The sequence below is a fragment of the Glycine soja genome, chromosome 9 (assembly GCF_004193775.1).
Source record: "Glycine soja cultivar W05 chromosome 9, ASM419377v2, whole genome shotgun sequence".
In the NCBI taxonomy this organism is placed as follows: domain Eukaryota; kingdom Viridiplantae; phylum Streptophyta; class Magnoliopsida; order Fabales; family Fabaceae; genus Glycine; species Glycine soja.
In genome coordinates this window covers 7,572,721-7,634,032 of record NC_041010.1, presented here as the reverse complement: position 1 = coordinate 7,634,032, position 61,312 = coordinate 7,572,721, and the positions used below count along the sequence as shown (strand labels likewise).

Here is a 61,312-nt window from a genome sequence, read left to right as displayed (position 1 = left end):
GCAGTCCTTTATTTAGTATTAAGTGTCTAACATAATTGATTGGCAATCAAACAAATGTTTCAAGTAAGTAGTACACTTTGGACTTCAGAGTGAAGTAGCATCTTCGTCATTGGATTTTACTAAATATTTTGGCAATTCAATCAAATAGGTTATGAATAAATCATTTGACTCATTAGAATTGGTTATGAATTTGAAAGTCAATGTTGATTAAAGCAAGGACTGTTGTGTATGATAACTTTTTTTATGTGTAAATCAATGCTATTATGCAGGATATGAGGTCCATCCATCTTTTTCAAATGGATTAAAAATTGTTTAATTTGATTTAAAAAATATATAATGTGCTTCATGCTTCCTTTTTTTTTCATTTACCAAGTCATTCACCTTTCGTTTTATCACACTGAAAAAGATCCTTTTTACTTGCATGTATGCATAAGTGGAAAGAGAAACAAAAGTCTTATTATACTAAATGAGGTCAACTACATAGATAACACAACAGGATGCCACTAAATTTAATAAAATACCAAATTTGAAGACACAAATAATCAAGGAAAACTTAAACATTATCTTACAGAGGAAGTGCATGTTTGGTTTCACATTTAAATTCACTTTCAATGTAAAATCACATTAAATTCAACATAAAAGTAACTATTAATTTTTGTTGGGAATCACATTTAACAAAGTGTTTTCAAACACACTAATATATTGAATTTTCTATAAGGTTCACTGAGAGTGAAACCCTACAAGGAGTTAGTAAGATATCAAATGAAACTCCTATATGAAGCGAAACTCAATGCCCTGTACTACATGGTATATGAAGTGAAGTACTAAGCTTTTTCATTTTTTTTTTGTCACTAGAGACACCTATAAATTTTTGTCACTAGATAAGTTTTTCCTAACACATTATCTTGCTGGTTAAGAATTTCAATTCTTACTAGCTCCCTTTCAATAAGGTTTCAATACTTACAATTTTTTTTGCGGGAGCTTCCAAGTCTCACATTACTAGACCCCTTGTGATCCTTCAGACCAAGTGTTAGCTTTGCAACCCAAATTCTGCTAAGCCCGACAAGACCAGAGGTGATGGAGGTTCCTTCTGCAGTTCCAAGTTGTTTGGAGGTTCTCTTTGCTTTGGCAGTCAAATGGTCCTAAAGCACAAAAAGGGATCATAAAGGGGTTGTTGTTTCAGTGTAGCATATCATGTTTTGTTTATGGTTTCATGTTCGAACAATGTGAAGTGAAGGGATTTGTGGCGATGACCACGGCGGTGATGATTGTCGTGATAGGAGGCACAAGTGCCTTTATATTAAGTGAACTAATTAATATACATACTACCTAGCTGACAATGGCTGTAGACCACGCCGGCGCGACACACAAGAGACAAGTTCGACGGTCGATGAGTAGATGAATGGATCAACCATCAGAGGTGAACACACAAAGTCAGTGAGGAAGGAAAAATCGACGGCGAGTGGGTGAGGATCTTTTACTAAGGTGCGCACTAGATAACTAGGGATTAGAATTTGGGGGTACAAAATTGACGATGGTTCTTTAGATAAAATCATCGTCGTTTACGTTCCCCCTTATTACAGAAATGTCACTGTCGTACATTCTAAGACAGTTAAGCAAAACCATCTTAGAATGTGAGTCGTGAAAAAAACAATCATTCTCCCTAATTACAAAAATGCCACCACGTAACATTCTAAGACGGTTCTGCATAATCGTCTTAGAATGTGCGTCGTAAAAAGGCATATTTTTAGTAGTGTTTTCCCCCAACCGCACTATCCAAAGCCTCGTCTAGATTCGGTCTGATTCGGCTCACCACCAAATCGCTTTTGAACCGGTCCTTTCCCAAGACTATGTTATTTGAACCGTCACTGACTTGAAAACCAACTCAGACTTCCCCCAGTTTGCTTCGCTCGCGAAACTACTCCACTTCCCGAAAGATTCTCACCAAAACAAATTCTTCCTCGCCAAAATAGAAGGCTTTGTGGATCAATTTGTTCGCTTCCTAGATATTGTCGACGACGAAGTAACCGCAGGAGATAGGGAGGATGCAAGATTGGTGGAGGAAGGAAAGGTCAATGAAGTGGAAGGGCTCGTCATGACAGGAGGGATATGGAGTGGAAAGGAGGGATTGGGAGGAGGCAGAGGTTCTAGAGAGGGAATGAGGTTGAGGGAGAAGAGGAGATAAGTCTTCGAGGGTTTCGACGAGCCAGAGAAGGAACAAAAGTTTTTTAGGGAAGGGGAACGAATGGAACTATTCTGTGCGGAATTGGGTATTTGACAACATTGATTTTTAAGAAAACCAATGTTGAGTGTGTGAAGTTAACATCAGTTTTAAGAAAATCGATGTTAACTTCACACACACAAAATTGATTTTAAACCAATCGATGTTAAGGTATAGGCGCAACATCAATTTTCTAATAACTAATGTTAACAATAATACTTTATTTACAAAAATGTCATCGTACTTTTAGTTGACATTGTTTTTCCTAGAACTGATGTTAAATGGTCGACGTTGAATCCATATTTTGTAGTAGTGAAAAAATTGGTCTTGGCCTTTTGGTGCATATGGAAATCTCGAAACTCTAAGCTTTGGGATGAGAAGGAAATGAGCCCAACAATGGCTTATTTTATGGCCATGCAAACACATCATCAATGACAAAAATTCAATTCACACAACCCACCTCATCACCTCAACACCTTAGAGAGCAATGATCGTTGGACACCTCCTCCTCAATGATTCTTCAAGTATTATCTCAAAGTAGGAATTTTTAATGATGATAACTTATTTGGAGCTAGCATTAGTTTGAGAGACATCAACGGAGTTTCTACAAGGCATTAATGGTAATTGCAAATGGCAAACCTTCATCGAAAGAAGCAGAAGCTTGGGCACTCCAACAAGCAATTAAATGGACACACCACCTCAACATTCACAATATCATTTTTGAGATGGATTGTGAAACGATAGTTGACAATATGGTTGTAAACTTCAAAGGCTTTTTTTAATGTTTTTCATGTTCTATTACAAAATTGTATAGAAAATTTAGCTACTATCTTAAACTCTAGGGTGAGTTTTGTTAAAAGGCAAACCAATCTTGTAGTTCACAACTTAGCACGGACTTCAAGATTTTATGTTAACTCTCATGTTTTTAATTATACCCCCATGTATTGTTTTCCACACGATAAAAGAGTTGATATAACTATTGTTCCTGTAAAAAAAAAACTACTATTTTTTCATATTTACAACTAATTAAAAATATGTATTTTACCCTCTTAAATAAATTCTTCACTTGAGACTTTAAAGGATACAATTCTATCATAAAGTTGAAGAATTGACATGGGGTGAAGTGACATTATTCACCTAACAAATTATTAGGTAATTTTAGACCACTATGTATCGATAGTCTCGATCAATCTCTATGACACTTTTTTTTTTAAAATACTAATGAAAAAAATTAATAACACTAATTAAATGTTATGTGGAGATTAATATGCATCATAAAAGGTCATAAACTTCTCAATAATTTTTTGTATCACTCATATAAATTGTTATCATTTGTAATCATGTCCGTTAGATTTTTTATTTTTTTTTGCTAAAAACAAGATAATCCCATATCTGAAAATCATGAGACTAATCTAGTAGAGATTATCAAAGTGAATTTTGTCTTTCCCAATAAAAAAAATTTCATACACACCACCAAAAAAATTAAACTCATATCAACATATTTAAGGAAGTCAATCATTTACCAACACTCAGTGCCCCTTATATAAATGGTTATCAATTGAAATTGTGTGAATGTTGAATCATTATTTAGTTGTTTTGTCTGGTAGCTATTGGCTTTTATTTTGGATCGAATCATGAGACTTATCGGGCCCTTATAAACCAGGTTGTAAGGGAAGCATTGGCGAAGTGATGGCAGGGGACAAGATTTGGAAACGTCTCTATCCACGAACACAAGTTTTTTCTTTTTCTTTTTTCTTCCTAAAAAGATCAGCACACTTTTCCCTTATTCTATGGTGCTTTTATTCCGTGAGTGATTTTGGCTTGTACTTAAGTATTCTCTAATTGAGATAAGGAGTAAATTCCAATTCCTCTTAGATATTTTTTCATACTTACAAATTTAAGCATCAAACCCTAGATCATATATGTACTTGAGGCACACAATTATCTTTTAACCATATGACACCATTTTGATTGCTGTAAAAAATAAATGATAATGTATTTAAGGGTTGCTTTCTCGTGCAAGAAAAGCAGTCAAAAGGGCTGCACGTGAAATTAGTTAGGGGAGAAGAAGCTAGCTGTCTATGCTGCTCCCTGTTAGTGGAATTGTAAGTTGGATCCATGCACTGTGTATGATGGAACAGCAGCAGAGGCCCCTACGCAGGAGACTGGACAAAATTTCAAAAAAAGAAAATGACAAAACTTTTTTTTCTTGGGAGAGTTTGTTTCAAAGTATTTGCCCCCTTCCTAATTATGAGCTTCTTTTAACTAATTCATACTCTTTAAAAAAATAATTAATTTAATTAATCATTTATTAAATCTGTCAATTATCTATATTATCATTTCTTATCTTTCTATCTAGTTAATTACTTCTCATTGTTGTTTAGATAGAGAATAATTAAGTATGAATATATAGGAAAAAATTAATGCATCTAAAAATTAGAAAAAAATCTTATAAAAAATGATAAATAAATTTCTGAAAAAAAATATAATTAAAGATAAAAGGAGTATAACATTACATTTCTAATGATATCTATATATCTAACAGAATATTATTCTAAAATAAGCATGTTTGGTTCATTTTTTTATTTTATAAATTACATCATGTATCATTGATTAGAGATAATCCTCCTAGAGCATGATAGGATTATTATGGGTGAAATTCTTTAATGTAATTAAGTTAGGATGACCCTGCCCTAGTTAATTGTAGAAAATAATTAAAATTTATTAATTAAAAAAATGAAAAAATAAAAGAAGAAAAAAATGAGAAAGAATGAAGTAGGGATAAGTGATTATATTAAGGAGTAACTTTCATTCTCAAGAGAATGCATATCACATTTCACTATGGAAATAAAAAGTAAAGCAAGTATATATTTTGTATTCCTCAAATTTAACAATACTTGATCTATTTTTTTTAATTTTATACTACTAAACATAGGAATGTGATATTCTTATGTTCTATGCAAATAATTAATTTGTGACACCGTAAAATAAATACAATTTTTTTTTTAAGTTATCAAGGTTACTTTTTTTTTGTTAATTATAATTACTTGAGTTCTAAATGAAAGCTAGAAAATCTTTTAATTGCGTAAACTTAAAAATGTAACGTTTTTCTTTCATTTATTTATTTATTTTTATTTAGACAAAATTGAATATTCACAATAGCATCTAGCTATTTACTTGACATACTTTTCAATTAGTAAAGACAAGTAAAAGGGCAAAAAATACACAAATTAAAATATTCAACTTCTTTCATCGTGAACCATTAATTGGACAACATTGGAGTCAACATTAGCTTACTTAGGAACACATCACAAACACACTTGTCAACTCAAATCCTAAAAATGAAAAATGACAACTTATGAGCAAACCAATCATGTAATTTAGGAAACTCAAAGTTTTTAGACACAGAATTGTCATGAAAAAACCAACAACTCAAGGTCTAGTGAAAAAGGTAGGCAACTAGACACAAAATAGTGAAGAAGAAAAAAGCATGAACTGATTGCCAAACAATAAAAAAATTAAGTGTAACAACACCTAGAAAGAACCTTGATTTCATAATACTAGGCATCATAATACTTAAGAAGGGGTTGGACTTCACAATAACCGAAAGGAAAACTAGGAATCTCAATATTTAGAAAGAAACTTTTTTCACAAGACTTGAAAAGAAGATTGGGCATCATAATGCCTAAAATTTATTTATTGGCTTTCTCTACCACAAAAGAAAACTTTGGTGTCAAAATACCAAGGAAAAGTAGGTTTCTTAATATGTAGAAGGAGTAACCTAAGCTTAATTTTCAATAGCTTAAGTAGGGTGAACCAGGCTTCACAATATCTAGGAAACTAGCCATTAGAGTCAAAACATGCTGGAGGAAGTGGAAAACTATTAATTAAAAAAGAAGGTTTAGTATTCAATATATTTTTTTAATGCAAACTTGCCATAAATTCCATGTCATTGTAAATCAATATGATCATTTCATATTTCATTTAGATTCCATGAAAAAAGATTGAGATGAAACTACATCTCCGAGATATTTTCGAAAGTATTGAGTAATGATACTTGTATATTTGTTCAATAAGGAAGGTAAATTTTTAAAAGGGGTAACGAAGGTAGGGTTTTTTGTAACGCAACAAAAGATATTGTACATGAAACAAAACCCCCAAGCATGTAATTATCAATCAGTAAGAAAAAAAAGAAAAGAAGAAGAAGCATGTATAAAATATTAATTTAAGAAACACCTCAATATTTTCATCAAGAATTACAAGTATCTCCTTATTCAAGGGAAAGGAACTCTTTTTCATGAATTTTTCATATCTTTAGAGCAATAGACTAAGAACATAAAAAGAAATGGGAATATTTCATCTCAAAAGTAACGTTTAAGAAAATGTAAGTAATTAATTAATGATTATAATAAAATTTATTAGGCGTGTAACATTACTAAAAGTTAAAGGATCGTGAAAGAAAAGGATATTAAGGATCTAAATAAGTATTTAATGGTTAATCAAGACAAATGATTATTAGATTTTTTAGCAGAATATTGTTGTTTTAATTGCATTAGATATTTCACATTAAGATTTTTAAAAATTTAAGTTAATGGATAAATATATAAAAATTACTCTTTTTTCAATTTTATAAAATTATACTAAAAATTAAAATTGGAATTCTATTTTGTATCTATATTTCCTACAAAATAATTAGAATCAGAATTACATTTACAAGAAAAGAAAGAGTTCATATTAGACACTGCACAAATTTATTATACACGTATACACATACACATATACACACTGGCATGTGCCAACACAGGCAGGCCCACATGCACAAGAAAATAGTACCTGGGTGCACTAGCGCATCCGAATCTAAGGGGTCGAATGGTAATCAACGCCTCAAATATTTAAAACATCAATTCATTTTGTAAAAGAAAGTTATTTAGATTTAAAAACAAAGGTTATTAATTTTTTAAATTTAATTATTCTAATGATGTAAATATGTTTTAACATATAATTAAAAATCATTAAATTTTGAAATGAGTATTTTAAAAATTATATCTAAAATAATTCTAATTACTCTCGTCTTATTATAATTGTGGTATTAAATTATTTTATAAATACAAAAAAAATTAATAAAAAAATAATAATTTTTTAAAATTAACCTTATCATCATTAATTATTTTTATTTTTTTTCATAATTAATATTATAAAATATATAAGTAAAAATAATTAATTTTACATTAAAAAATTAAAATAAAAATTATTTTAAAACTTATTCTTTCTTCTTATATGAGGACTACTACGGAACGAAGAGTACTTAATACTTAATAGTACGAAAATCATTACACTTGCATGAAAATTAAACTCATTAATTATTGTTTGTAGAACCCAGGGCTGTGCAAAAGTTGGACTTTTATTTAAATCCAAACATATCCATGTTTGAATCACTTTATAAAACCGAACCACTTTTATAAAGTGGAATGGTTCAGTATTTTTCTTTAAAATAGATCTTTTTATATGGATTGCTTTTTTTAAAGAACTGAATCAAACTAAACTTCTTTTTTTTTATAAAAAAAAAAGATTAGATTAACCAAACCATTTTCATAAACTACTTCAATTCAATTTTTTTCTCCAAAACAATTTGATTTTTTCGATACAGTTCGAATCAGTTTTGGATCGGATCGGATTATTTATGCTCCCTAGTTGAACCCATATATATCTTCAATGATTGCTTGAAAGAAAAACAATTTCACTTCAAATTGTTATATTTTTGCTGTGATTACATTTATATTTTATTACCGGAGTCCGGAAAGAATTTTGTTGAATTCAAATAAGATTATTATATATGGATTACAAAATTTTCTTTCTAACTAAATGTTTAAAACTCAAACTAATTAATTTAGTATAATCCCACACTTATTCATCCATGGGTTTCAAAATGCAACACTTAAAATATTATAAGAAAAAAAAAATAGCACACACAAATTGAAAAGGAGATTGAGACTAACTACACCAATATTTAAAACAATACCACTATCACTCAATTTATTAAAGAAAAAACAAAACTTCTAAACAGCCCTAAAGACACCTAAAAAGAGAAAAGGAATAGATAAGCAGAGGGAAGACTTGTGCTAAACAACGGTTCATAATTCACACCAACCAAAGTCCAAAGTCCAAACGCCAGAAAACCCAGCTTTCATGTTGGCCACTTTCTCAATTCTTAATTGCATGCGTTTTGACCATTTCACCCTTCCCTCTCCCTTTTAATACCAACAAACCGAACACCCCTTCACGTTCTCACAAGTCACAACATAACAAAAACAACAACAAAATCATCTTTGCTCCATCAAATTCTCAAGCCATATCCAACATGTCCAAAGCAGGAAAACTAACGAAGCTCAAGTCAGTGCTGAGGAAATGGAACTCATTCAGCAACAAACACAGTCAAGTCAGTGTCATCTCCGCCGTCGCGAACGACGGAGGTGACACCTCATCGCTCCTCCCAGTGTATGTTGGGAGGACACGTCGGCGTTATCTCGTGAGCGCCGATGTAGTCGGACACCCGCTCTTCAGGGAGCTGGTAGGCCGGTCCCGCGACGGCTCCAAGGAGGAGGACGAGGACACCATCAACGTGGCGTGCGAGGTTGTCCTATTCGAGCACTTGCTCTGGATGCTCCACAATGCCGATCCTCAACCCGAGTCGCTCGATGAACTCGCCGATTTTTACGCCTGCTAGCTCTATAATTATTCCTTTCTCGTGAACAACACAGTACGAGTGAAACAGTTTTAAATTAATTGCCGTTGTAATTGTTTTGATGTACGTACGTGATCTTCAACTACGACAAAATGTTTTAATTTAAATAATAATAGATATATATGAGAAATTCATCCTCCACAAAATATGTGAATGCGTATGGTATTGTTGTTCAGAAACTCTCTCATTCTCTCCCTCTCTTTCTGTATTCTTTCTTTATATTTTTTATATATATTTCTTTCTCTTTTTTTTTTTTTGTGTCCAAAATCATTTAACTATTATGTATTTACTAAAATACTTAAGATGATGTTATATAAATAATTCTATATATCAAACACTTCGAAACATATTATTTTTTTATCTATTTTTTCTTTTCTTATTCAAACTTTGTAATTTTTTTTTTTTACTTTTTATACTTATTTTTCTTTCCCTCTGTTAAGTATTAACTGGAATTTGGTGTATAGAATTTTTTCCCCAACCTTTATCTAAGTACCATAGCAACTTTTCAATGAACATAATTTTATTTTCTTACTTTATATTAAGATGAGTTAAATCCCGAAACTAGGTTAGAGTGGTTAGAGCAATTGTGACTACTGATATGCTGATCAGATCGCATTTGGGATATCAAACACTATATAAATAACTCTTAATGAGTTAATTTTTTAATTAAGTCCTTAAAATTATAAAAATGTCATTTATTTTTATTTTTATGAATTTACACGTCCTTTAATTTTTTTAATTAAAACGATTTTTTAAATTGTAAGTACTTCTACCGTGTGTGTTTGTATATATATATGAATGTTGATTAGTTGCTCAGTTGTTAACCGTTAAGTTAGATCATTGACATTAAAGTTTTAAATATCAGTCACGGTGGTATTGCAGTTTTGTTGATATTACAGATAAATAAATTAATATAATTGATGAGTTCCAATTATGATCGTGGGTTAAAAAAAATTTGATGTTACGATTCAAATTACAATCACACCCGGACCGTTATTTAAAATCTTGATTGGTGTGAATGTGTGGGAAATTGCAAACTATGTGGCTGCTCATGCATGTTCATTTTACTAACTGAATAAAAAAATAGAAGTTGGCATGGTCGCAACATGCCACGTACTCTTCCTCGGATGACACAAACTAGATGTCGTGAGTGTTGAGAATTGATATAGATCAACAGGGAGTGGGAATGGGGGTTAGTTTCATGACACAACACATTGCCTCAGCATATTCACTAGTAGTTACATCACCCACAGTTATTAGAGTTATCTAACGTATGACTATTACAAAAATGCATAATAGAAAAACCTTCCCCTCTAGTTCTTCACTTGTTAACAACGACTTGATATTCATGAATCTCTTTTTGTAGTAGTGATCATATCCCACATCATACTTAGACCACTCTTCTCCACTCACTAGGTATCAAATAACTTCATCATATTCATGAATCATTTTTGCATACACACACTTTAAAAATACATTAAAAAAAATAAAAGGAATAACTTTTGTCACAATTTTGTGTTCACAAAACATTGCCATTTTTTTTACTGCCATTCCCCCATTCTTTATACCTCAAGCTAATAAATTTTTATAAGATTAGAATGCGGGACCTTATTTAAAAAAATTGAATCCAATTTCATTTGAATTAACTAGTTGATGGATACAATATATACATTATGAGTGCAAGTTTTTTTTTTCTTTTGGTGTGTGGTAAAAAATTAAGATCGAAAGAGATCACAACGGATTTACATAGCAAAAGAAGTCTCTAAACTCAATTTTTTTTTATATAAAGATACATTTTTCTAATAAGAATAGTAGATGCAACCTTATGATGTTAAATAAGAAACAATAAATACCTTTTGTAATTCACTACAATAAACTATAATTCTTCCTTGCCTTATTCCCCCTCTCTCCCTCCTGTAACATCATTATGAACATTCTTTAAAGAAAAAAAAACCCACCAAAAACCAAAAACATAAACAATTGATAATTCCCCCCTCCCCTTTCTATAATATTGTGTTTGGTTTAGATGATTTATTTTATCAGTAAATATTAATCATTATTTTGTAAGTGGAGGAATTAAATCTACAATCTTTTTCTCTTTTTCTTCTTTTACTATTCAACCAACTTTATAAATTTGTATTTGATTTAAATATAAAAATTGTAAAAAGATATCAATCCCATGTTCTCTCCTCTCATCCTAAATCAAACACAATGTAAAAGTTATTTGTTATAGAAAATCAATCTTTAAAAAACACAATGTAAAAGTTATTTGTTATAGAAAATTAATCTTTAAAAAATATAAGATGAGTTGGATGGTTAAAAAAAATTAAAAATCATAAATTTAATCTCTTTTAACAAAAATTAACATTTACATTAAAAAAACAATTTTCAAATCTAAGAATTCCCATTTTCAAGAAAATTTCATCTGATTATTACACCCTCACCCCACCCCAGACAAAAAAAAAAGGGCCACTGGGTCTCTGGAGTCACCAAGAATTTACACTAATCAAAAGGGGCTTGATAATCATACATCAATCAATCTGGAATTCAATGTCCTCTCTGGCATGGGTCAACATTATTATATTCTGAAAGAGTAGCATAAATTAGTAGCTACTCCAGTAACTCCACCAAACCCCAATTGCCCAAGGAACATTCTGATTCATCTAATTTAGCCACGTATTGTACTGAGAAATGTACTACACTACTGAGAAAAACCATATAGCTAGGAAATCTGTAGGCTTAGGTAGCTACCAAAAAAAGTTCCATATTCGCAGACAGCAGTGAAGTCAACAGCTTTAGGAGGCAGGTTAAAAAGTTGTTGAGATTATTTTTATACAGAATAGAACAGAACATATTGTTAATTAAATCTCTATAAAGTTAGAGATATAGACTATCTGCCAGAGAAAGGCATATTTGTTTTTAACACTAATGATTAGTTAGATAGAGATGCCTTTGTTTTTGTTGGTAAGTGTGGGAAAGAACAAAGCTTTTGGTAGTGAGCTTTTTGTTCAACTGAATGAGGACTTTAGATTTTGGGAATTAAGTAGATGGCACGAAATTTAATTTGTATGGTAGAACGTTTAAGCTGTATCCAAGGTTGCAACGCGTTCTTGCCTAGCTGCCATATTATGACGGTGCTCAATTACCCCCAACCCACAACAATCACTCCAACACATAATTTTTTATAACATATTTTTACCTAATATTTAATAAAAATATTGTTAAATTTTTTTAACATTTAAAAAATATTATTAAATATAAATAAATATTATTAATATATTTTCACATATTTTATCAAATATTACATATAAACTATATGCAATATTTGATAAAAATATTATGAAAATATATTAATAATATGTATTTATATTTAATAATATTTTTTAAATATTATAAAAAAATTTAACAAGATTTTTAATAAATATTAGAAAAAAAAACATTTCTAAAGATTACATATAATAGTGAATGGTATATATAGTTGCAACACATTTTTTAAGGATTTGGCTGGTAAGTAAGGACATAAGTTATTTATATTTGTCGTAAGTATAAATTCCATTGTCATCATTATCTTGTACCTAAATATATGAATTTTTATATATATATTTTTTCTCTTGAACGTGTGGGTTTGAAATTGGAGCAAAAAGAGTTTAGCAGCTAGGCTGGCAGTGCCGGCTATACTTTTATCTTCAAAACTTAATTAGAGAAAAGCACTCCTACCTTCCACTATTACTCTATTAGACGACATTTAGAATACTATCACGTATTCTCATCATAACAGAGTTTATTTAGAGGAAAGCAAAAAGCAATAAAGAATAGATTAGAAGATGAGCATAAAAATAAAGGAAGACAAAGAGTTGGCAGACAATAGGGAAAAAATTGGATGAAAGTATACATTATAATTATTTATTTATTATTTATTAGTACACATATATACTATCACGTATTCTCATCTTAACAGAGTTTTTTTTTTATTTTGTGTCAGTTTTATGTCATTTTTAAAATTCTTATTGTAAGATTAATATAGTTAACTGAAATTAAAAATTTTAAAACTTGAGCCAAGACAGAAAGGGAACATATGATTAATGAGCGTTGTCAACTTATCATGTATCTTCTTAAGTTACTAGTATTTATTAAATAATACAAACGAAAGTTGCCAATCATTATGTGTGAGATTAACTTTACATTCAAACTTTAGTTTATTATTCCAATCATAGTTGACAAATTGATAGCATCATGGTGAATTTTTATTACGTCTTCTATATATAATTAAGTATTCTAAGATGGCATCCAGGAAGAAATTTTGTTGCTTTCCTTTCAAAAAAATCCATGCAGAAGTTTTTTTAGAATATAATGAAATGAAATAAAATAAAATATATTTTAATTTCATGTATTAAATTTGATAATCATATAATGGCATAAACGGTCTCGCCCATCATTTTCATCATCATTATCACTAGCTATCATCATTTTTGTACAGGTATAATTTGTTTCGTTAACATATATATACTAATTTATAATACTATCTACTTGATTATGTGATGTACGCTATTATGTGATGTACGCTAAACACATGGTTTGGGATTTATAAATTTAATTGTTTTTTCAATCTTTTTCATATAAAATCCTTGAAATCTTTATGTTTTATTTAAATATGGAATTTATAATAAGAATGAGAAATTTACCAAAAAATTGATAAAATTGAAAGCTTTAACAACATGTGAAATTATGGTTTAGAGATTAGGAAAATCTGAAATGGTTTACTTTATAATTTCCTTTTGGAAGAGATGATAGATATCTTTTATTATAGGCAATTGTTAGAGTGAAATAGGATCATTATGGATATTAAAATTTTTCTTTTAAATATTTGATGTAACTATATGTTTAGGACTCAACTTGAGACCTTGATTAATTAAGTTGGAACCAAGCCAATGCAGGTTGATCTAGAAGCTGTAATTTTGTGGATTTTAATATTTTATTTAATAAATTTTAAGTTAATGAAATTTTCGTTTAATACTTCTAATATATTATTGATACGTTTATTTTCTTGAAAATATCTTTCATTGTATATTATATAAATATAAGTAAAGAAATACTAATTTATTTAGTTGTAGCTTTAACTAATGAATTTGGAGTATTTCCTTCGTTACATTATATAAATTATCTTTAATCAATATTTAGTGAGAGTAATATATAAGAAATGAATAAGTCATTAATTAGATAAATAAATTATATATTAAAAAATTATCTAATATTTCTAATGAAATTCAATAAATTAATTATATCCTCTAATACTTGAGTCAAAATCTAAAACGTCATATAATTTGTAACAACGTACCTCTAGAGTAAAAATCTGAAGAGTAAATAACTCTAAACACATTGGGCCACGCTTAAAGCAATTTTGAGTAAAACATGCTGTGGTTCAAGGGTTAAAGCATTTTTTTGGGGTACAAAGTGTTGAGCAAATTTGAGTTGATTGAAGAATATCTCCAACATCAAGAAGCTTGTAAAAGTACATTACTAAGAGGATAAGTCTCAAATCTCATCCATATGCAACATCGTGTAACTGAGCCACGAAAAAATTGGAAACAATTTATTTTATAGAAGTAAGCTAACCACACCCCTGAACATGTAGCAACCATTTACCTAATCCACCGTTACTCAATTGGAAGCAACATTAATCAACATAAATTAGTTGTCTGAAAATGTCATAAATATTACTTAGATTTGAAAATTTTTGCATAGTACGTTCATTCTTTTTAATTTTAAACCTAAAAGAAAAGATTTTTCTTCTTTTATTTTAATTATAAAAACTATCCACTTTCCTTTCTTTGGAAAGATTCACGCTTTTTATCATTCCTGTCATCATCAAGGTTACTACTTACTGCTACCACCACTCTAGGTACTATTCTGAAAATCCCCAAAACTAAAAGCATAATTTTAAAAAAAATAAAAATTCTAAAGGACAAGCATGTATTTCATTGAAAATGTAAACAAAGCTGGAAACACAAGTTGCTTCACTATTATATCAATTAAATAAAAATATAAGCTAAAAGGAATAAACATGAGATCTTCTTTGCAATCAAATTCGTGCTATCACTTCTCCATCATGTGCTCGAATTATATGCATAATCTCCAAGATATCAAGAACCGTACTAAGTTATTTTTTTATTATCAAGGAAAGCATATGATCTGAAGAGAATGGAGACAATTCGTAATTGTATATGAATATTTGATTGAAGATGTATAAAGGCACATGACAATGAGATTTAGTTTATTTTTCGTGTATGAAAATGCACATGTGGTAGTCTTTGGTTTCTATTTATAAGAAGCAGGGGAAAGTTCAGAGAAGGACCTGAATCTGAATTTGAAGCATCCACCATCTCACAATGAAACAACATAATTAGGAGGCAAAAGAACCATTTAATCAGGTTGCTAGAGAACCACATATATCTGAAAATTCTAGGCTAAAAAATGCTCATTTTCACATTCCTAAATGGCTCATTAAAAAATTTAAAAGTTGTTACATATGATCAAACAAAATGAGTTTAGTTAGAACAGCACACGACTCTGTGGAACATGAAAATGCATAGGTCTGTAGTTCTTTACCAAAACACAAAATAAAAAAAGGTTTAATATCTAATAACAAAAATTGCTGCCAAGGCACATGAAATTTTTCTAACTAGTGTGTTCTATCATACATAAGACATTAGAACAAAAATACAAAGAGATCCACTTTTGCACCTTAAGCCAGCCTATGATTTTGGTCGCCCAGAAATATGGGAATAACTACTTACTCTTCGACAGACCCTGAGCTTCCAGCTGCAGTTTCACCATAAATCTGAAGGTTAGTGAAATAAGGCAAAGAAGAAAACCAAGATAAACTCATAAAGGAATATTATATAAGCATACAGTTTGAAAAAGAACCATCATGGTTTGTGATTATTAACAACTGACTTTGTTAATTTGTTTGTTGAAGAACCTTGGTAACAGAATTTGACTAATCTGAATTGAGGTGAACTCATTTAAAGATATATAATGTTGTCATAACATCTGTTTTTTCATTCATAGGATTTGAACTCAAAACTTCACATAAAGAAAACTAAGCTTTTTGCTACTTAAACCAACAAATGCTCATAAATTACATGAGAAATGCTAATAACACATTGTCTACTACATTCTTTTGTACCTATTCTTTATTGCTAGTTAAAACTGACTCAAAATCACATGGCTTCCACTAGACAAAATTCAGGTGGGATACCTCATCTGCTTTTAGTATTGTTCTTCACTGAAAATTAGAATTTTACTTTGTAACTTGTAAAATAAAGATTAACATTAAAAGTTGATGCTAGTTACACAAAGCTAAAACTCCAATTTTGAACGGTGAATGATACCAAAAACAGTTGTTTTCTCAAATCAAATGTCCCTTAAATTATTTGAATTAAGAAAAATAGAAAAGAACAGGTAAATAAATAAGTGCATTTATGAATGGCAAATTTGACAATTAAAAATGTAGTTTCTTTCTTCTCATTTCCTTGCCTCTATTAGGGAGGGAACTTTTTACCGTGTTCCACCTCAATAATTCTGTCCTACCTCTTCCATGTCTTTCTTCTCCCAAACAAATGAAATCAATCTCACTATTCTTACTCACATCTCTCTTTGTCACTTCTCTTTCTAAATCCATAAAAACAAACAAGCTCCTAAGGTACAATACTTAAGTTTTGTTTAGACTTTAGACCTTACATATCATTTAATAAATCTCAGACATCATTTCCTAATCAAGTTTCAATAGCTTTTAACTAGTGTACTGTAAAGAGTTTATGTTGGACTCTCCTCCAATTTCATATCTAAAACGACATCAAGTAATGCAAACAACTTACATTAATGCAAATAACTTACGGGCGCTGTCACCGAGTTGCTCTTTCTGCTCATTCTCCATGCACTTGAGAAGGTACTTGAAGGTCTCAATCTCACATGGGATGGTGAGGCCACCACTCTGATCAAACCCGAATTCGTCTGCAGCCTTTTCCAGCAAAACTTTGAAGAGAGGGTGGCTAAGGTAACTGGTGGGGATGATGAACCTCCTAAGCTCAGGTCCAACATACACTGCCAAGTACCCTTTCGGAACATCAGGTGGTGGAAGCGGTTCTGCAGGGCTTTGGCAACTGTCCTCATTGTCTGATTCGCAATTCATCACATTCAATACACTTTTGTTGATCAATGGTGATATGCTCCCATCATCATTAGTCACATGATCAGAAAGGGAATTGGAAGGTTTGGTGCCTAATGTCACACTTTGCCACTTCTGGAGCATTTCCTTTAGCTTCACAATCTGCCTAATCCCATTCAATTTGGAGCCTCCATCGCTATCCATTGTTACACTTTAATCACAACAGACAAAGCTATTAATCCAAGGTCAAAATTAATTTAGTGGATCCTATTCAAGACTAATAAAAAGTCACAACAATTCTTTTACTACATGAGGCATAATGTACATGTATGAAACAAAATGCAAACAGTGTCAATTGTCAAATATAAAATTAAATAAATACAGAACTGAACAATTAAGATCAATCAAATTCTCTTATTCTTGGATAATTGAAAATTTATATGCTTTCCTCATGCTATACAAGCCATCGAATTTTGACCCATTAATCCAATAATGACTTCTTAAGCCCTTTTTGTTGGAACTTTGTCAATCTCTTCAAAGCTAACCTTGCCTGAATTTAAAATTTAAATCATGTTGTTATGTATATTAAGCTCATGATCTGGTGCCCCTATCAATCTCATGAATTGGAAATTGGTGCAATTGCGACTACGTCAGCCATAATTCACGATTTTTAATAACAATGCAATCACATTTGTGAAACCTTAAATTACCAAATCCCAATTAGCCAAGATCCTCACAGATCCTTAAGCCAAAGAAAAATATAAAGCGCATACAATAATGAATCAGCCTCCAATCTGTTCTCACATAGAATGGAATATGCCAAAGATGATAAACATAACCGCATTTACAATGACAACGATGACCATTAAATATATTCACATTCATAATATAACAATATGAAAAAAAAATGAAACATGAATGACCCAAAAAGAAATTTGTGGTTGAAGGGTGAAGAGGGGAGAGAGAGGACGTGAATTAAAATTCCTCTGACTAATAAAAGCGAATTCTCCTAATTAAAAAAACTAACAAACTGACAACTAAGATTCATTGATAAAAAAATAAAAAAAAAATAAAAAAGGCTTAGAAAGACTTGAAAGACGAAATGCATGAAGAGATTGGTAAGATACCTGAAATAATAGAAGAGGGCATTAGCTATGAGCGAGATGAGAAAAAGCCATGCAGCTTCGAAGGAAGTGGAAGCGGAAGTAGCAAACTCTCCAAAGAGAGAGGAAATGAAACGAAACGAAAGATAATTAATTAAAGATCAGTTACGATAACATTGTTTTTTCTGTCTGCTGAATCAAACAATTGATCTCAGAAGAAACGTTCGAATGACAAAGTTGGTGTTGCGACTTTATACGCTGAAATATCGGCGAAAAAAATGAACTTCTTCTTGTGCTGTTTTATTACATATGTTTCTCGCGTCACTCGCTGAAGCGTCGCTGTCGGAGACTATTTTTTCTGTTTCCACCCAAGAATGAAGTCAACGGTTTTTTTGTATTTAAGTTGCGTTCTTCAGCATTTTTATTTTATTTTTGGCTAAATTACTAGTAATTTATTTATTTAATTTAATCTCTTTTTCAATAAAAGATTCAATTTAGAGGAGTAGAGTATGATTACTGAAAGGAGCGTATGAAAATCATTTTCAGAAGAATAAGAAAAGAAAAAGGAAAGAAATAAAGAAAAAAGAGAAAAAGGAAAGAAAAAAAGTAAAATGAAAAATAAAATAAAATAAAACTGAAAAAGAATAAAAAATAAAAATAAAAAGAAAATAGTGAGATAAAAACTTTTGCAAATGAACAAATACTATACAAAGTAGAAGTAGCTATAAATGGAGTTAAAATATAATGTATTATAGAAAAAAACTAAAAAAGACAAATGGGATAAAATTTAGAGTAAATGATCTGATTTATCCCTAAGACTAGCTATCTGTCAAAGTCTTGTTTTTTGGTTGGTTTATCTTGATCTTTTTTCGGCCTAACTTGGCCTGAGCTACCTTTTAAATTTGGCATTAAAATTGACCATTTAAATTGCCTAAATATTATTTTCCTTTTTCATTCATTTGATTTTTTTATCTATTAATTAAGTTCAGTCAACATTAAATATAAAAAAAACAATACAATTATTCCAAAAATTAACTTATAATAATAAAAACTCCCTACTACATGTGAGACATTATAACCCTCACATTACAAACTTATGAGTCACAAACTTAAGAAGTTATGACTTACAATGTGAAAAATTATTTTAATCATAATTTGATTTTTATCTAAAAAGATTAAGAATTTATTACCTATTAGTCTTAATAGATTTTTCTTATAAACCCATGAAACTAGTCAATCAATTATCTAAATAGACATTTTTTAAAAAGTTCAAACCTAGCCTATAAATTAATTCAATATATTTTTTTTTACAAGTTCGAGCTTAACCATTTAATTAAATATAAGAGTCTAACCTATTCTCATCTCTAGAGTTAGAAGTTATATATTTCATGATAAATTTAATGATATGTATATCCATTTTTTTCAAGTGAGAGTAAAAAAATAGTCTAATATATAGCAGAAAAAAATAATATGAGTTTTATTAAGATGATGTTAGGTTTGGAAACAGTAAAAATTAAAAGATAAAGAAGATAAAAATAAATTATTATATATTTATCACGTTATTTTTTATTCTATTTTAACAAACTTTTGCAATCATTTTTTTAAATTAACTTATGGGCTCAAAAACAATTTCAAATATGCAAGTAAAAAATTTAATATATTAAAAAATACGTGGATCAAGGGTTAAATAAATTCACATATATATAGATAGATATATAAAGATTAAATAATTTATGATAATTTATTTAAAATTATAGTTAACATTAAAAATTAAAAAAATAAATTTTTATACATATTTATCAATTTATCTGAATTTTTATATATTATATTAATATATATTTAAATTATCATTTTTAAATATATCTTATTTAATCAATAATAAGAATAAAATAATAAATTTTTAACATATATAATTATATTTAACAACATTAATCATTCTAATTTGGTTACGTGTTTAAGGATTTAAATATATATATATATATATATATCGTCGATTTTAATCTATATGAATGAAGCAGTAAATAATTTTGAATTAATATAAAATATGATATATATGAAAAGAACTTTCAATTCAAAATTAATTTTAAAAAAATATTATCCAATTGAAAATTATTAAATGATTTAATAATTAGTCAAAATTATAGCGATGTAATTTGATTTAATATTATATAGGAAGTACAACTAATGTTAAAATTTTGTTGATAATTGTTTAACAACAATTATATATTATTATATTTTTTAGTATAATATTTATAATTTTATATATATATATATATATATATATATATATATATATATATCCAATATAATATTACTATTTATACTCAATAATATATAATATAAATTTATAATTTGATATAAGAAAATATTTACATATCATTAATATTTTATATAATAGATTATTATATATTTATATTAATAATCTGAATATATTTCAGTGCATTGCACGAGTTACTATACTAGTTTTTTAAAAAAGAATTAAGAAAACCAATTAATTTTAACTAACTAAATAAATAAAATTAAAAAACATTAGACAGCGCTTCCACACTATCATTGACCTTTTATATAGCATAGTGAATTTGATATTTGCATTTTTTTCATTTAAAAGGATAATTTATCCTTTAAATGTTTTTGGTGTTTCATATTTCTTATAACACAATAAATTATCTTACAATCAACACTTCTCCCGTATGCTTGTTAAGTTGAAACTGCATTTAAAGTCAAGATTCAACTAAGAAATAAATTCAAGCAAGCAGCGATGTGCCTTGTGTTACGTTTGGAAGTTTGGTGTTCGCCATATGTTACTAGAAATCGATCTAGAACGGGGTTGGTGTTCAACAACTTCGATGATTTTAAGTGTAAGAAGACTTCAATTTGACAAAACTCATAGCATGTAAAACGAACTATGAAATAAGAAGAAGAAGAAGATTGTGCATGCAATAAAAATATCTGAATGAAAATGTTTATTGACTCGTAATATCTCAACTTTTAACTGTGCCTACCTTGTACTACTTGTAATCTTTTTTCAGTCTCGTACAAGAAGTGCACCCAAACATAATTAATTATGCATGCAATAATTGACAACGATGTTTCTCTAGAACACAGTCAATTATTATGGCAAATAGAGCAATCATACCCGGAGAGAGATTTGACAAAAAAAAATGGATTTGGGTACAACGGGTAACGTATAAGAAATAAAAGAAAAATATTGAAAAATGTAATATTTAATATCATTAATATATTCTTATTGTAATTTTTTATAATTATATTATTTGATGATTTCTCAATCCTAACCGCCACTTTTTATTTATTGAGTAAATTCTTAATCAAAACCGTTGAAAATAAAATGGATGAAATCGGAGCATTTATTCATGTCAAAGCAACAAAATAGAACCAATTATTTTCTTGTGTCATGAGATGACACAAGTAACCAAAATTTTCCACAAATTTAATAAGTGGCTTAGATTTCAGGCTTTTCTCGTAATCAGAGTCTCGTTACATTCATAGATAGCTAGAGTGAATGAATAAAGAGAACCACTTGCATGGGCTTGTAATTTGCTTGATTACGAAGTTAGTTGGTTAAAAATAAATTGATGTGATGCCTTCATATATAGACTTACATTAATATTGTTAGATTTTCTGTAGTTGTCACTTAGAATCATGTTTCCCATGACGATTCTATCCAATGAGTATCGCATATATAAATTGTCCACTTCAAGCAACAATTTGTCATTTACCCACTGATTTGTAGGTTCCACCTAAATGCCGAAGTGAAGCTCAAGAAAGGAACCATCCTTCATTTTTTTTATGTCTCAGTACATTTTCAGTACCATGTGAAAGTACAACTATGCCTATTTTGTAATGTTTAGCCTCTTTTCTAGTTATGATGTTTCATGCAGTAAACAACAATGAAAAAAAAAAAAGTTAGTCTAAAATTATTTGCCAAAATTGAACATTGATTAACTAAGATCAATATTTTTCATATTCATAGGTGCCTGCTATGTAGGTAAAAAAATGAGAGAATTGTATGAGATGCCATCTTATTTAATCTTCTCCCTATCTATCAAGGATATTAACAATTCTACTTCCCTGTTTAATTTCTCGTTTAGAAGTTAATTTATTACTATATCAATTTAATTAAAGTGTCGGATATTTTGGTTTTCTTCGCTATAAAATAAAAAGGTACGGTAAGTAATTGTTGGATGAAATAAAGGATTCAATTTCAATTAGCAGAAGATGATTTTCACCGGGAAAAATTGTTGTAAGAAAAAAAAAGAAACTCGTATATAATTTACAATTTGCAATTGTGAAATCAGTATTGGACGTCAATCAGACAAGTTTCTAACTGCAGATAATATGCATCCCGAAAAAGAAGTCTTTGTCCAATATCGAACATTGCACTATTGCAGTATGTTTTGATGATGATATATTAATAATTGATCTGGTACGTATTACACTTTTATTGCAATTTCAAGACATCTCACATCTTGTTGACATTAATTTTTTTTATCAAAACATGCAACTAAATTTTGAACATCTAAACCGCTGCCAATTGTAAATATTATTTAAAATTAGAAAATATTAATATAATTAATTTCTTATGTTTATTGTAGCACAATTGATTTTTTTATGTATTTTTATGAAACTAGCATTTGAGACTTTATTATATAAAATCTTATAAAAATTAATGTTGCTTAAATGACTCTCATCAAATAATTAGTAGTCTTTTTGCTGAATTCAAATAATTAGTAGTTAGAGAAATAACTCTTCATGTCATGCAGACTCGTTTTTTCTACTTTTTTAATTATATAGACTATAATTATATAAGTTATGTTCGGTAAAATTAGTTAAAAATTTATAACTAAAAATTAAAAAATTAACTTATTAAATTATAAGTGTTCGGTAAAAATAACAGTTGTATTAACTTAAAAGTATAAAATGACAGAAAAATAATAAAGTCATGCATGTTTTGTTTAAAAATGTAATAAGGAAAATGAATAAATATATTGAGGATAAAAATGAAAGAAAATATAAAAAAATTAATATTTTAAAAAACATTATTTGAAGAAATGTTCAAAAAACGCTAAAAACTATTGAAAAACTATTAAAAAAATTAGTTTACTGAATAACCAACTGACTTTTTCAACTAGTAAAAAAATTAAAAGTTAACTAAAATGTTTTATCAAATATAGTCATAATTACTCAAACAGAGACCTACTTATAACTACCAACATATAGTTGGTTCGAATAAAATTGAGCTCAAATTTCTTTAAAAAATCTCAAATTCGAGTCTTATGAATAAAAAAAATTATTAAAAAAAATCTCACTACAAATAACCAACTAGATTTCTTAAAATTAGTAACATAATAAATAATTCACAGCAATATTATAATGACATAAAAAAATATCCTTATAACTAATTATTGAGAGTTTAATATCAATGATCAACTAATGAGGTCATCTTAGATATTCAAGAAATAGAGATGCATCTTTAAAAAAAACAATAGAGATGTACATTATTTATATAAATTAATGATATTATTACTTTGATTTCTTAAAAAATTTATTGTTGAAAATGATGTTGAAGGAGAGGGAAGAAAAACGAAAACAAGAGAGGAGGGATTTTTCTAAATTGCATTTGAGAGACTCATATTTAGGATAGAAAGTGATTATATGACTGTTTGAAAAATGAATAGTAATAAAGGTGTTAATTAAAATGATTAATGATAATTGATACGTAATTAATCAAATGGTCAAATAATTAATGATGATTGAAGACAAAAAAAATGAAAAATCTCACCATTTTTGTGATTGGATCAAATAAAAGATTGTCACAATAAAATAATATTTTATATCTTGTTGGTTACTTTGAAAGTCAATATCATAAAATGGTATATAAATACTTGAATCAAGATTATCCTTGGCAATATGAGACTTTGTCTTTTGTGATACCCTTCAAAACAACAACTATTACTTTGACAACCAATAGACAAATGTTTTTTACTCATAATTTATGTATTATTAATTAGTGTAGAAGAGATATGAACTTAGATGTGGGGTGTTCATGGGTTGGTGTTAAATCAAAAGACATTTATGTCTTAAAGACGAATCAAAACTCCTAATTATTTTGATTAAATACAAATAAATACAAATGATAAAAGTTGTGTCTAATATGTTATCAAATCATAATCTGTATCTGTGCGTTTGAAGTTTTCAAGATGAACTCATAAGACGATCTGATATAACATTTAAGGAGTGCATTTAAGATCTTCATCTACTCTCAGTCTAAGATTCTTTTATATAGAAAACATTTTCCTAAGATCTATCAAAGTTCTATGAAGAATAGATGAAGTTCACAATCTAAAAGACGTTGATCCTCATCAAAAGACACGCTCTATTATTGCATACCTGCTATGATGAAAGAAGTGACTTCCTTGTTGAAGTACAAGACACGTTATCCTACTAGTATGAACTTTGCTTGCATGCCCTAATTTACTCAAGGCCTCAGACGAAGAATAGAGTGAAGAATTTAACCGTTGAGAGACAACAAATACTTGGAGATGAAAACTATATAGAAAAAGCTTTGAAGAAACAAGACACAAATTACCTACACGAATCATTCTTTTATTCTTTCTTGTAAAGCTTTCTGTAAATTCTTGTAAAGATACAAAGCTCTCAAAACATTTTGTATACCTTAAGAGTGTGTTTGGATAAGAGAATTTTAAATTCTGAGAAATTTTAAATTCTAAGAATTTTAAATACTTCAACTGAAATTCTTTTATTTTCAAAATTTGTGTTTGGAAAAAAAAATTAAAATTGTGAGGGTGAAAGAAAATGAATGTAAAGAGAAGAGAAGATATAGTTGCTATGCTTCCAAGGAAAAGAATACTGATGCGGCATGGGAAGTCATAGGAGAACCGAGACACGATGACGTACATCACCACACCCGACCATAGCATTCAGTCAACGACTCAAGGCACAACTCAGGCTCTCCGTGTTGTCGAGCACCTCCGCCACGTGATGGATAGTGATAGTTGCTCCCTGACTGGCGGGGTGCAGTTCTACGTGTCCCCTACGCTCACACCCGATCGATGTTCCACGAGTTCAGACGGTGTTTCTTGAAGAAGAGGATTATTGGCGTGAGGGAAGAGTCGCAAGTTCGAGAACGGGACTTCGGAAACTTTCACGTGAAAGAGAGGATGAAGGTTATAAAGGAAATATGCAAACGTTTTAGAAGATTCTTATATCAAGAAGAGAATTTCAATTTCTCACTTTTTAGGAGGAAATTGAAATTCCACATTTTTAGTTGTTTAAAATTCTGTTTTAAAATTTTAAAAATTTAAATTCTTCATAAAAAAAATCTAAACAATGAATTTTAGATTACAAAAATTTAAATTCTCTGATAAATTACTTTTCTCAGTTAAAAATTCTCTATCCAGATAAAAGACTAAAGTGTAAAGTGATATATTCGTCTATTAGACGATCATACTTTAGTCGGTGAACAACCTTCCAACAAATCTTGTTAATTTTTTTTAGAGTCAATAATGACTTGATAGGATAAAGAATACTAGGTTTAAGTCAAGCTGAAGGTAAAACTTACAAGTATAAGGATTTTTTAATTTGATTTTAGATCTTACATTTTCTTTCTAAAGAAAATTATTTTTCTAATCGTCTAATCTTTTTTATATTCATCAGAGTGTTTTACAAGCTTAAAAAAAGCTTTAAAATGTCTTAAAATTTATTCCTATAGTTGGTTATTCTAATACCAATTATCATAACTAATTAATGACTAGATTACAAACAATCATTATAACCATAACTATAACCAATTTTGTATAACCAATTGTAGTTTTCCATAACTGATCATTATTTAAAAAATCGGTTACATAACCGGTTATGAATAAATAACTAGTTATATAATCAATTATAGATAAATAACTAGTTATATAAAAAATTATTTAACTAGCTTTTATGCCAAATTAAATTAATATTTTTTTATCTTCAATTAATTGTTAAATTAAAAAAAATTACGTTCCTTAAATTTTGTTTAGTAAGAATGCAATCTTCCTTTAAATTATAATTTTGCTTTATATATCAACTTAAACATGGCACGTCTTAATGCAATTTAACGACACTTTTTACTCTCAATCATTTAATTATCTAAACAATTAAGTTTAATATAGAATTGATTTCAAATGAGAGCATTAGAATGATTTTTAAATTAGTTTTTAAAATTATTTGATATATTTCATAAATTGATTTCAATAAACATTAAAATTTTAACATATTCAAACTTTAATATATGAAAAAATTATTTTTTAATTCTTTTGAAAAACTTGTTTAGACAAGAAAAGATAAAAAAATATGTAATCACTAGATCTTGGTTTTCTGTTCATATATTCATCATGAAAATCATGTCTTGAATCAAAATTCATAATATTTATTGATTATGAATTTTAATTAATATATATATATATATATATATATATATATATATATTTAAAAGTATTCATTTATAATAAATATCTATCTTATACATTGTACAACCTATAATACTACAATATTAGTTCAAAACTAAATACTAAATACTAGAACAGAAGTGTTAAAATTTTACTATTTTTATTTATTTTTAAAAGTATATTTTGCATATATTCAGAAATTATTTTTCAAAATATATTAAACACAATTTATAAATAAAAATTTATCATATTTACTTATTTAAAAAACATTTTAAAAATTAGTATTAAAAAAATAGAAAGAATACAAAAACATGAAGGAGGGAACAGAGAGAAATACGCGTGGTTTTATGTAATTATATGGACACCTGAAAGTCACAAAATTTAAACCTAAGCTATGAGTCGTAATTTCGAACCAATTATAAGTTATAACTGGTTATTATAACTAAAAACCAGTTATAAGTTGTAACTAATTACTATAACCGGTTATAAAAATTAAATAATTAAGTTTTAAATAACTAATAAAACAATTATAGTTATATAACTAGTTAGTTATAACTAATTATTATGTAAATAGTTATATACAATTATGAGTAACTAGTTTTATAACCATTTTATTTGAACGTCCCTGCTTAGATATAAAAGTAATAAATTTATTGTCGTAAAAGTAATAACTAATATAAAAATAATGGAATTAAAATTAATATATGCATATATTAAAATTTATATAAGTTATACTAATTAGTTTAGAAAAATGAATTTGATAATAAATGATATTTTTTTACGTAATCAACTGATACCCATACACTTGGCATTAATAAAGATACATTGACGAATTTTTTTCTTGTTTTTAATTGAAAAAATGATAATGTTTTTATATTTATACATTGGTTGAAGTGATAAAAAGTATGATTTCTTTGAAGTAAAAATCGAGTTACAATAATTCGAAAGGTCTAAAAACAACCTTTTTTATTTTATTTATGAGACTGTTATTTTGTTTCATTGTTTGAATTAAGAGGAAATCTAGAAAGTATTTTATGAATGAAAACTAATGTTACAAGCTTTTTTTGTTAGGAATGTTACAAGCTTTTAGTATGTTTAAGATTTTATTTCAAGACAATTGATAAAGCTATATCTGAAAATAATAAATCACTTTGGTTAATTAACATGAAAAATGTATCGATATGGTCAAAGTGAAAAATTACATTTTTAAAGATGCGTTTTTCACTTTAAAACGATTGAACCCTTTCTTTCTTTCTTTCTTTTTTGTTAAAGATGACAGATTCAACGGCCGAAACAATAGACATAAACTTTAAAACAATTATATAATTATGATTGTTTTGGATATATCAAGCTCAAACAATTTGTAGTGGCTTTTCTTTTATAGAAGACCCTTCCAAAAGAGAAACAAAGGATCTACATATGTCAAAGTTAAGTTGGAGAAGAAGTTTACTTTCCCAAATTGGGGGTAAAGATTTAGTATATGTGACCGACACTATGGTTTGTCAAAGGTTTATAAAAACAATGAAAAGGGATAGTGGTTGAAACGTAATCAGCTGGACTAGTATCTTAGATCTGTTTCAATGGTAATGGGCTGTTTAGAGTAAATAGCTACCAATTCTATCTATGAAAATAAATCGTGGATGATGTTAACTCTTTACTGAAAACTATAGTTGAAAACAACGGTTTATTTATTCAAATTGACTTAAATTGTTTGATTAGTTGTGAGAGAAGCCAACACTCTCTTGTTATCTTTGTTGTTTGTAGTTAATCACATCTTCTTGAACTTTTCATGAGTTGCTACTTAAGAAGATTGATTATTCTCTAGAATACTGTTTGGTTGTTGCTTCTAGCTCAGTGAATGTAGTGCTTTGTGCAACAATCGATTCTACTTTTGGTTTCTTTATTTTACAAGTTTTGTACTTTTGAATACTTATAGGTCTCCTTCATATCTTGTTGCTTTCTGAACTAAGTGCTTTTGAGCATTTTTCATGACTATTTTTTTCATATTGGTTGTCTCTAGTGTGCGCTTCTAAACAATATACACACAATTATGTCTCATTTTTTGTTCAACTTTGCATCTTTTGATGGTACACAAGTCATGTGTAACTTTTGAATATTTATCCCTTGACCAAGGATACCTTCTGATCATATACAACTTCTAGTCTTTGCTGCACTTTGATCTTAGAAAGCACAACCTATCTTTCATGGTTTTTGTCAACTCTCATTCTAGTAGTCGTGCTTCTGAGTGCATAGACATTGTCCATACATAAACTATGATTGAGAAATTAGAAATGTAGTTAGGGAACTTATGCTTTTAGAGTGTGCTATAAACACAACAGAGTCTATTGTGTGAGTTTGTAACATGATTATTGTTAGGTGAAACTTTGATAGGTTTATGAAAGAGTACTTGAATTATGAGAAACGTGTAGAAGTTAGAATAATGAGTTAAAAACATGTAGATTTAAAATACTGAATTGAAGGGTTAAATATCTCTTTTGTTCATTAAATCTTTAAGATATTTGTTATCATAATATTGTGAGATTTGGAGGGATTAGATATCTATTGTCTCTGTCTTTCTAGTACATGTTTTAGATTTTTAGTTAGTTGTTGTTATATAATAATAATAATAATAATAATAATAATAATAATAATAATAATAATAATAAATGTGTAGTTTTACCTAATATTAAGTTCTTTTTTATCTATCAAATAACTTTTATTCAAATGTTTTTTTTTCAATTTCACTGTAGTCTTATTCTTGTTCAACTAAATAATTTTTATTTCTACTTTATTTTTCTTTTCTCCCTTACTATATGCTTGCATTCATTCTCTTGTTTTACTCACAACGACCAAACACAACGTAAAAGCCATATCAAAGTTATTGTAGCAGGCGTACTAAGGGATATTTCCCGAAGCTGCATGTATGTGCGTGCAATAGCCACTTCTTGTAGCCGATGTTATTAAACTTGCCTCGGACCAATGATTCTAATTGGTCGGACCGGAAACCGGCCATACGACCTATCCAAGTACGTTATTGGATCAATTATGTACTTAAACCAGTATAGTACGGGTTGAAGACTTTTTTTTTTTCAATGTGCTGAGATGAAGGATTCCAGAAGCTGGGTTATCCCTATAACACAACGCGACAAAGAGAAGGCGAGATACAAAAGGAAAAAAAAAGGAATTGATATGATCAAGAAGAAGAAGAATAAGTGGCACAAAGAAGATAGTATATATATTTACATATATATATATATATATATATATATATATATATATATGTGTGTGTGTGTGTGTGTGTAAAAAAAAAATAGATAGACGCCAAAGAAGAAGAAAAGTATCGAAGATTTGCTGTGCATCACAGCTTCAGCCTTTCAACTTCAAATAAACTTTTAAAAAAATATTATGGATATGAAGTGATTCAAGTGAAGAGCTGTTGTTTTTTATGAGAAGTTGAAATTAAGGCTGGTTTGTATACACTGTACAAGGCTACCGGCAACGAAAGTAAAGTTATTGTGCACATTGTTCAAGAGTAAAGCATGTTGCTTCTCATAAATGCTTTAAAATGAATTTTTTTTCTTTTCAATGAAAAATCAAAAACTCATAAGATAGTACTTAAATTTGAATAAAATATTTTAATTAAAAATAGTAAGTACTTTATATTATAATTTATCCGTGTGATTTAATATTATATATATATATATTATACTAATTCATACAGTTTAACCATTGACCTACCGATTTAATCACTAATGAGTAATCTAATATTTTGATCAAATCGATCACCAATCCAATTGGGATAGCACTTCTTCTTCTGGCTACATCTCAAAATCCGGTTAGTGTTCTAGTACTACTCTCCTTTTGTACTGTTTTTCTTTCTTTTTTGGCTAAAAAGTACTACTGCTCTACCCTGAATCCATTTCCATCGATCTTGTGTTTTACAATCTCACAGTATATTGTGAATAAAGTAAGCAAAAACACATAACATTTTGAGTATTTTACAAGCAACAATAATCATAATCGCATCGAAGAAAAAAAAGGTAACGAAGCTGTCTATTGGTTAGAATTCTTGAGGTGTGACAGATATCAGTCTGTTTAAATTAATCGATAAAAATTGATTTGGGAAGTGGGAGACACGAACAACACAACAAGATTGAATTTTATTATTTAACATTTAACTAATTAATTAAACATCAACGATGATTACCTACTCTTACTAGCTAATTGCTTGTTTCTTTTCTCACAGATAATGTTAAATTATACTACTATCAATTAATTATATGAGTATTGTTAAATTATAAATAATTTAAAATATCACTTAAAGATAATTTAAAAAATTAAAAATGGTGTATAAGAAAAATATATATCGTTAACTAAGGTAGAAGAAAATTACATATCAAAAGTTCTTTTTGAAGGAAATATCAAAAGTTAAAAATGATATAAATTGCGTTTTCAGAAAGAATAAATTAAAGTGTAAAAAAAAGGTAGGAATAAAATAAGAAATTAGCCTGTGCTTAAAAATATTGTAATCTAGTGTACAAAAAAAAATTAATAAGTGACTAATATTACTATAACAATTTAATAAAAAATAATTTGATAGTAAAACCCAAAATATACTTACTACGAATTTAATATTGTAATCATTAATATTGTAAGTATGTACAGCCTGTTACTATATAAGAAATACCACATATTCTAATTCTAAATATGAAATTCTCTTTCTTTAATATAATATTTTTAATATCTAAATTAAATTGTAATTTAACTGATCGACAATATAATTATTTGGTAGATATGTCTACAACTTGTACTACCAACTTAGATTATTTGAATAGTAAATTCACTGAATAATTCACACATTTTCTTATATATATTGACCACAATATTGTATATTCTACATAGAGTTAATGACATGTTCACCCTCTCGTTTGGAAATTTATCTAACAAGGAGAGAAAAAAGTCAAACGAATCATCATGAAATTGATAGATATCCAAACATTTATAATAGAAGAATTTGTATGTTACAACCGATTTATGTTAACTAGTGATAAGAGAGACATGTAAATAATTTAAAACGTAATAGCCTTCAACAACTTTAAAGAAAAGCTTATATATAGTTCAACCCCTGTCACTGGAAAGTGTCAATGTTGTTTGCAAAAGGGGAATATTTTAATTTGTGACACATGCACATCCCCTTCTCCATAACCATTGCTTACGTTAATTTGGCTTTGGTTAATCCAATTCTAGGTCGCCTTCACTTACCTTACACCTTGACCTGTTCCCTATCCATCTTTCATGAACTCACCCTATTATGGCAACCAAAATTTAACTACCCCCTTTTACTAAATTTTATTAAGCAATTCCCTTCCTTCCTATGCATGCGATCTCTACTATTAATGATCAACCCTTTAGAATTAAAATCTGAAATCTGAACTATTGCTGAAAAATAAATAACACCTCATATTACGTCACTCAGATTCCCAATAAAAATTAGCTATTGATAGAGTTAGTAATATTTTTGCATCAATAATATAACAACAAAAGCAAATCTTTTAACTTTCTTGCTGCCTGTTTTATAAAGTAAAGTGGTCAATTTCGGGACTCAAATGTATCTTCCTCCTTTTTTGTTTGAATTTGGTAATAAATGAGAAATCAAGTGAATGTACTTCATGTCCTTTTCTTTTTCTATTATAAAAATAATCGAAAAGAAAAGAGGAAATATACCAGCAAAATTCAGAGCTAGCTAGTACCAAAGGCTTTAGAGAAACTATTGACAAAGACATACATACTACTACATTCTATATTTGTGATTAAAATTTTAAGCCAAGTTATATATTGAGATTACATATTAGTATAATAAACAAATACAATACAAAAAACTAATAATTCATAATTTGTTAGTATGAGTAGTACTTTGATCTCTTTAAAGAAGATTTGGGTCGATTTTTTTTTATAAAAAATAATTAAAATCTAAATAATACAAGTCAAGTTTTCTTTCCAAAATTACTAATTTGTCATTAGTAAAAGATACTCTATACTAATATGATGTTGACAAAAAGAAATGCAATACAAAAAGCACAAAGATACGCCTCTTATAATTGGAAGTACAAGTACAACTGGATGAAGAAGCAATATATAAAGAATGTGTGTGGGGTGTTTATGCTATTTGGTTTTGTTTTTTGAGTAAAAAAAAAAAAATACAGAGAAATTGAAGGATCCCATTTCCCAACTACTACTCTCGTAGGTGCGCCAAGACTACATTGGCGTTGAAATCGTGTGCGCAAATTCGTTGAGAGGTGTTTGTCTTGTTTCCAACCCATTGCGTTGTCTTTTCCTTTCTCTTTAATACAACAACAACAAAAAAAAACACCTCCACGTCCAAACGTGTGAACCAAAGACCCTCTTGCACTACTCAAACCTTCTCTCTTTCTCTCTCTCCAGAGAGAGAAAGAAAAAAAATTCATTACAAAGAATTATAGAAAGAAACAGAGAAAATAAGAAACCGCATTGCAGAAACTTTCGATGAGAACGTCGTCGTTTCGGAGATGCAGCACCGGCGAGTTTGATTTGCCGGAAAATTTTGATGCCTCGTCGCCGGTGACCGGAGGACATGCGTATGGCGCCATGCTGCCGGTGTTCCTCAACGACCTGAGGAGTAATCATCACAAGGAGCTTGTTGAGATCACGCTGGAGCTCGAAAACGACGCCGTTGTGCTCTGCAACGTGGCGCCGGCGCCGTCTTCTGCTCCGAACGCTTCGCCGTCGTCGAGCACCGCCGGCGGTGACGGAAGCGGCGGAGGCGTGGCGCGGAGTCTTTCGATTACGTCGAGGATTCGGAGGAAGTTTCCGTGGCTGCGGTCGATGTCGTCGGCGTCGGTGGAGAGTGCCGCCGCCAGCGTGGAGGATCCGTTGGTGACGGCGCGAAACGCGCGGAAAATGAGAGTGAAGCTTGAGCGGACGAGGTCGAGCGCGCAGGGAGCTTTGAAAGGTTTGAGATTCATCAGCAAGTCCGGCGAGGCCACGGAGGAGCTGTGTCGGAAGGTGGAAGAAAGGTTCAACGTGTTGGCCAAGGATGGCTTACTCGCTCGTGAAGACTTTGGTGAATGCATAGGTGAGGAAATATAATCATAAGAAATAAAAAAATTAAGGTGAATTAAGAAATAGATTCAATTTTTTCTTGAATATCTTAATTTTAGTGTGTTTGGAAATCAGTTTTATTGCATCACTGCCAACGGAAGTTTACACTTTCTAAAGCATGAAAATTGAGAATGTCTTTAGCGTTCAACACGACATTTAGGTGAACGTAACCGGTAACCAAACACACACCAGATAATTTGGATGCTCAATTTTGATTAGGCCAAAAATTTGATGAAATTAGAATGAAAAGATCATATTGTAAATGAATTTTTAGAATCGGATTAGTAGTGAAATTAAAGTTTGAATAATTTGCACCAACGTTAAATTCAAACTTTGCTGTCATATACTAAAGAAGGATAAGAATTAAAATCACATGATCAACATCATTAATTTAGTATGTGCAATAGCAACATGCGTGATTTTATAATATAAATACTAAACCGAAGGTATAATTTTAAATTTTGAGTGAGTTGCATGTGTGTAGATTAAGAGATGCAATTTTACTAAAATAATTACAAATTTGGTAAATTGATTGATATTATAAGGAATGGAGGATTCGAAGGAATTTGCAGTGTGTATATTCGACGCATTGGTTCGAAGGAAGGAAAGGAGAGTGAGCAGCATAAACAGAGAAGAGTTGCATGAGTTCTGGTTGCAAATTTCAGATCAGAGTTTTGATGCTCGGCTTCAGATTTTCTTTGACATGTAAGTAATTTCATCACCTTCTTCTACGATCGGTATGTATTTTCATTAGAGCCATTAAGAAACAGTGTCTTTTTCTCCATCACCGGACGAAAGAATTCATGGCTTATTAAATGTTTGGATAATGTATTTTATACGTGATTTTTTTTTTCATTTATTCGTACAGATAACAAAGTTTTAATTTATGCTTTTGTATGTATGATTATTTTTAATTTGGTTATCATAGTTTGTTAGTGTTATAAAATCACTTTTAACAGAGTTATAACTTAAAAATGAATATATGAACAGAAATAAATTTTAACCTAATTTTTTCATGACAAAACTGAATATAGGTAAAAAGGATATTTGCTCAAATATTTAGTTAGTAAATGAGATTTACGTTTTTTTTTATGTAAGAGATTTACGTGTGATCTTTTTTAAAAGATGTTTCCCCATATTTTTCTTTTACTATATATATAAAAGAGAAAAAGAAAAAGTCAACAGCATGATCGCATGAGTTTTGTCATTTTCCTTCTAAGTTTAATTTGCTGAAACACACGAGTATACATAGAATTTTATGTAAATTAGTATAAAGTGAAGTTTAAGAAAGCCATTTAGCTTTAACTGCAGGATTGTCCTATATATAGTTGGGTAAAAGGAGATAATCAAATTCATAAAGAAATCTTAAATTCAAGTAAACCAGTTTATGAATGTAATAAGTAATATCAAGTACCATTAGACGTTTATTTAAACACATATATGATAGCTCAAATAGTAGATTTAGGGGACATAATGTTGAAAATAAGCAGGGTTCAATTCCTATCATCCTCAAATCCCACCCCATCCTCCAATTCCAATCGTTAATTAGACAAACAAAATGAAATCTTATCTTTATGTACTACTTTATCTTTCATTTCACTCAATCTTGAAACATCATGTGTATAGAATTTATATTTGCCATTTGTAGAATTTTGTATAATTATGATTCTAACATTTTACGTATTTGCTTATTCCCACACATGAAGGCAGCAAGTTTAGGAATTTAAATGTTTTGACATTATTGTTTAAATGTTAAATTAAAAATTCTATTTATTTCAGGGCAGACAGTAATGAAGACGGAAGAATTACTAGGGAAGAAGTACAAGAGGTCAGATTTAAGATTTTAAAGAACATGCGTATATCCACCAAACTCTTTACTACTATCATTTATTGAAGTGTCACCATCATCAATTTATATAAAAAATACTATTATTTCAGAATAATTTCTTATATCTCTTAATCGTTTCTAACTCTTAGCACATCTTATGTTAAGTTTAGGTACCGCTTCTTAATAAAATTATTCTGCTTATAAAAAATAAAATTTACTAATATTTTATAAAAAAAATACTTACATGGCACTAAAGAGTTTTAAAATGATATAGGAAAGCGGAAAGGGAGATTTAAAAAAAAAAAACTACAAAAAAGAAACAGGAAATGAAAATAAGAATTTCTGAAATTGTCTTGAACTGATTAATTAGGTGAGAACTTGTTTTTTTGGTGAGTTTAATTAGGTGAGAATAGCTTATTATTATTATTTTGTTCTTCGTTAACCCTCCAATATTTACGACCTTAATTAGGAAGGTAAAGTTTTATACGCTTTAAGCAAAAGATTTAAGAAAGAAACAAACGGTAGGAATAATGTTAACTAAGGAACGACAGGTTAAACTTCAAGTGGATTTGAACACACAATTTGATGTGACGTTGTATAGCTAAACTTGTCCAATATCTAGAAATTTTATTACATCTACTAGTTTGAAAATAACATCTATGTCAAACCCAACTGATTTCATAATTTAATTATATAATTGGTAAGCGAAAGTAAGAAGAATGAACAAAAAAATATTAATTTAACTCAAATGATTACGCAATAATGTAAAATTTTAATGTGTTTACATAAATAAATAAAAATGATTTATTTAATAAAAAAAATTTATATGCATTCTTACCGTATATAAAATGTTATTATGCCAGCCAACAATTACGTATCAGAGTAGAAGTTAGTCTACTCAGGAAACCGGTGGTTTATCACTCAGGAAAAAGATAAAATTTTAATTTAATGAAAACTGTAGAAGTTAACATTGTAGCCCACAACAATTAAAAGTACATTATTATATTCATGAATCAATAAAATAAGGAGAGACTCTTCTAAAAAGAAGAAGAGAGAGATATTATTAAATAATAAGATCGTGGGCACATTTGTGTTATATTTTTTTTCTTATTGCTGTGATTATTACGTTCTGATCATGGTTTCTGTTTTCAATCTTATTCTACAGCTCATAATGCTCAGTGCTTCCGCGAACAAGCTATCGAAGCTAAAAGAACAAGCTGAAGGATACGCCGCGTTAATAATGGAAGAATTAGATCCAGAAAATCTGGGTTATATCGAGGTAAGAATGGGACGACGAGAATATTATGAAACAATAAACTTATTAATTACTTCTAAAAAAAATCATCAACTGATAGTGTGCTTAGATAACATCACAAGAATAATTATATCAAACAAAATTATCATGAAAAAGTAATAGAAGTAACTACGAGAGAAAAAGTTATGTATTAAGACTGTAAAATACTTTTAGTTATGTATTAAGCTGATAAAATAGATGACAAGTTTCTTAATTTTTATAATAATTATCTTAAAAATTTATATCAATTATGATTTATGATTAAATAATAATATAAAATTATTTTATATTATTAGTGTATAATTATTAAATTCTTGTTATATTATCTTGGTTATGAACGTTTAATTGATTATTTCTCACCTTGAAGCTAATTGAAACACATTATAATTCGTGTCATCCAATTTTAAGAGATTATATTGTATTTAAATTTTCTGTTGCCCCTTCTTGATCCCTTAAGTTTTTGTCCTTTATTCAGCTGTGGCAGCTAGAAATGTTGTTACTAGAAAAGGATAGGTACATGAACTACAGCAGACAACTCAGCACCGCAAGTGTAAACTGGAGTCAAAATATGCCCGATTTGAGGCCCAAAAATGAGGTACAAAGATTGTGCAGGACACTTCAATGTCTTGCATTAGAGTATTGGAGAAGGGGCTGGATTTTGTTACTATGGTTGGTTACCACTGCTTGCCTATTTGCCTGGAAATTTTACCAGTATAGAAACAGATCAACTTTCCAAGTCATGAGTTATTGCATACCAATAGCTAAGGGTGCTGCAGAGACACTGAAGCTCAACATGGCTCTCATTCTCTTGCCAGTTTGTAGGAACACATTGACATGGCTTCGTTCCACAGGAGCCAGGAAATTTGTCCCTTTTGATGACAACATTAATTTCCACAAGGTAAAGGGTGCAATCTTTGGATTTTAAATACTAACGAAGTTCTTTACAGTTGACAAATAATTAATCGCTAAACATCATGGTATGATTTTTGACTAAATGCTGGATTAAACTTTGATAGGAAGTGCAAACTTTCTATTTAGGGTGTGTTTGATTTTTATTTTTAGAAATTGTTTATAAGTTTTAAAATATCACTAAATAAGGTTGTTTAGGGAAGGATAATACAAGATACGGAGCAGAATGTAGATTTGTTAGAGAAGTTGATAAAGATGAAAATGTCTCATCTATCTGTTTTTTTATATTTCTAAAATACTTATTTTTGAAAATAATTTTCACAACTTAATAGATTTTGGATAAAATTTAATTACTAAATAGTGGGAAATTGTTTTTGTCTCTCTAGTGTCAACTGTCAAGTAAGAGTGTAAGACATCCTAGGTGGGATACACAAAATATGATGCTATAAATGGTTCATAAATACTAGATCAACATAGAGGAAGAAGAGAGCAATTATCCCATTACCATTCTAACTAAGTTTTTTGCTGGGTCAACTATCAAGTTCGTTGTTTAAGTATTATTCTCTTTTAGTTAGTCCCTGAAATAAATAAATTATATAAATAATCTCTCAAGTATTAGAAATTATTTTCTTTTAAAAAATATATTAGAAATCATAATAAATAGTCTCTTAAGTATTTCAAAACAGCTTAAATTAGTTCCTAAATGTTAATAAAATATATTAATGTAGGACTAAATTGATGAATATTTAATTCTTAAGGAATTACCTAGTGTGTGTTTAAATATATGTTTAAAGGATGTTGAACTAAGATTTTGCACATTCAAATACACAATCAGAAAAACTATGAGTAGTGGATTGAGTTTAAGGGGATTCTGTTGAAACTGAAACCAAACATACTCTTCTGAGTTAGTTTATTTAAAATTAAAATAAGTTTTTTTTAAAACACATATTTAATAAGCTGATAGAATTTGTTTTTTTAAAATAAAAAACTTTAAACAACATTAATTTAGACAAACACATTAAAAAAATAATTAAAAAAATAATTTATTTTATTAAAATAAATAATTATTTCAAGAAATAAGTTTAAACAACTGTAATTTTATTACTTTAAGATCTATTCAGAGAACGCAACACTAGGTTTACTCATTTTTTGCTAGTTCTATGCTCTGTTCGTGGGTTCTTATTGACATATTAGTCTACATGCTCTCCAAAAGGGACAAACATTTAAATCAAGCTGGTATAAATTCCTTTTTGAATTAATTTGATTATGTCCCTATCCCTTTTACAGATCATTGCATTCGCCATAGCCGTTGGAATCGCCGTTCATGCAGGCAATCATCTTGCATGTGACTTCCCCCTCCTTGTGAACTCATCTCCAGAAAAATTTTCACTCATATCTTCAGATTTCCATAACAAAAGACCCACATACAAATCCCTTCTGACCGGAGTCGAAGGCGTAACCGGAATCTCAATGGTGGTTTTGATGGCTATCTCTTTCACTTTGGCCACTCACCACTTCCGGAGAAACGCAGTCAGGCTTCCTTCACCCTTTAACAGATTGACAGGCTTCAATGCGTTTTGGTACTCTCACCACCTCTTTGGTCTGGTCTATGTTCTGCTTCTCGTCCATGGAACGTTCTTGTATTTGACCCATCGGTGGTACCAGAAAACAGTAAGAATTTCAACTGCTATCTACATTAAGGGCTAGAGTAAGCTTATCCAAAGTACAACTTATTGGACAAGAAAATAATTAAAAAAAATAATTTTTTATTTCATAAGTTAAAGTTAATTTGTACATAAATTAAAAAAAATAATGTTTTAAAAAAATATTTTTTTTTCTCCTCGAAGTGTTCCTATATAAACATGTTTGAAAACTAAGTAAAAAGGTATATTTGAGACAAAAGTATTTTTATAAAAGAATCAAGACTCTTATTTTTATTTTTATTTTATTTTTATATGTTAGATTGTATTAGAAAGCATTTTGCCATAATTTTAACCAAAAGCCAAACATGCACTAACGTATGGTATAAGTGAATGTTGTCTAAAGTAGATACACTAATCTTGTTATTTCCTTTTAATTTCAGACATGGATGTATATTTCTGTTCCACTGTTGCTGTACATAGCGGAGCGTACTCTACGCACTCGTAGATCAGCACATTATACAGTAAAAATTCTGAAGGTAACTGAAACAAGTTCGTATTTTATTCTATACCTTTTAGTCGTGGATGAATGCAGCATGGGAAAAAACTACATGTGAGTAGAAAGTAATTTAAGACTAGCCTTTTCTTTCTCAGGTGAAAATTTACTACTGGCCTTTTCTCCCAACAAGATGATTGATTGTTTTGCATTTCATGGTTGAATTTGAGAAAGCGAATCCTCTTCACTTGTATTTGGTTTAAAAGAATTTATGGAAAAAAAATTTGGAACAAAAGATTTTAAGGAAAAAATGTGTTTTTTTTTTATATATCTGGCATGAAGAAAAATAGAATTGAAAAAAAAAAAAGAAACCTATATATGCTTCACGCAGGGAAATATTTCTATGCTTGTTCAGTAAAAAGTGAGGGAGTTATGTTGATTTTGCTTCAAATGATAATAACTTCTGTTATTTAACTCTTATAACATCAATTGAGTGCAGTAAAAAAAAAAAAAAGATCAATTGAGTAGATTAAAAGCTCTGTTATTTTTATGCTCTGTTTTAGAATAAGGACAGAAAAATAATTTTTTTTTTCTGTCTATGCTCAACTCCTCGCAACAAACTAATTCATATTTTCCACCATCTTTTCATCCGTTTTTTCTTCTTATTTTTTCCTTTTTTTTATTAATCTTCCAAACAAAGATTAAACGTTCAAATAATGGAAAGAAAATCTCTCCCCTTTTCCTTCTCCCAATTAACTTCTTTCTGCTTTGATAAAAAAATAAAGACATACCATGGATGATACAATAATGTAACATGAGAGAAGCATTTTTCCGTAGAAATTTACTAACTTTGATCTAGCAGGTGTCAGGACTACCAGGAAATGTGTTCAGCTTACTCATGTCCAAGCCTAATGGATTTAAGTACAAAAGTGGACAATACATATTTTTACAATGCCCAAAAGTCTCTCCCTTTGAATGGTGAGTGTGGTTCTAGTTCTCAAGTCTATTATCAAAGTTGTAGGCATGATTAAATTCAAATCAAATATCTTCTTGAAATATATTTTAGGCACCCATTCTCCATTACCTCTGCCCCAGGAGATGAGTACCTAAGTGTTCACATTCGCACAGTGGGAGACTGGACCCAAGAACTTAAGCATCTTCTCACTAAAGAAGATGACAAATTACCTTCAGTTAATTGTCAGGCAACGTTTGGTGAACTGATGCAACTGGATCAAAGAGGGTATGTAAAGGCCAGTTATATTTTTCATAAGGGTAAAATGTGTTTTAAGTAGCTCAAGTTTTGGTCAAAATTGGTTCTATTCACTACACTTTAAAAGCAGTAGTTTTGACAAAGAAGGTCCAACTCAATTGGTTGACCAGAATGCATGAGTTGTTGTAAATTTTTGATACTGATCTTTGATTTTTATGGAAAAAAAAACAAAAACCAGTAGTTTTGATCTTGTATTTTTAATATAAAAAATGCGATGAATTTGGTTCCTGGCCAAGTCCAATATGAAGTATAAGGGCCAATAACAAAATCTATTACAGTTCAACTGTTTTTTATATAGAGACTAAAGTCAATTTTGACGTTTTTTTTTTCTTTTTTGAGAGATTTCAAATATATTTTACCTAGATGCAAATTATGATATCATACATAAATTATAATACAAAGTAGAATTTTGTTTCACAGACAGCCGAGACTACTTGTTGATGGCCCTTATGGAGCTCCAGCACAAGACTACCAGAATTTTGATGTACTACTCCTCATAGGATTAGGAATTGGAGCAACTCCTTTCATCAGCATTCTCAGAGATCTTCTCAATAACACCAGAGCAATGGATGAACTAGTGGTACTAATATCCAAACTCTGCTTCCCTTTTCAGAAAGTTGATTCCACTTTTATCTTAAGTTTTCAATTTTCATAAGGTCAGGTGCAGGAGTCAAACACAGAAACAAGTCAAACAACCAGATCAGACGAGAGCTCCAATAGCTTTACATCTTCAAATGTAACTCCAGGAGGAAATAAGAGATCACGAAGGACTACAAATGCTTATTTCTACTGGGTCACTAGGGAACCTGGATCTTTTGAATGGTTTAAAGGAGTAATGGATGAAGTTGCAGAAATGGACCACAAAGTAATATAAGATGTTTATAAAGATATAACCCTACTTATAAATAGTTATCTGATAGATTATACGAGAAATTATTGGATACTCAGGGATCACCATATGCCTATGGTCACAACTAGGTGGCATGTACTCAAAGTTTTCAATTTACCAAAACAATTAATAATATTTAACTACGTGTTATGTAGAGACTAGTTGGGACTATGATAATTTTGGATTATCTAATAATTTCTCGATACTATACCTTTCATATATACACGAAGCAGCTTTTCGTTCTCTGTTTAATTTTTAGTTTTTACTATGAGCCAGGGTCAAATTGAGCTTCATAACTATCTTACAAGCGTTTATGAAGAGGGGGATGCGAGATCAACCTTAATCACCATGATCCAAGCACTGAACCATGCCAAACATGGCGTTGACATCCTATCAGGAACTCGAGTAAGATCTTCAATACCTGAAGTTGTGAACATAATTAACAAGTTTTACTGTTTTAAGTTCATAGTAATTACACACCTAAACATGACCATTTTTTATTTATTGTTTTTCTATTGCAGGTAAGGACACACTTTGCTAGGCCTAATTGGAAAGAAGTTTTCACCAAGATTGCCGCTAAACATCCGTTTGCTACAGTAGGTAAATTACTTTCTACAAAGGGCAGAACCATTTCTCTCAAAAAGGATTTTTCTTCATGCAATATTGGGATAACAAATAACTACTTGCCTATGCTACGCTTCACTTGAGAGTCAGGCCATAAGTCCTCTATAAATATAATTGGCCACACAACACTGTAAATATGTTTAGAATTAAAAATGATCGACAAAAATGAAGACAGAGATGGGCGGTAGTAGCCGGTGGAAATTATGGATAATACAGAGTAAAGCATGCACTGGTCAAAACAACCCAACTTACAAGGAACTATGGATCTATTTGTGTTCAATAGATCACGATGAAGAAATGAATATCTTCTAAATGAAAAAAAAAATCCAATCATTTTATGTAGGCAGAAAATTTATTGGTATAATTTTTGTCTAGCTAACAAAACATAAACTATATATATGTTACATGCAGCATCAACATTATGATATAATAAAGTATATATATATATATATATATATATATATATATATATATATATATATTTCTATCAAAGAAATTATATATATTATATTTTATACCAAAACACTATGAGTAAATTTGATATATCATATTAATAATATAAATTTATAGTGTGTAAACTAACAATTTAATTTTTATTAAATAAAAATTATACTAATAAAAATGATCCTGATGCTTAAAAATTACTTTCGAATTTATGACTTTTTTTTTAATGATGTTACATGTTATAATTCCCAATAACAGAAATCAAAGTAGAAGTAATGTAATACAAATTAACCTTCCACCGAAAACAATTCAATGGTTAATTAAGTCAATGATTAGTAATGTTTTAGTTAACCACTCTTTCAATATGACTAAAGAGTCAAGTAGTTAATTATTCCTAAATGAACATAAGTATCAACAATTAAGATTTAAAACAGAAATGGTTGTCAATTACAAGCCATCCTCTTTGCATACAAAGCACATGCATAGGTACGAATGAGCAGTAGACAAGTACTATGATGCACACTTATAAAGCTCAATCCTATTTTGTTATTTCCCAATATTTGTAAATTTTAACTAGCAAATGATGATGCATAAAACTTGCAGGGGTGTTCTATTGCGGGATGCCAGTATTGGCAAAGGAGCTAAAGAAGCTATCACTGGAGCTGAGCCACAAGACAACTACACGCTTCGAGTTTCACAAGGAGTACTTTTGATATAGGGAAATGAAATCTAAACAGCTTTTGCTTATTATTCTTTTGTATTTACTACAAATTAGACGATTCAAAAGGGAAATTAAGAAATGTGGAGGCCTTGGTAGGAAGGAAGCAAGGTAACATGTAATTATAGTATTTGATATACAAATACAGTACAGCAAAAAAAAAAAATCCAATAACAGATGAAAGTATACATCCATTTCAATGTCAGGCAAACACCATTTACGCAAGTTTTAGACATTGCAGAATTTCATATAGGGATTATCATGCATAATAGTGCAAACACATGCATGATCTGAAATCTCATAAACCTTTGCCAAAAAAGGAAAATTCTCAGTATATATATATATATATCTATTTTCTCTTTCATTTCATTTCTATCCAATCTTTTTTCTTCACTCTTTTCATCGGTGGTTATAGTTATCACTTTTTCTCTATATTTTTTTTTATTTATCTCTTATTTTCACCCCAATTCACTCCGAAATAAAGTAGATAAATGTAGAGTTTCAAACCAAAAGATAAGGTGCATGTACATTGGAAATTGAATTTTTTCATCACTAAGGTTTAGGTAGTTTAAATACAAAGTAGAAGATTATATTTTATTAGATGAACCTTAGTTGAATGGATGCATTGAAAATTATTTTTGTTTCAACTTTCAAGAGAATTTATTTATTATAGTTAGTGGCAATCTTCACTATAAATAGAGAAGAGAATTAGTGGAGAAACACAACACATAAAGAGATAGTGTGTGAGAAGAGAGATTGTGAAACAAAGTCACTTTGTTGAGAGAAAAGTGTCTTTGTGTGAGAATGTTATCATTTCTTGTAACCATTGAGTGGGACATTCGAATTTGTAGAGTGATACACTATTTAGAGTGGTTATAATCTTGTAATTATTTTTGTGATAGTGAAATACTTTTTGAGACGGTTCCGTGGACGTAGGCAAGAGGTGCTGAATCACGTTAAATTCTTATGTTTATTATTATTATTTTTCTATGATATAATATTTGTTGTGTTCTCACGATCCTTTGTGGGTGTGAGTAATTTTGTGTTGTGGGAGCGTTGATTTCCCAAAATGGTGTTAGAGCGTTGATTTGCCAACAGTGGTATCAGAACATTGATTTCCCAACAGTGATATCAAAGCTATGGTCGGGAGCACACAAAGGTTTAAGATACTGTTATTTGACGGAAAAATAAATTTTATGATTTGGCAGAGTACTATTCAAGACCTTTTGGAGCAGCAAGGTCTTGATCAAACATTAGAAGATGAAAGACTGACTTCTATAAATGAAACTGAGTGGACTAAGATCCAAAGGAGGATTGTGAGCACGATTCGGTTAGCCCTTGCTCCCGAGATAAAACACAACGTGTTGAAGGAGACAACACCGAAGGCCTTGTGAGAGAAGCTCAAGAATATCTATGTGTCAAAGTCGCTAACCAATCGCCTATGTTTGAAAATGGAGTTGTATCAACTCAAAATGGAGATGGAAGGAGATCTTCATGACCACATCAACAAGTTCAATCAGCTAGTATATCAATTGTTGAATGCAGATGATAAACTCTCTGATGAGGAGCAGACGTTGTTGTTGTTGGCCTCACTACCAAGGTCCTTCAAAGCTTTGGTTCAAACATTGCTTGTGGGAAGATTAACTTTGAATTTGGATGAGGTAACTGTCACTTTTAGAGAAAATGAGAGAATGATGAGAACTAAAAATGTTGATGATCACAATGCAATAGCTGTGGTGGAGTCTGAGAGGGGGAGAAATCATTCAAGGAGACATGATGGGCCAAGAGGAAGATCAAAATCGCAATCGCGTTTGCAACGAGACATGAGTAACATACAATGTTACTATTGTGGTGAGAATGGTAATGTGCAAGTGAGGTGCAAACAAATGAAGGAGGACTTGAAGAAATTGAAAGATATGAACAAAGATGGCGCCAACTTCCAAGCTAATGTAGTAAAAAGTGTTGAAGATGAAGATGATGTGTTTTTGGCAACAAATGATTAGGTTGCTAAAACAAAATGGGTGATGAATTTTGTTGCCTCAAAGCACATTTGCAGATATCGAGATATGTTTGATACTTTGAAAACCGATGGAGAATTCGGCCATTTCAAGTTAGGGAATGATGGAAAAATGAAGGTTGAAGGCATATGGAGCGTGAGGATGAAGCTCTATGATGGTGCTATTCAAACTTTCCCAAATGTGAGGTTTGTACCTTTTGTTGTTGTCAATATGATTTATATGGGGGAGATGACATCACAAGGGTACAAATATGTTGGTTCAAAGTGGGGATGCAAAATGTACAAGGGGAGACACTTGGTGCTGCGAGAACAGAAAAATAAAGGTAATCTTTGCTATTTGGATGGTCAAGCCTTGAAAAGGAACCATGAAAGCAAAGTGAAGAAGAAAGTGAAGTTTTCTAATGTTGTAGAAGTATTCGGAGATACATCTATTGGAGGGCGAGTTTGTTCACTCTCAAATTAATTGAAGGATTTTTTTCTTTAGGTTTGAGGGGGAGAATTGTAGAGTTTCAAGCCAAAAGATAAGGTGCATACACATTGGGAATTGAATTTTTTTATCACTAAGGTTTAGGTAATTTAAATGCAAAGTAGAAGATTGCATTTTACTATATGAACCTTAGTTGAATGGATGCATTGAAAGTTATTTTTGTTTCAACTTCCAAGAAAGCTTATTTATTATAGTTGCTGGCAAACTTCACTATAAATAGAGAAGATAATTAGTGGAGAAACACAACACATGAAAAGAGAGTGTGTGAGAAGACAGATTGTGAAACAAAGTCACTTTGTTGAGAAAAAAGTGTCTTTGTGTGAGAGTGTTATCGTTCTCGTAACCATTGAGTGAGGTACTCGAGTTTGTAGAGTGATACACTATTTGAGGTGTGTTACAATCTTGTAACCATTTTTGTGATAGTGAAATACTTTTTGAAACTATTCCATGGACGTAGACAAGAAATGTCGAATTACGTTAAATTATTGTGTTTATTATTATTTTTCTATGGTATAATTTTTATTATGTCCTCACGATCCTTTGTGGTTGTGAGTAATTTTGTTTGTGGGGACGTTGATTTCTCAATAATAAATATCGGTGCTCAACAAATGAGTGAATTTGCACACTTTCTATATGCAAGCTCAACCCTCTCACTAACTAATTTCCAATGTCCTGTAATATGACATAAATTAGTTAACAAAATAATTACACAAAAAAGAGGCAACAATAAGACCATGAGATAATTTTAAATTACTATACTAAAAAGAACTTACTAAGAAGCATAAGCAGAGGGGCTGGGGTGGCTCACAGGAGCCATGGTCACCCATAAGATTTTCTCTTCAAGTATTGAGCCATTTAGATCTCTAGTGAGGTGGGATACTTGCTAAGCTAAGCATAATAAATAATAATTAACAATATTATATGTCAAGAATCTCATTCATACATATACATACCTTAATGAGTCTTCAAGGACCTATGGACTTTTGTACATAATTATCTTAAATAACCTAATCTTTTATTTTCCTATTCAAAATTCAGTCTTTTATCTTTAAGTTTTCAAATTAATAATTCTTTATAAATGAAATGATGTCAATAAAACTTTTTACTTCTCAAACATATCTTTCTACATCTATATATAAATATTGATTTATCAAGAATATGTAAGAAAAACATTTTGAGTTGTTGTATTATGATCAATGTTAATTGCCCATGTAATCATGATTATGACATAGTTACATTATTGTCAGGTTATTCTCCTATGACGTATTAAACTATAGCCAAATGTGTATCCAACTATTTGGCCAACCAAAAAAGGTCGAGGTCCTTACTGTTCTTGATTCTGTGTTATTTGACCGTTATTCATTAGAAGGTATTTTACTATTTGGCCGACCAAAATTGATATTATAATACTGTAAAGAACTAATTAGTAGATATAAATGTGATGGGCCTTGTGTGTGGGCTTACTATGATGGATAAGTGAGCCCATATCAGTTTTAACAGAGAGAGACTCTTATGCTTTCCACCTTGCAGTGTTGTTGTCCCATTGAAACATCATAGAAAATCAAGCACACTGGAATGAAAATAATTTCTCTACTCACTCGATGGATGAAATGTATTCAACCTATCCAGGTAATTCTAAATCCTTTTGTATTATACATGTTGCAATCAGTGGTTGTTTTAAGAATTATTGATTTAGGGATTAATTGTATATTAAGAATTTCCCTACATGATAGATTATTTTATTACTCCAATTTTGTAATGTCTGTCTTGACACTGACGCATGGTTGTTGCTAAATTGGAATTTATATATTGTTAGCTTCTTCCTTATACCGTGGACTTCTATTCAATGTTAAAGACATAATATGTAGTCTAATTTTAAGTAGACAATGAAAGTGTTACTTAGTGAACATTTGTTTTAACATATTACATGTTATATGTTATTACAACTCAAAGAACTTTATGAATACGAACGTTAATTTTTATTAAATCTATAAATTTGTTTGGTTATAATCTAATATTTTGGAAATATTTTTTCAAAATTCAAATTATAATATGATTAAAACTTAAAAGGTAAAAATGGAAGAGGGAAGGGAAGTTACTAGTTGTATTATATGTTAACTTCCAATATTGTGATGGAAAAGTAGCATACTTGGAAAAACATGAGAATGCCATCCTTGTTTTTTTACAACACAATGCCATCCTTTTTAGAATCAACAATATTTAGGAATGTTCTTTTAAAGCCCGCACTTGAAAACGGCATATTTTCAAACTTACTTTCTGAAGAATAAATCTACAAACTTTAAAACAGATATCACATTGAATATTTATTTATTTGTCAGGACACTTTTTGTTTTTCTTACACATCTTAGGATTATTAATGCGACCACAAACAGAATGGTTGTCAAATTCTCAATCTTTTTTCCTATAGTCTTCACTACTGTAAGGACTGAATGCCTCTGTAATCCAGTTCTTCTTCCTCCAAGAACTCCAACCCATATCTTCACAAATTTCATCACTATGGTTGATGCTATGGGTAGAATTGCAATGCCTTTTATAGAACCTAGTTGATCTTTTCATGACATCCATCTCCTCAAGTGTTTGTGAAAGCATCTTCTCAACACCAGGCCGGGAGCTCAAATTTCTCATCTACAAGTCCAGAGAGCCACATGATCGTATCTCTGAAGTGGCTAGATTTGAAACATTTTCAATATACCCCACAAAGGCCATACTTGGAATCAACGGATAGACAGTTCCCCTGCAATAGAAAAAAAAAATGATTTAGCAGTTGGGTCTCAATTATTTGTGTTAGAGCTAGAGTAGTAATACCTAAATATAAATATAAACAACTCAAATATAAGCAAAAATGATTTAGCAGTTGGGTCTCAATTATTATTCCAAAAATACCTTTCAATTACTTATTATTATAATTTTAATGACTCTTTTTTATTCTTAATATCAAGTTTCAGTAAATGATATTTTAGAAGAAAAAAAATATTATTTTATAAATGTCATTAGAATAATTAAATGAAATTAATCAATTTTCTTAATCCTAATTAAGTTAATTAAATTTGCTTATATTTAGGTGCTGAATAATAACTAAAAAATTAAAATAGTCCTCCAGCTATATAAAGGCACAACACCAGATGGGTAATCTAACAAGCTGCGTAAAGGATGTGGTAAGATGCTTTTGAGCTTCTTCTTCCCATCAAAACCTGTTGCAAGAACCACAACATCAGCCTCAAGTTTAGAGTTGTCCTCGAATTCAATTCTCCACTCCAAAAGGACCAATTTGATGCTCTTTTGAAGACAATTTTCCCCTTATTAGTCTCAGAAGAAATTTTCGGGCACAATAGCCATTTGACAAGATGCATAATCCTCCTCAAAGGGGTGGTCTGGTTTTAGCCCATACTTGTCCAATGGGAGTTTCCAAAGTAGGTAGGACTCAATAAACTTTGAAATTCCACTTCTCTGTTGAAGGACATAACAATTAAAAGTCATTAGGTGCACATAGCTTTGGGAGTAAGGCATTCATAAGAGAAGAAATAAGAATGTACCTGAAATGAATTAAACATATTTTATAAGTTAAAATCAACTTATAGACTTCAACTTTTATAGAAACCTTCTCATTTAACTAATATACATAAGTTGTTTTAATTTATGCAAGAAGTTAATTTGATTCATTTTATACTTTTTTTTTCTCCTCTTATAAATGTTTATTGAGAAATTTATTCAAATAAAACCTTATTCACAATTGTAATATACCATTTAGTAAAGAATGTGATCAATTTTACCACTAGAAATAACAAGAGGCACAAAAGGGCTTTGAGTACGCCTTGATTAGGTCTTTCATGGAGGAATTGAGAAGATCTTGTTGAGTAGAACATGGAAAATGGTTATCCCCAAATCCAATAATGGGGAACTATCCAATTGGGAGTCCTTACTACCATGGTGCATGATTGCCCTTGAGGTCCTTCAAACACCAAGTATGCTATGATGTTAAAATTTAATTTAAGAAAATACAAGTATTTTTTATCTATAGGAATTAAATCTGATATCAGAAAATTTATAATACTTACCCACAACTCAAATCAACTTAGCTAAACCCCCTTAAATACACAAGAGTAGTTTATGTCCGTGTGTGCTATCAATAAATACAATGAATTCAAAGCAAGATATAGGATAATGTTAAACCAATTTTAACGTGTATTTGATTGCCTTTTGATAATTATTTTATTATATGTTAAATTTTTTTATTGATTATATATACTTATAAACATTATACTTTATTTGGGTTGGAGTACTAGTGAGAGATTTAAGTAGTAGTAATTGTTCATAAAAAAAAAGAGATTTAAGTAGTTATATTAAGATATTAAGTTCAAACTTTAGGGTGCATTTAATTTACTAAAAAGGTAGGACGGACAAAATAGCACTGGACAAGTAACTAAGTCACATGACAACTTTTTGTATCGTACGCTGTTTGATGGTCAATGTACAGTACAAACAATTTTGTGTTATATTTTATTTGATGTATTTATGTACTGGACAAAATAATGTAAATTTTACTATAAAACTCTAGGTGTATTAAAAGCACCTTAACGGTGCAACAAAGGAAAGACACCTCCACAAAGGAGGTGCAGCCCCTGACACCACCGGGTGCAGGACTTGCCGGTGCGAGGCCGTCACAAGGTCACAACGATGGCAGCGACAGCACATTGGTGCGACGCAACCCTGCCAGAGTTGGCCCAAAGAAAAAAAAATATAGTGAGAAGGAGCAAAATGACGATGAGAATATTTGAATAAATTAATAATGAAAAGAAAGAAATAATGAGCAAAAGGAGAACAAAAACTGTCCATACGACACTCGTCGGTGGCCAAGGTACGACGTTTGGATAGAGAGGTTTAGAGAAGGAGATGGGGAAAGAAAAAAATTTAGGATAATGAAAACTCACAAAATAGGAATAATATTGTATTTTTATTTTTATTAGACATCAGACAAAAAGTTGTACAAGATTTAGTGAGTTATAAATTTTAAATATTTGTTCAGTCCGTTATTTTTTATTTTGTATTATCTTTCAATCATTTTTTAAATCAAAAGTTAAACAAATATTTTTATATTATCTCGTTCCTTATTTTTTAACGAACCAAACGCAATCTTATTATCGTTACACAGTAAAATATTTTGGGCTGGCTTTCGAACCCTCTTATTTGTCTAGAACTGTGATTTGATTTTGGGCTGGGATTTCTCTCGAGGATCGAGTTCTATTATGGGGACTTTACCCCCCATGGAAACTGGTATATGTTATTCTTGGAGTGACTTTTATGTACAATTACCCACAATCTTTTGTAATTCTGACCTCTGTTCACACCTTGTGACTGAGATCTTGCTCTCTTTTATTAATAATATTTATTTTGTTTGCCTTCCCAAAAAAAATAAACACTGAAAATATTTGTAAATATTGTGATTATGAAAATATTTGTGAATTAGTCGTGATTAGGCAAGTTCCTCTGCAGAAGATTCTTTGTCGGAAATGCAAACTAGAGAGACATTTTAACCGTTGTTAGATTCTTAGTACTAAATTTCCCCTTTTCTAATAGAAAAATTATTAGTGGATTCTAGATTATTATAATCTTAATTAATATCCACGTAATATGAAGTTAAGTTTTATTATATTTTTTGTTAATTAAAAAACTCAACTATAAATTATACAAAAATTGATTGAAATCATAAATACATATTAATTTTAGACTATAAAAAAAATTTCGTAGTGAGTTTATATTATTTGTCTGAAGGTGCAAACAGTTTTAAAAAAAAATTGTCAAACCTAAATTTTGGAATATGCATGATTGTTGCAAACAGTTTAAACAACATTATGTTTTTTTTTTTTTCTAGTAGAGGTTAATAGAATTGAAAAAAATAAAAATAAAACTGGAAAATTGTAGTGTATTTTATCTATGAAAGAAAGAAAATATATATTTTATATAAAATGAAAGGACAATTACTTGCATTTCTCGAGAAAGAGAAATACAATTTACTTAAAAAAAGTGATGAAATATTTTTTAATTTTTTAAAATAAATTTAGTTTATTCAAATTAATTAGCCGACGTGATTTTAAATGCCAAATAAAAATATATTATGATATTCATGCCACTTTGCATATATAATTATTTGAACTCCGATTTTTTAACATTATAAACATATGATTGTAGGGTCAGACCAATGATGTATGAGATCTCAAGTAAATTTGAAGAGATTTTTTTTTTTTATTTTAAAAGAAAAAGTTATATGTTGAATATTTTTGTCAACATATATAAAAACAATAGTAAATATTTTTTTGTTGATAGACCTAAAACATAAACTTTAGTTACTTTACCTTTCAACCGATCATACCTTATTAATAAATCAACACCCTAATCAATGTGTACAAAACGTCTTCCTAATTCTTTTTAAGATAATCTAATATTTAAATGGTTTAAATATCTTTTTCATACTTAGAAAATAGGTTATTTTTATTTTATCATCTAAATTTCATTTTTTTCATTTAAGTACCCAACATTTTTTTTATGTTTTACTTTAGTACCTGTCATTAGTCTCATCTTATGAAATGATGACGTGACTGACGGAGTGCACACCATCAATGTCTAATCACTAACACATCAGCAAAATCTGTTTAAAGTGTTGAAAATACCCCTACACCTTCACAAAAATAATCTCCATCACTCTTCACTCTACGGTTTTTTTTATTCTCTCCTTTCGTCACCATGCCACCGACACTTTCACTCTAACTAGTGTTGGTGGTGCTTTTTTGTTGCCGTGGACGCGCATTTTCCAACGACCAACGAGCTTCCAACGTTCTGCTAGGCGCTGACATTCCACAGCGGAAGAGTATGTCGCAACTGCACGTGAAGTGACTTTGTGATCCACATCGTGATGGCGCTTGACGCGACCTACCTCGTGGCTCCATTGCTAGCGTGTTCTCTACGCTACAACACACGTCATGTCCGAAGAACGTCATGTTCCATTTCAAAGGAGCCTTTTCTACTGTTCTTTTTTACTTTTATTTTTGTTTTTGTTAATCACTTTTATATCTCTTGAACATTTTTCTTCATATTTTATCACTACTAGAAAATTGTAATTTAGAGACCGAAATTAGCGACCGAAGCATTTCAGTTGCTATTAGCAACCGACATAGCGACCAACTATTTTTTGTCATTACTTGCGACTGAATTTGCAACTGACATTAATCATCGAACTTGCTTCGGCGACCGAATTGATGGGTGGCTGAAAACCTCAGTCGCTACGTCAGTCGCTGTATATATATAAATACAAAAGTATTATAGCGACCAAAGTGGACTTGAAGATAGTCACCGAATATGATACAGTCACTATATTATGATAATAGCGACAGATTATGTTTCAGTCGTGCTATGTTTTGATAATTGTGATTAAATATGTTTCGGTCGCTACATGACTAAATAACATTTTGATATTAGCAACCAAATGAGTTTTTGTTAAAAAAAATAAAAACTAATTTTTTAATTTATTATAAATCATAATAAATATATAATATAATTAAATACATTTTATACTTGAAAATTATTGAAATTAATATATTAGTAATATTTTTAAATTAACAAACCAATATTTGCATTATTTGATTATGATAAATAAATCATGCTTATGATTAGTCTTTTAATTTGTGTTTTGTACAAAATAATTGTTTTTTATATAATTATTTAAAAATTATATAAATAAGTTCCCTTTATATTATGAAAATATGTCATAATCAAATATTGTAACACTAATGATTCATTAAGATTCAATATGGTGTAAGTGAAATTTATGCATTGATGAAGACCCAATTTGACTTTTGTACAAAATTCTATTTTCACATAAATTAGAGTATGTATATTTATATAAGTTTTATTTTTATTTTATATATTATATTTATCTTTTAAAGTAATTTTTGTGATTTATTGACAACATTTTTTTATCTATATTAAAATATTTATGGTATTTATTGTAATGTAGATAAAAAATATTGTAAATAAATCGCATACATAAATATTTTAAAAAATTGAAAATATTGTCATTTAATTTAATTATGTATCTTTATTATATAATTTAATTCTTTAAAAAAATTACATGGTTAAATAATGTTAAATATAAATAAAAAATACTATTATAATAAATAACAAGAATATCTTAATATAGGTAAAAAAAAATACCGTCATTAAATCACATATATAAATATTTTAAAAGATAATAAAATATTATCATTTTATGAAATTATAATTTATAAAAAAATATACATTAAAGATACAATTTATATTATATCTTTATTGTATAAAATAAGTTTTGAATAATGTGATAAAAATACACAAGATTTTAAAAATTTAATATATAAAAATAAAGCTTATATAAGTATAGATATTCTAATTTATGGGAAAATAGAATTTAGTCTTATATATTATATTTTTAAATATAATAAATTAAAAAAAAAATTTAAATTTTGAACTATTTTCGCATAAAACTTATATTATTACTGTATTTTACACTAAAAATCCAAATCGGCATATGGGTGTAGTGGTAAAGGAGTGTGTCACTCTTTTCAAGGATCATTGTTCTAGTACTTTTTCAATTATTTTTTTATGTTCTTATTTTTTAAGAAAATATTGATTAATTTTCTAATCTAGTCAATGTTTAAAATTTAATGGTCAACGGTTAAAATTAGTGACTCAAATAATTAATTTTAAAATATAGGGGGATTCGTATAGTGAATTAAAAAATGGGAAGACCAATTCGGTGAAATAGGCAAAATAGGAGCATTGATTTTACAATTAAGTCTTAATTTAACATATTCACTAACCAAGACCCAATATTGATTTATTAAGGTTTAATGTGTAATTTATGCATTCACTCCTTTCCAATATGACTTTAGTGTAACATATGAACAAATGATTGATTGAAACCCAATAAGGCTCAATATGACTTTAGTGTAACATATGTACTAATGATTGATCGAAACCCAATAAGGCCCAATGAAGACACAACATCACTCTAATGTAACATATGCATTAATGATTAATTGAAACCTAATCAAGGCCCAATATATGACTTTAGTGTAACATATGCACTAATAATTGATTGAAACTCAACAAGACCAATATGACAATAAGACTCAAAATCCAATGTTTTGACCAATAGACCATGGGACCACCATCAACAAAGGATGCAATTTATTAAAGAAATGAATAAACATCTTTTACTACTATTTTCTCTTTCAAAGCATTTTCTTCAAGACACACTAATAATTAACATGAAGCATTAGGTGGCACCTTGGCTTGTTCATTGTCCTCACTTTTGGGCAAAAAATTGGATTCAAATGGGAAGGACTGAAGACTACTTTTGGTCTCTGTTTTAAATATTTTATCTCAATCTTTGCTCCCTCTCTCACCTCCTCCTCTTCACACATTTTCTATGCACTCTCGTCCACACTTTCAGCCTTCAGGTACTTCTCTCTCTCTCTCTCTCTCTCTCTCTCTCTCTCTCTCTCTCTCTCTCTCTCTCTCTCTCTCTCTCTCTCTCTCTCTCTCTCTCTCTCTCGTTATCTCTTTATCTTTATTCTATTCTATTTTATTGTTTAAATCAATGCCCTATGGTTCTCTCTTTATCTTATTATGTGCTAATGCTCCAGAAAATGGAAACATTGTCTTCTTCTTTGTTGTTATAAGTGTTTGTCTTGTGAATCTGGAAGCGATTCTGTATGAGGTAACTTGCGACTTTAACTATTCTCTTTCATTTCTCGTTCATTCATTAGCATTTTTCTAAAAAAAACACAAAATTAGGGAGGAATAAGACGTTAGTGTTAGACCAAAAAAGATTTCTTAATAGAAAGTGGTCCCAGTTAGGTTGTGCTAAAAGAATTTTAGATCTCGTTTCATATGCGGCGCACCAATTCTCTCTTATTATTTGCCATCGTCACACTAGGCTCCTCCAATTGCATCCACGTTTCCTTCTACTTTTTTTTTTCAATCAAGATAGAAATAATTACCAAAAAAAATCTAAAAAAAAACTTTCTTAGCAATAGTTCTGAAAAAGTTTCAATAAAAATATATAAATAATTTTCCAAGAAAATTCAACAAAAGTATAACTACCAAAAAAATTTTGTTGTGATTTTAATTTTCATATTTTCTATATATTTACTACGTGGTTGTGAATATGATTAAAGATGCTCTTGTTTTCTTTTAATTGCTCTTGTGTTTCATGATTGTGGCAATGTATTATTATATTATTTTCTTTTGAGATGTTTTTTCTGGTTATAGGGAATAAATTGATAATATTTTTTTTCATTTTTTTAAAAGAATTTACATCTTTTTTTTGCATATTAATAAGAAAAAATTATATAGCATTACTTTCCCTTGAGATTGCCAGTCATATATGTTTTTGTTAGCAATAGCAATCAGAATACTACTAAAGAGAATGAGAAAAATCACATGCACATATGCAAACACGAGATTTAACGAGGTTCAACAAGTGTGGCTACGTCCTCGGGAGCAGAGCGATTGTTTCTATTTCTTATTCATAAACAATAGGATCACATCACAATATATAATATTACGCATACCACTGTCATTTTGCATTTCAAGTGCATTTGTAAGTCATGGTTTTCTTTTATTTTTTTTATCTCCAATTTAGCATTTCCCATTATGATCTAGATGTTGCCTCACCCTCTCATTAACTCCACATAATTACTTTTAGTTAGTTTAGTCTTTAGCACTATTAATGTCAATGTTTATGTCAAAGTTAATAAAGTCAGGATAGAGTTTGTTTAACCACTACTAAAAATATATATTCAACGACACCAAAACAACGACAGTTCTGAAAAACGATCTTAGAAGCTAAGGCGATGGCAATTTTGTAAATAGAAGCAATGCAAACCACGAAGATTTTATGAAAAACGTTGTGGAATGTTGTGTTCTATGACGGTTATACAAATTCCTTCCTAGCCCCTTGGAATGGAGAGCTTACCCAGCCTATAACTTTACTAGAGGCCTTCTGTGTTTGGGGTTTTTTTCAGGTAGGATTTTTTGGGGGCAAAAAAAAGATGGCTGGGAGAACAGGACATCATGATCATAGTAAATGTTTACTCATCTTGCATATTAGATGAGAAAAGGATGTTGTGGGAAAAACTAAGGAAAATGAGAAAGGACATTTCCTGTAATATGCGGTGCATGGCCAGAGACTTTAGTACGGTCACATCGGTGGATGAAAGAAAGGGTAAAAGTCCTCATTCATCTCAAGAAGCTTTGGAGGTATTGGAGTTTAATAGGTTTGTTGAGGATTTAGAGCTAGTAGTGGATGTGCCAATTGTAGGTGGAAAGTTCATGTGGATCAGTGCGGGGGGTAAAGTTGTTAGCAGACTTGATAAATGCTTAACTTGTGCAGGATGACTATCTAAATGGCCCAACATAGTGCAATATATCCTCCAGAGAAGCTTCTCAGAACACTGCGCCTTTGTCTTAAAACATGTTAATCAAGATTGGGGGCCTTGACCCTTTCGATCCATCAATGGGTGGTTCTCACACCCATCTTTCCTAAGTTTTGTACAAGAGAAGAACAATAGCTTCAAGATTGATGGTTGGGCTACTTTTGTTATTAAGGATAAATTTAAGCTATTGAAGAAGGGTGGAATTTGGAGGTGTACGGAGATATGGAGGCAAAGAGGAAAAACCTGGTCCTCTTAATTAATGAGCTATATAAGAAGGCTGAAGATGGTACGATAACGAATTCAAAGGTGCAAAAATGTACTCGTGTCTTGGAAGAGTTTTGGACTATCTCGAGGAGGCATGAATCCTTGATGTACCAAAAACCAAGGATTACATGGCTAAGAGACGGCGACTCAAATATAAGCTTTTTTCACACAATAGTGAATTAGAGGAGGAGAACAACTCAATAAAAGGTCCATTTGTGGATGGAAGTTGGGTGGAGGAACCAAAGGTGGTCAAAGCGACGGTCAAAAAGTATTTTGAAGAAAAAATTAAGGAGGAAGATGTCCCGCTAGTGAGGTTAGATGATGTCAGATTCACAAAACTAGAAGATCATGATAATGTCACTCTTACAGTAGAGTTTACAAAGGAGGAGGTCAGACAGGCAATATGGGAGTGTGATGGCAATAAATGCCAAGGCCTGATGGTTATAACTTCCACTTCATCAAGAAGTGTTGGAGTTTGATCAAAGAAGATGTTATGAGAGTAATGTAGAATTTTCATTCCTACAAGATGCTTCGTAGAGGTAGTAATGCCACTTTCTTATCTCTTGATGCAATCCTACCCCCAAGAGCATTGGATAGAAGACTTTAAGAATATTGGACTAGAGATACAGGAAAAGGCCCTAGGATTTTCATGAGCCTTAGGATAAGTATGAGTCCACTTTTCTTTGTAAATATTAGAATAAGTTTTCCTTCTTTTGGGTCTTGTATTTTGGCCATTTTAGGTTTACCCTACAAATTAAGGGCACCCTACCCTACAAGTTAAGGGTATCCTAGTAGTATAGGGTTTTAGCCTTGTATTTCAGGGCATTTTGAGTATTCTTTGTAGTAGAGACTTTTTTTTTTGTATTTTTATGTATTGGGGGTGAGCTTAGCTATTAGAGGGGTATGTGTTCCCATGGGGGTGAGCTTAGCTATTGGAGGGGTGTAACATTTGCTCCCCAAGGAAGCTTTTCAAGGAAACTTTCTTCTTTCATGTATTTTGGCATGGGGGTGAACTTAGCTATTGGAGGGGTGTAACACTAGCTTCTTAAGGAAGCTTTCTACCTTCATGTATTTTGGCATGGGGATGAGCTTAACTATTGGAGGGGTGTAACACTAACTTCTCAAGGAAGCTACTTAGGCTATAAATAAAAGCATGTGTAACACTTGTGGTAACTTTGATGAATGAGAAACTTGTGAGACACACTTCAAAGTTCCATTTCTCTCCCTTTTTTTTCTCCTTCAATTTCGTGCCCCCTCCTCTCTCTCTCTCTCTCTCTTATTCTTTTCCTTTATTGAAGCTTCCTCTCTAAGCTTCTTATCCAAGGCATTCTCTTGGTGGTGAAGCTCCTCCTTCCATGACTTATTCTTTAGTGGATGACGCCTCCTTTTTCCTCTTCTCCTTTATCTTTCGCGGCATATCCATGGTTGAAAATCACCATTGAATGAGCTCATTGAAGCTCAACTATCCAGCCTCCATAGAAGCTTCTCAAGCAACCTTCCATCATATCTGGTCCCTAAGTCTATTAACCCTTAATGAGTACAAACCTATCTAGCTTGTGGGAAGTCTTTACAAGATACTTGCAAGAGTTTTATCTATCAGGTTAAGAGGAATCCTACACAAAGTCATAGATGTCTCGCAATTGGCTTTTCTGGGGGGAAGAAACATGTCGAATAGCATAGTGATAGCCAACAAAGTGATTAGTTAAGCAAAAATAAGGAAGAGACCATGTGTAGTGTTCAAAGCTGACTTTCAAAAGACCTATGACTTGGTAAGATGGTCTTTCTTGTACTATATGTTGCGCAGGTGCATATTTTCTTCCTAGGGGGTCCATTGGATTAGGGTGTGTATGGAATCCTCCACTATGTCGGATCTGATTAACGGTAGCCTAATAGAGGAGTTTAAAAACCAGAAAAGACTTAGACAGGGGGATCCTCTGGCTCTTTTTTTGTTTTTATTGGTGGCTGAAGGTCCGAGTGGACTCATGCGGGAAGCTACATCTAAAGGCTTATTCTAAGGCTGCCATGTTGGCTTGGGTGATCTTCATATTTCTTCTCTATAGTTTGCTAATGATGCTCTATTCATAGGGATCCCCAATGGTCAAAATTTACTGACTCTCAAGGCAGTATTAGATTTTTTGAGATAGTATAGGCTTAAAAGTTAACTTTCATTAGCAAAGTGGTGGGAGTTGCTACATTCGAGATGTGGGTCCAAATATATGCATTGATTCTTAATTGCCAGGTGATGTCAATCCCCTTTATCTATTTGGGTATGCTAGTAGGTGCACATTACAAGACAAGTGAAACTTGGAGATCAGTTGTGGACAAACTGAAAAGGAAACTACAAGCATGACAATTCAAACATCTTTCTTTCGGAGGAAAAGTATGCCTTATAAAATTGGTACTTTCCTCATTACCTTTGTTCTTCTTTTCTTTCTTCATATTACCTGTGAAGGTTGCAAAGGAAATCACTTCTCTCTAGTGTAAATTCCTGTGGGGTGCAAGGGGGGGGGGGAAAGCTATGTTGGGTAAGTTAGGATAGTGTTTGTAGACCAAATGAGGAGGGAGGGACTTCGGATTAATAAGGAGGATAAATCAAACAAGGCTTTGTTCGCAAAGTGGATGTAGAGCTTTTTAAATAATAAGGATTTATTGTGGGTGAGAATTTTAAAGGCAAGAGCTAGACTGAATGTGAATATGCTGCAAAGCCATTCTACGTCTAGGTGGTGGACGGATATCTATAAAGTTTGTGGTCAAGGTGAGTGTGGTATGTGACTCAAAAATCACCAAAGCCACAAAAGTGAAGGATTCATTTGTTGATGACATAACTAAATTGGTGACTTGGCGCCAAAGGAAAATCTTTGTTCCTAGAGCTAGCAACTAGTGTATATATATTCTTGATCATGTTATAGAGAAACAAAGTTTTTGCAGGAAAAATTCAAAGAGTTCAGAGGAGATAGTGAACTAGGAGATTGAGAGAGGTTTTATTAGAAAGAAACCAAGAGAGATCAAAACTATCTGCTGCTTGTATTGAACTTGAATTTCATTATCAATGTGATGATGATGAGCTACCATTTCTTATGGATGTAGGCACACTGTTGAACCACGTAAAATCTG

At 30.2% G+C, this 61,312-nt stretch overlaps 3 protein-coding genes and 1 pseudogene across 6 annotated transcripts; 2 read left to right on the top strand and 2 right to left on the bottom strand.

Annotated features, from left to right (window-relative positions):
* Positions 1-8,482: 8,482 nt before the first annotated feature.
* LOC114367371 (auxin-responsive protein SAUR78-like) lies at positions 8,483-9,109 on the top strand. Its single transcript, XM_028324538.1, has one exon. The coding sequence runs from the start codon at positions 8,580-8,582 to the stop codon at positions 8,943-8,945; it is 366 nt and encodes a 121-aa protein (XP_028180339.1). The 5' UTR covers positions 8,483-8,579; the 3' UTR covers positions 8,946-9,109.
* A 6,332-nt stretch (positions 9,110-15,441) lies between these two features.
* On the bottom strand, positions 15,442-18,457 carry LOC114425244. 2 transcript variants are annotated; one of them, XM_028392083.1, is made up of 3 exons: positions 18,258-18,457; positions 16,860-17,341; positions 15,442-15,782 (listed from the first exon to the last, which is right to left on the bottom strand). In XM_028392083.1, the coding sequence occupies exons 2-3, from the start codon at positions 17,332-17,334 to the stop codon at positions 15,754-15,756; spliced, it is 504 nt and encodes a 167-aa protein (XP_028247884.1). In that variant the 5' UTR covers positions 17,335-17,341; positions 18,258-18,457; the 3' UTR covers positions 15,442-15,753. The 2 variants fall into 2 exon arrangements, with proteins under 2 accessions (XP_028247884.1, XP_028247883.1); XM_028392082.1 differs by having other exon boundaries at positions 16,841-17,341; positions 18,258-18,429.
* A 14,419-nt stretch (positions 18,458-32,876) lies between these two features.
* On the top strand, positions 32,877-44,172 carry LOC114366853 (respiratory burst oxidase homolog protein E-like). Of its 3 annotated transcripts, none has more exons than XM_028323867.1 (14): positions 32,880-33,803; positions 34,375-34,534; positions 35,609-35,657; positions 36,823-36,936; positions 37,427-37,849; positions 39,148-39,531; positions 39,944-40,039; positions 40,859-40,974; positions 41,063-41,236; positions 41,687-41,846; positions 41,928-42,131; positions 42,432-42,560; positions 42,677-42,751; positions 43,827-44,172. In XM_028323867.1, the coding sequence occupies exons 1-14, from the start codon at positions 33,215-33,217 to the stop codon at positions 43,866-43,868; spliced, it is 2,715 nt and encodes a 904-aa protein (XP_028179668.1). In that variant the 5' UTR covers positions 32,880-33,214; the 3' UTR covers positions 43,869-44,172. The 3 variants fall into 3 exon arrangements, 2 of the variants coding, with proteins under 2 accessions (XP_028179668.1, XP_028179667.1); XM_028323866.1 differs by having other exon boundaries at positions 32,882-33,803; positions 42,677-42,755; XR_003657059.1 differs by lacking the exons at positions 42,677-42,751; positions 43,827-44,172 and having other exon boundaries at positions 32,877-33,803; positions 41,923-42,131; positions 42,432-42,556.
* Positions 44,173-48,854: 4,682 nt separating this feature from the next.
* Positions 48,855-53,458, bottom strand: LOC114368107 (annotated as a pseudogene).
* Between the last annotated feature and the right edge of the window lie 7,854 nt (positions 53,459-61,312).

Bases quoted from the DNA above. Each gene is read 5' to 3' on its own strand.
- LOC114367371 (XM_028324538.1), top strand. From the start codon at position 8,580: ATGTCCAAAGCAGGAAAACTAACGAAGCTCAAGTCAGTGCTGAGGAAA.
- LOC114425244 (XM_028392082.1), bottom strand. From the start codon at position 17,334: ATGGATAGCGATGGAGGCTCCAAATTGAATGGGATTAGGCAGATTGTG. The intron at 15,783-16,840 runs GTAAGTTGTTTG...GTGAAACTGCAG, and splicing joins CGTAAGTTATTTGCATTAAT to CTGGAAGCTCAGGGTCTGTC.
- LOC114366853 (XM_028323866.1), top strand. From the start codon at position 33,215: ATGAGAACGTCGTCGTTTCGGAGATGCAGCACCGGCGAGTTTGATTTG. The intron at 41,847-41,927 runs GTACTAATATCC...TCATAAGGTCAG, and splicing joins GAGCAATGGATGAACTAGTG to GTGCAGGAGTCAAACACAGA. The intron at 42,561-42,676 runs GTAAGATCTTCA...TTTCTATTGCAG, and splicing joins ACATCCTATCAGGAACTCGA to GTAAGGACACACTTTGCTAG.